The following is a 72089-nucleotide window of genomic DNA, read 5'->3' as shown; positions in this document are numbered from 1 at the left end:
ATAATACCGTCATTGACATTGAGTTTGCATTTTAGGATACAGTGCTGCACACAGATATGCAAAACATCCCAAGGGCCTGCATCTCTACAAATTGACCCAATAGTGTTAGAGATAATGCCTTGACTTCTCTGTCACATGCAAGGATGAAGTCAGTTCTGCAGGATATTTTATGGGAACCTTGCTGAGTGGATTTAGTCAATTGAGATTTTTACCCAGAGTTTGAATAACACTGTTCAGTGGTTTTCCTTTTTTTATTAATGAATCACCATGGGGGTACAGATACAGGTTTACATATTCTTGTGATTGTGCTTCAATCATATACAGCTTGAGTATCTATCCCTCCACCAGTGCCCGTCCTCAGCTGATGATCCTATCATCCCTCCCACCCACTCCCACCCCATCCACCTCCCCACCCGCCTCTTTGACAGGGTATTCCCCTCTGTTCCCTCTCTCCCTTTGGGCATTGTGGTTAGCAATGGAGGTTTTAGGTGGTAAATGTGTTCAATCTATAGTCTGCTCTGAGTATGCCTCTCCCATCCTGAGTGGGTCCTACCACCACATTTTACTTGGTTTTCCCTTACCTATCTGAGATGCCATTTCCCCCTAGCATGTGTGACCAGCTTCCAAGCCATGGAGCAAATCTGGTACTTATTTCTACTATTCTTGGGTGTTAGTTTTCCATTCTGTTGTTTTATATTCCGCAGATGAGTGCAATTCTTCTATGTCTGTCTCTCTATTTCTGACTCATTTCACTTAGCATGATACTTTCCATGTTGATCCAATTGTGTGCAAAGTTCATGACTTTGTCTTTTCTGACAGCTGCATAGTATTCCATTGTGTAGATGTACCAAAGTTTCTTTAGCCAGTCATCTGTTCTCGGGCATTAGGGTTTTTTCCAGATTTTGGCTATTGTAAACAGTGCTGCGATGAACATACATGTGCTGATGTCATTTCGACTATATCTTTGACTCTCCGGGAAATACTCACAGAAGTGCTATTGCTGGCTCAAACGGGAGCTCAATTTCTAATTTTTTGAGGAGCAACCATATTGTTTTCCAGAAGGGTTAAACCAGTTGTCATTCCCTCCAGCAGTGTAGGAGGGTCCCTTTCTCCCCACATCCATGCCAACAGCGGTTGCTTCTGTTCTTTTTGATGTGTGCCAGTCTCTGTGGTGTGAGGTGGTATCTCATAGTTGTTTTGATCTGCATCTCCCTGATGATTAGTGATGACGACATTTTTTCATGTGCCTTTTGGCCATTTGTATTTCTTTCTTGAGAAAGTTTCTGTTCATTTCTTTGCCCCATTTTCTGATGGAGCTCAATGTTTTCTTCTTATAGAGTTCAACGAGTGACTTTTATACTCTTGATATCAACCCCTTATCGGATGGGTATTGGTGAATATCCTTTCCCAGTCTGTAGGTTGCCTTTGTATTCTGGTCACTGTGTCTTTTGCGGTGCAGAAGCTTCTTAGTTTAATATAATCCCATTTGTTTATTTCTGTTTCTACTTGATTGCTTAGTTCCGTGTCATCTTTAAAGATACCTTTGGCTTCAATATCGTGGAGGGTTTTGCCGACCTTGTCTTCAATGTACCTTATGGATTGTGGTCTGATGTTGAGGTCTTTAATCCATTTTGATCTGACTTTTGTGCATGGTGTCAGGTCGAGGTCTAAGCCCATTCTTTTGCATGTGGTTGTCCAGTTATGCCAGCACCATTTGTTAAAGAGGCTTTCCTTGCTCCACCTCACATTTCTTGCTCCCATATCAAAGATTAGGTGTTCATGTAATTGGGGTGGTGTGTAGGGATATTCCACCCTGTTCCATTGGTCTGCAGCTCTGTCTTTTTTCCAATATCATGCTGTTTTAATTGTTACTGCTTTGTAGTAGAGTTTAAGGTTGGGGAGGGTGATTCCTCCCATCGTCCTTTTCCCAAGAATTGCTTTAGCTATTCGTGGGCGTTTGTTGTTCCATATGAATTTCAGGATTGCTTGGTCTATTTCTTTGAAGAATTTCATGGTTATCTTTATGAGGATCGCATTAAATCTGTATAGTGCTTTAAGGAGTATTGCCATTTTGACAATGTTAAGTCTTCCTATCCATGAGCAGAGAATAGGTTTCCATTTCCTCGTGTCTTCATGGAGTAGGGTTTTGTAATTTTCTTTGTAGAGATCCTTAACCTCTTTAGTTAAGCTGATTCCGAGGTACTTGATTTTCTGGGGCACAATTGTGAATGGCATTTTTATATCATTTTCCTCTATCTCACTGTTTGCATATAGGAAGGCCATGGAATTTTGGGTATTGTTTTTATAGCCTGCAACTTTACTGTACAAGTCTATTGTTCCTAGGAGTTTCTTAATGGAGGTTTTAGGATTCCCTAGGTATAGAATCATGTCATCTGCAAATAGTGAGAGTTTGATTTCTTCCTTTCCTATCTGGATGCCCATAATGTCTTTTTTCTGTCTAATTGCTATGGCAAGTACTTCCAATACTATGTTGAACAGAAGTGGTGAGAGTGGGCATCCTTGTCTTGTCCTTGATCTTAAAGGAAAGGCCCTTAGTTTTTCTCCATTGAGGATAATGCCTGTCACGGGTTTGTGATAGATGGCTTTGACTATCTTGAGGAAAGTTCCTCCAAAACCCAATTTTGTGAGATTTTTCATCATAAATCGATGTTGGATCTTGTCAAATGCTTTCTCTGCATCAATTGAAATGATCATATGGTTTTTATTTTTTCTTTTGTTGATGTGATGGTTTATGTTGATTAATTTCTTAATGTTAAACCATCCTTGCATTCTAGGGATGAATCGACTTGGTCATGATGTATAATCTTTTTGATGAGTTGTTGCATTCTATTTGCTAGTATTTTATTGAGGATCTTCACATCTGTGTTCATGAGAGATATTGGCCTGAAGTTTTCCTTGTTACCAGTGTCTTTATTTGCTTTTGGTATTAGGGAGATATGTGCTTCATAGAAACTGTTTGGGAAAGTTCCTGTTTTTTCAATTTCCTGGAAAAACTCGAGGAGAACTGTTGGAATATTTCCCCTTTTCCAGCTGCCTTCTGGAGTTTTGTCACAGAAACCTTTTGTCACAGAAACCTAGCTGATCTTTGACCTGCAGATCTAAGGTGCTAGCCAGGCTTGATTTGACTTTGTAGATTCCAGGCTCTGGCCCAGCCTAGTCTTTGGGATGTAAATTTCAGGTGCTGTCTAGTTTGTAATTGACATGTAGACTTCTTGCTGCAGCCCAGCCTGGTCTTTGGGATGTAAATCCGAGTGCTTTCAGCCCAAAGAAGGCTTCCCTTTTGGTTTTGTATCTTCTTTCCGGGGGGGCCTAGATTAGAGGCCTGCAGATAGAAGAGAATTATGTTGCCTCAATGTTCTTCCTGTAAGATCTTTTGGTGCTTTTGGTGACGTCAATGTATTGCGCCCTTTGGAAGGGCCATGATCAATAAAAGGGGTTTGGAGAGAAGGTGAGGGCGGAAAGGTGTAGAGAGGATGGAGAGTGTATAGAGGGAAGACTGGAATAAATTGCAAGTGAGACCAACCATCATGGCTCCGTTCCTTCCTTCGCCTGCCACATCTTCGCCATCAACCTCCCCTGGGTGGGGGAAGTGGCCGGAGGCTACCGAACTCGGGTGGCGGGAGAGACAGCTACTGCCCTAGGCCCTGTGCCTGGCTCGGTGCGGTGAGGCGTCCCTCCCTCGCCCGCGCCTTTTCTTTTTATTTTTATACAACTGGCGTCCCTGTGCATGCACGAACCTCCAACCGGTGTGCAACTAAAGGTAAGAATAGCGTTTCAGTAGAACCCCACTCTAGAAAAGTTTGGTGGAAGAATAGAATTTTGTGGTGCAGTGAATTAAAATACTAGACTTACTGCCCCAGTAAGATGGGACAAAAACAGTGCCACGAGAAGTCCACTCAAAATTTTTCGCGCCAAACTGAACATGGCAAGTTTTTTATTGAATTGATTAAGCATTTTGCTAAGAGAACTGGGCATCATGTTTCTCGGGACCAACTTCGGTCCTGCTTAAAAATTGTCTATAAGTTTCATCCTGGGTTTTCAGATAAGGGTACTTTAGAGCCTAAGGTTTGGGAAAAAATTAAGGATAATGTCTTTAGGGAATTTAAAGGAGGGGCTAAAATCCCCAAACAATTCTGGGTAACTTGGGAAATTGTTAGTTCCATTCTCAAGGCTTTAGAAGATACCTCCGAGGAGGAGGATGTTAGATATGCTATGGGAGGCTTTCCTCAGGAGTTAAACAGAGAGGATTTTAAATTTAAGGATGAAGTAAAGAAAGTTTCTACTACGGAGAGAGCCTTACCCTCAGCTCCTCCCATACCCAAGCCTAGAAAGAAGCCTGATGCTCAATGCTTGGCTGCTCCCGTACCCAAACCCCGAAAGCAGCTCAAGGCGTTTCCAGTGCAGACACGTTCTCAGAGCAAAAATCGCTCTGCCACTGATGAATTACTGTTCTCTACTGATGTTAGGCCAGAGAGACCACCACCTCCCTTGTATGACCCCACTTCTAGTGAATCAGAGGAAAGTGATGGGTATGATGAGCCAGCTACCACTTCCTCAGATTCTGAGTCTGAGAGCAGCATGGTAGAGGAGGCTTCTCACAGGAGCCGCCGCCCTTCAACCAAGCGGCCTCCAGGTCGCTCGGGACATGCTCCCGATCGAAGCTTACAGCTAAGACCTCTCGACTGTAAATGGTCAATTCCACCCAGACCCCATGAGCTCCATCTCTTTTTTCCCATCCAGCTGGAGGAAAATCAGCCTCCATCTTATGAAGGATTAGGAATGGATTCACTCAGTAATTTTAAAAAGGCCTGTGCCTTGTACGGACCTACATCTCCGTACTGTAAGGAGTATCTTACAGGCTGGAGCAAAAAGGCTCATTGGGTACCTCAAGATTTTCACGTGGTTGCTAAGACGTGCTTAAGCCCTTCTCAGTATATGCAGTGGAGGATGTGGTTCAGTGATGAGGCCAAGGCGAAACTACAGAGCCTAGGCCACGCTGGACGAAAATTTTCAGGGATTAAATTGACTTATGAGATGTTAGTAGGCGAAGGGAAATGGCAAGACCCTAAAAAGCAAGTCACCTTGCCTCGTGCTGTGTTTTCTCACGTCCGTGATGTCGCCTTATGGGCCTGGGAGAGGATTGATGCAGACTCTGAATTCAAGGGAAGCTATACAAAGATTATTCAGGGAGTCTCAGAACCTTATGCAGACTTCATAGGGAGATTGATGGAAGCCATAGAAAAGCAGGTGAAGGGAAAGGAAACTCAGGAGCTTTTGTCCAAACAATTGGCTTTTGAAAATGCTAATGAGGATTGCCAGGCCATTTTGCGCCCCTTTAAGGAGAAGGAGGATATTATGGGGTACTTGAAGGCATGTAGGAATGTTGGTTCTATCAAGCATCAGGTGCCTCTGTGGCAGGGCATTCCCCTTTGTTCTCTCTCCCTTTGGGTGTTGTAGTTTGCAATAGAGGTGTTAAGTGGCCATCATGTTCGGTCTATAGTCTACTTTCAGCTCTATCTTCAGCGCATCATGGTCTGCAAAGATAGTTGATACAATTTCTACCTTCCCGATTCTATTGAGATATGATTTGTGACCCAGACCATGGTCTCCTTTGGAGAATGTTCTGTGTGCACTGGAAAAATGCATTCTTTCTTTTTGGGGTGTAAAGCCCTGTATAGGTCTATTATCCCTCTCTCCTCCATTTCTTCCTTCAGAGCCATTGTTTCTTTGTTGAGTTTTGTTCTTGGTGATCTATACAGAGGTGATAAGGCAGTGTTGAAGTCTCCAACTACTATCATGGTGCTAGTGATGTCCTCATTAAATTCTGCTAGGAGTTGTTTTAATTATTTAGCTGGTCGCTCATTAGGGGTGTATACATTTAAGAGTGTGATTTCTTCCTGTTGTACATATCCCTTGATGAGTAGAAAATGACCTTCACTGTCCCTTCTAACCTTTTTCAGTCTGAAATCTATGTTGTCGAATACTAGTATGGCCACCCCAGCTTTTTTAGGCAGTTGTTTCCTTGCAGAATTGTTTTCCATCCTTTGACTTTGAAACTGTGTTTGCTCTCACTGTTCAGGTGTGTTTCTTGTAGGCAGCAGAATGTTGGGTTCTGTTTCCGAATCCATTTTGCCACTCTGTGTCTTTTAATTGGTGAATTTAGGCCATTGACATTGAGAGAGACTTGTCATGGGATTTTGTGCCATCTTTCTGTAAGGTTTGTTGTTCTCGTACGGTTTTTCTTTGTCTTACAGTAACCTCTTTAGTCCTTCTTTTGTTTGTTTTTGAGTCTATGAAGTTCCTGAGCTGTTGTTTTTCCGTGAAGTAATGTATGGTTCCTTCAAGTTTAATTGAGAGTTTAGCCGGGTAAAGTATTCTTGGTGAGGCATTCATTTCATTGTGTTTTTTCACTATATCCCACCATTGTCTTAGGTCTCGGAGGGTTTCTTCTGATAGGTCTGCTGTAAATCTAAGGGGTGCTCCTTTATATGTGATTTCCTTCTTTGATCTTGCTGCTTGCAGTATTGTGTCTCTATCCATGTCATCTATCATTGTGACTATAATATGCCTTGGAGATTTTTTATTGGGGTCTCTTCTAGCTAGCACCCTTCAGGTTCCTTGGATCTGAATGCCTGCATTCTCTAGCTCTGGGAATTTCTTCGCAATGATGCCTTTGACTGTGTTTTTTTCATTAGGATTAGTTCTCTGTGCTTCTGGTACCCCAATGATACTTATGTTGTTCCTCTTGAGGACTCTGATTCTCCCTAGAGCCATTTTGAGGTCTTTTGCCATTATTTGTTGTTGCTATATGCTTTCTGCAGCTCATTTTCAAGCTCACTGCTTCTGCCTTCAGCTGTAGCCATTCTACTGTTGAGGGCTCCTACTGAGTTTTTTATTTCATCTACCAATTCCTTTAATTGAGTCCCTTCTGTTTGTAGCTTTGAGATTTCTGCTATCATTTCTTCCCATGTTATCTTGGTGGTCTGTTCCAATGCTTAATTAATATCCTCCCTTAATTTATTGAATGTCCATTCCATAGTTGCTTGAGATCGTCAATCATCTTCACAATATCCTCTCTGAATTCTCTATCTGAGAGGAGGTTGTATTTGTGCGTAGTCCCTGTTGAGGCTTCTGTGAGTTTTTCTTCATTCTCACCTGGTGCTGGGTATTTTCGCTGTTTCTTCATGTTGTTATAGGCCTTACTCTCAGGCACTCTTCCTAGCTTATGTAGGGCCCCTATTGAAGACTCGAGGCTATGATCTCTTTATAAAGGTTTTTTGTGCAGTTTCTTGTGTTCACTGAAAGTTTTTATGAAATTAGGATGGGGTGGGGTAGTTGACGATTAGCATATAGTGACTAAGAAAGCCAGGGTGTTCTTCAAAGGAGTAGGTTATATAGATTGTGACATAAGTGAGCAATGCAGTGAAAGGGGAGAAACACCTGGGGCAACTGCGGAGGGAGGCCACACCCCTTTTGGAGACCACGCCCCTGACCTAAGGACACGCCCCCCACAACCTAGTGGAGAAGCAGGGCGGAGGTCTTCAAGAGCCTGAGCCAGGAGGGCGCAGACGTGGGGGCTGTTTCTCCCCTGGGTCGCGGGGTGCAAGAGGACGTTCCCAGTTACCTGGGGAAGGAGGGGTGAGTTGAGGCGGTGCTGAAGATGACTGGCAGCGGAGGCAAAGTGGGGGCAGGGGTCTTCAAAAGCCCGAGCCCGCGGGGCGCCGACTTGGGGGCTGTTTCTCCCTGGGTCGGTCACGGGGTGCAAGAGCAGTGGTTCTCTAAACTTGCTTGGAGGGGTTTGATGGTTGGGGAATTTGGAAAACTTTCCATATCCCAAGAGATGTTCAGGTTGTAATGAATTTATGCGATTCAAATTTTAGAAAAAAATTAAGTTTAAAAATTATATATGAGCCTGAAGATAACTTGGTCGATTGGCCTAGCTTTGATGTCCATCTTTATGTTTTAGGTGGGGTGCTAGAGGAGGACACCCTACTATGCTCAAAGATCATTGCCGGCAAGGCTTAGGGGACTATATGGGATGTTGGGGATCGAACTCGGGTTGACCACATGCAAGACAAACACCCTCCCCACTGTGCTGTAGCTTTGTCCCTGCCTTGATATTGATTTGCATTGACCAATCCAATGATTTTGGAAAACCTTGCTCAGGGCCTTCCACTTCCAAACTAAAGGGCATCTGGGCAGTTCCGAATTCCTTATTTAATCTAAAATCATTGCTCTCTGAAATGTTATGTCAGGATCAAAACAGCATCTACTTGAAACGCCACAAGTTTCTGTCTTCCCTTATTCAGTCCTGAGTTTTAGGTCTCCCAAAAAATGTGTGTCTAGTTCAATGCTAGGATTTGACGATGAGGTGCCTGCCATTTGGGCCTTTGATAGCACGATTAACCCAGGCCACACTGGTGGTTCTCTGAGGCCCCCAAGGGCTGTAACTGGGATGCTCAGGTGCCATGTGGGGCCAGGATTTGAACTGGATTTGGCTCATATTATTGTACTACATCCCATTCCATTCGTATGTCTTCTTTATTTATTATATTTTAGTATATTTTGTAAGTGAAACTTACCTCAAAGTATACAAATCATGCTGTTTAATAAAACCTTTATAGAATGAAATCTGACAAGTAGATCAACCCAGGTAATATGAACCAATCACATGCCGAAGAACATTTTATTCTCTCAAAGCCTATTATATGCCTTCAGTCAACCAAACACTAGCCAACTGCTGTTTTTGATGTTTTTCACTGGAGAGTCAGCAAGAGTCTTTCAAGTATAGTACTAAAGTCATGACAATCTCTGGATCCAGAATGACAGCACTGCAGGTAGGACAGTTGCCTTGCCTACTGTGATGCAGATTCAATCTTCTGCATCCCAAAGTTCCCACAGCCCTGAGTTTAGAGCCAGGAGCAAGCTCTGAACACTGCTGGGTGTGGCCCCAAACAGAAAGCAAAACAAAAGTAAACAATGATAATATCTTATTCTCTTCTTGCCTGATTGCACATTTGCTGCCCTCATTGTAACTAAAGTAGATTTATTTACTGAGAGGATGATCTCAACCTTGGATTTTATTTTTTTTATAATTTATTTATTTTTAATTAGTGAATCATCATGAGGGTACAGTTAGAGATTTATACATTTTTGTGCTCATATTTCCCCCATACAAAGTTTGAGAACCCATCCCTTCACCAGTGCCCATTCTCCACCACCGGTACACCCAACATCCCTCCAACCCTCCCCAATCCCATCTCCCTCCACCCCACCCTGCCACTGTGGCAGGGCATTTCCTTTTGTTCTCTCTCTCATTAGGTGTTGTGGTTCACAATAGAGATGTTGAGTGGCCACTGTGCTCAGTCTCTAGACCACATTCAGCCCGCATCACCCTTCCCCCGCATGGCCTCCAATCGCGTTATACTTGGTGATCCCCTCTCTGAGTTGCCCTCTCCCCAGAATGTGAGGCCAGCCTCCAAGCCATGGGGTCAACCTCCTGGTACTTATTTCTACTATTCTTCTATTCTTGGGTGTTAGTCTCCTACTCTGTTATTCTATACTCCACAGATGAGTGCAATCTTTCTATGTCTGTCTCTCTTTCTGACTCATTTCACTTAGCATGATACTTTCCATGCCGATCCACTTATACACAAATTTCATGACCTCCATTTTTCTAACAGCTGCATAGTATTCCATTGTATAGATGTACCAAAGTTTCTTCAACCAGTCATCTGTTCTAGGGCACTCGGGTTTTTTCCAGATTCTGGCTATCGTAAATAGTGCTGCAATGAACATATAAGTGCAGATGTCATTTCGACTATACTTTTTAGCTTCTCTGAGATATATTCCCAGCAGTGGTATTGCTGGGTCAAATGGGAGCTCAACCTCTAGTTTTTTGAGTATCATCCATATTGTTTTCCAAAAGGGCTGTAACAGTCGGCATTCCCACCAGCAGTGTAGAAGGGTTCCTTTCTCCCCACATCCTCTCCAACAGCGGTTGCTTTTGTTCTTTTGGATGTGTGCTAGTCTCTGTGGTGGGAGGTGGTATCTCATGGTTGTTTTGATCTGCATCTCCCTGATGATTAGTGATGTAGAGCACTTTTTCAGGTGCCTTTTGGCCATTCGTATCTCTTCCTTGGGAAAGTTTCTGTTCATTTCTTCACCCCATTTTCTGATGGGGTTGGATGTTTTCTTCTTGTAGAGTTCAACCAGTGCTTTATATACCATTGATATCAACCCCTTCTCTGATGGGTATTGTGTGAATATCCTTTCCCATTCTGTAGATAGTCTTTGGATTCTGGTCACTGTATCTTTTGCGGTGCAGAAGCTTTTTAGTTTAATGTAGTCCCATCTGTTGATCTCTGCTTCTACTAGATTGCTTAGTTGCATGTCATCTTTGAAGATACCTTTATCTTCAATATCGTGGAGCGTTTTGCCGACCTTGTCTTCGATGAACCTTATGGTTTGTGGTCTGATGTTGAGGTCTTTAGTCCATTTTGATCTGACTTTTGTGCATGGTGTTAGGTCGAGGTCTAAGCCTATTCTTTTGCATGTGGTTGTACAGTTGTGCCAGCACCATTTGTTAAAGAGGCTTTCCTTGCTCCACTTCACATCTCTTGCTCCCTTGTCAAAGATTAGATGATCATACATTTGGTCAACCTTGGATTTTAAATTAAGACGATCATTTCACACTGATGTCTTGATACTATACTTCCTCTGTTCCTTGACATCTTGTTCCGTGTTCATGGAGATGGCAGGTGTTGAGGGCACAGAACGTCCTGGGTGGTAACAAGACTAATAAAATATGTCAGGGCAGGGAGGCTTAGGAGGGCAGAAACTTGAGTGCACTCAGGCCTTGCTGAGGTGAAAGTGGACTTGGCAACTGAGAGCCTCCCCTGAGTCACAGCTGCTCCTCCAATCCCATATCAGCCCCTTCTGAAAGAATATGACTCAGTTCCTGGGGAGAATCCCAGGTGTGTGCACATTTATTGTGTACAGAATGGTTTGGGAACATAGACCAGGGAACTATGATCAGATCTACCCCAACACTCTCCTGCCCTGTGCTTCACTCTCTAGGCCCACTTGGCTCTGTGTGATTGGTCTCAGTGTTCCCTACCTCAGTCACTTGTTCTCCACCCTGCATCAGCAGGTGCCCAGATTACAAGTCCAAAAAGGAATTGAGGCCTAAAACACAAAAAAATGCATTTTCACAGCCAAGATTATCTTCACAGATTATCTCTTCCTCCATCTCCTCTTCCTCCTCCTCCATCTCCTCTTCCCCCAAATCCTCCTCCTTCTCCTCAGCTTCATACTCCTTCTCTTAGCATTTTTCTACATTGCCTCTTTTTTATGTTTTTCTTTTCTTTTTTTACAGAACCACTGTGAGATAGTTATAGACTTACAAAATTCCTGATTATATTTCAGTCATACAATTATTGAGTACCCGTCCCTCCACCAGTACTCATTCTCCATCATCAATGTTCCTAATATCCCTTATCCCCTATTATCCCCCCATACCGCATGGCAGACACATTCCTGTTTACTCTCTCTCCATTTAAGTGTTATGGTTTGCAATAATGGAACTAAGTGACCATCATGTTTGTCCATAGGTTTTCATCACGCATCTCCCATCCTGAGCATGCCCTCCAAGCATCATTTACTCCGTGGTTTCTTCTCTATCCCAGCTGCCTTTTCCCCCAGCATATGAGGCCGACTTCCAAGCTGTGGAGTCATCCTTCTGGCCCTTATTTCTACTATCCTTGGATGTTAGTCTCCCATTATATTTTTTACTTTATACTCCAAAATGAGTGCAGTAATTCTATGTATGTCCCTCTCCCTTTGACTCATTTCACTTAGAATGATACTCTCCATGTCGATCCACTTATCTACATTGCCTCCAAATCCATTCTTTAAAAATATTTTAACCTGCTCCCTGTCGAAGAGCGCTCTGATCTCCCCAACGTCCACGGTCTGGGGTCCGGAGCCCCCAGGCCCATCTCGCGCCTCTCAGTCTCCCTGCGGCGACCCTGAACTCTCCCTCCCCACCAGGTATTTGGGACTTTTCCTCTGAGACCCTGGCCCCTGTCAAAGAGCACTCCAATCTCCCCCCACGTCCGCGGTCTGGGGTCCGGAGCCCCCAGGCCCGTCTCGCACCTCTCAGTCTCCCTACAGCGGCCCTGAACTCTCCCTCCCCACCAGGTTGTTAGGGGTGTGTCCACACGAGAGAGGGTGTGGCCTCAAAAGGGGTGTGGCCTCCTTCTGGAGTGGCAGCAGCTTATGTGGCCGAAGTTATTTTTTCCACTCAATGCATTGTGCTTTGGCCATAATCGATGGAATCTATCCCTCTGAAGAATACCCTGGTCATCTTAGTCACTATATGTTAATAGTCAACTAACCTAGCCTATCCTCATTTCACAAAAACTGTCAATGAACCCATCAAGCTGCACATAAAGTCCTTTGTAAAAAGATCATAGCCCCATGCTTTCTCTTGAGACCCCTCTCAAGTTAAGGAGAGCGCCTAATAGTAAAACCCATAACAAGATGAAGAAACAGTGAAAATACCCACCACCAGCAGATATGGAAGGGAGGATCTCAGCAACCCCAACAATGACTTCCCAGAAATACAGTCTCCTCTCAGATAAAGAATTCAGAGAGGAAATCGTCAAGATGGTTGAAGAATTCAAAGCAACTATGGAGCGAACATCCAATAAGTTAAGGGAAGATATGGATGCAGCATTGGAACGATCCAACAAGATAATTCAGGAAGAAATGAGAGCATAAATTTCAAAGCTACGAACAGAAGTGACACAATTAAAAGAATCAGTAGATGAAATAAAAAAACTCAGTAGGAGCCCTTAACAGTAGAATGACTACTGCCGAAGAAAGAATCAGTGATCTTGAAGAAGAGCTGCAGAAAACATATAGGCAACAACAAATAATGGAAAAAGACCTCAAAATGGCTCTAGAGCAAATTAGAGTCCTAGAGGATTACCCCAAGAGAAACAACATAAGAATCATTGGAGTACCAGAACCACAGGGAACCAACCCTTATGTAAAAAAACACACAATTAAAGACATCATTGCTAAGAAATTCCCAGAGCTAGAAAATATGGACATTCAGGTCCAAGGAGTTTGAAGGTGCCAGATAAAAGGGACCCAAATAAAAAATACCCAAGGCATATCATAGTCAGAATGATGGAGGCTATGGATAGAGACACAATACTGCAAGCAGCAAGATCAAAGAAGGAGATCATATACAAATGAGCACCCCTGAAATTCACAGCAGATCTAACAGAAGAAAACTTTCAAGCCCGAAGACAATGGTGGGATATAGTGAAAAAACTCAATGAAATGAATGCCTCACCAAGAATACTTTACCCAGCTAAACTCTCAATTAAACTTGAAGGAATCATACACTATTTCACGGAGAAACAACATCTCAGGAACTTCATAGACTCAAGACCAAATTTAAAAGAAGGACTCAGGGGCTGGAGCAATAGCACAGAGGGTAGGGCGTTTGCCTTGCACGCGGCTGACCCGGGTTCGATTCCCAGCATCCCATATGGTCCCCTGAGCACCGCCAGGGATAATTCCTGAGTGCGGAACCAGGAGTGAAGGAGTGATCACTGTGCATCATTGGGTGTGACCCAAAAAGCAAAAAAAAAAAAAAGAACTAAAAGAAGGACTCAAAGGGCTACTATAAGACAAGGAAAAAACCTGCAAGAACAAAAAACCCTACAGAAAAATGGCACAAAATCCCATGACAAAAATTTCTCTTAACGTTAACAGTCTAAATGCACCAATCAAGAGGCACAGAGTGGCAAAATGGATTCAGAAACTAAACCCAACTTTCTGCTGCCTGCAAGAAACACATCTGAATAGTCAAAACAAACACAGACTCAAAATCAAAGGATGTAAAACAATCCTGCAAGAAAACAGCTCCCTCAAAAAAGCGGGGGTGGCCATACTAGTATCTGGCAACGTAGATTTCAGGCTGAAAAAGAATAGAAGGGACAGCGAAGGTCATTTCTTATTCATCAAGGGATATGTACAACAGGAAGAAATCACACTATTAAATGTATACGCACCTAATGAACAACCAACCAAATACTTAAAAACTCCTAACAGAATTTAAGGAGGACATAACTAGCACCACATAGTAGTAGGAGACTTCAACACTGCCTTATCACCACGGGATAGATCGACAAGAACAACACTCAGCAAGGAAACAATGGCTCTGAAGGAAGAAATGGAAGAGACAGGGCTAATAGACCTATACAGGGCTATATATCCCAAAAAGAAAGAATAAACATTCTTTTCCAGCGCACATGGAACATTTTCCAAAATAGACCATGTTCTGGGACACAAATTATACCTTAATAGAATCGGGAAGATAGAAATTTTATCAACTATCTTCTCAGATCATGATGCACTGAAGATGGAAGTTAATCACGCACAGACACGGAGAACCAAATCAAACACTTGGAAATTAAAAAACTCACTATTTAACAATGAGTGGGTCACGAAGGAAATCAAGGAAGAAATCAAAAAATACCTCGAAACAAATGATAATGAAGACACAAGCTACCAGAACCTGTGGGATGCAGCTAAAGCCCTGTTAAGGGGAAAATTTATAGCTCTGCAAGCTTTCCCCAGAAAGGAAGAAAGGGCCTATGTAGATAGCTTGACTTTGCAGCTCAAGATCTTAGAAGAGGACCAGCAAAAGGAACCCAAACCAGATCGAAGGAAAGAAATAATAAAACTTAGAGCAGAAATTAACAGTATGGAAACCCGAAAAACAATCAGAAAGATCAATGAAACAAAGAGCTGGTTCTTCGAGAAAATAAATAAGATTGATAAACCATTAGTAAGACTCACAAAGAAAGAAATAGAGAAAACCCTAATAAACCAAATCAGAAACGAAAAGGGGGACATCACAACAGAAACCAAGGAGATTCAAAAGATCATCAGAGACTACTTTGAAAGTCTGTATGCAACAAAACAAGAGAACCTAAAAGAAATGGACAAATTCCTTGATTCCTACAATATCCCAAGACTGAACCAAGAAGACTTTAAGTACCTGAATAGGCCCATAAATATCAAGGAAATCGAAACTGTAATCAAAAGTCTCCCCAAAAACAAAAGCCCAGGTCTAGACAGATTCACTGGCGAATTCTTCCAAACATTTAAAGAAGACTTGTTGCCAGTTCTCCTCAAGCTTTTTCAGGAAATTGAAAAGACAGGAACCCTCCCGAAGAGTTTCTACGAGGCACATATCTCCCTAATACCAAAAGCAAACAAAGACACCACTAACAAAGCAAACTATAGACCAATATCCTTGATGAACACTGATGCGAAGATCCTCAACAAAATACTAGCAAGTAGAATCCAACAACTCATCAAAAAGATCATACACCATGACCAAGTGGGATTCATCCCGGGGATGCAAGGATGGTTTAACATCCGGAAATCAAACAACATAATCCATTATATCAAGAAAACTAAAGATAAAAACCATATGATCATATCGATAGATGCAGAGAAAGCATTTGACAAGATCCAACATCTATTCATGATAAAAACTCTCACCAAAATGGGTTTTGGAGGAACTTTCCTCAAGATAGTCAAAGCCATCTACCACGAACCTATGGCAAGCATTATCATCAATGGGGAAAAACTAAGGGCCTTTCCTCTAAGATCGGGGACAAGACAAGGATGCCTACTCTCACCACTTCTCTTTAATATAGTACTGGAAGTATTAGCAATAGCCATTAGGCAAGAAAAAGATATTAAGGGGATTCAGATCAAAAAGGAAGAAATCAAGCTCTCACTATTCGCAGACGATATGATACTATTTCTAGAGAAACCTAAAAGCTCTAGTAAGAAACTCTTAGAAACAATTGACCTGTACAGTAAAGTCGCAGGCTATAAAATTAATACCCAAAAATCCATGGCCTTCCTATCTGCAAACAATGAGACAGAGGAAAGGGACATGAAAAGAGCAATCCCGTTCACAGTCGTGCCCCAGAAAATCATATACCTTAGAATCAGCTTAACTAAAGAAGTAAAGGACCTCTACAAAGAAAACGATAAAACACTACTCCATGAAATAAAAGAGGACATGTGGAAATGGAAACATATCCCCTGCTCATGGATAGGGAGAATAAACATTGTCAAAATGGCAATACTCCCCAAAGCACTATACAGATTTAACACGATTCCTATAAGGATAACCATGGCATTCTTCAAAGAAATTGATCAAGCAACCCTGAAATTTATATGGAACAACAAACGTCCAGGGATAGATAAAACTATTCTAGAGAAAAAGATTATGGGAGGCATCACCCTCCCCAACCACAAACTGGTTGAACCCTAAAAGAAGAAAACATCCAACCCCATCAGAAAATGGGCCGAAGAAATGAACAGAAACTTTTTTAAGGAAGAGATACCAATGGCCGAAAGGCACATGAAAAAATGCTCTGCATCACTAATCATCAGGGAGATGCAAATCAAAACAACCATGAGATACCACCTCACACCACATAGAATGGCACACATCCAAAAGAACAAAATCAATCGCTGTTGGAGAGGATGTGGGGAGAAGGGGACCCTTCTACACTGCTGGTGGGAATGCCGACTGGTCCAGCCCCTTTGGAAAACGATATGGACAATTCTCAAAAAATTATAAATTGAGTTTCCATTTGATCCAGCAATACCACTTCTGGGAATATATCCTGGAGAAACAAAAAAGTATAGTCGAAATGATATCTGCACTTATATATTCATCGCAGCTCTATTTACAATAGCCAGAATCCGGAAAGAAAACGAGTGCCTGAGAACAGACGACTGGTTAAACAAACTTTGGTACATATATACAATGGAATACTATGCAGCTGTTAGAAAGGATGAAGTCATGAACTTTGCATATAAGTGGATCAACATGGAAAGTATCATGCTAAGTGAAATGAGCCAGAAAGAGAGGGACAGACATAGAAAGATTGCACTCATCTGTGGAATATAGAACAACAGAGTACGAGACTAATACCCATGAATGGTAGTATATATTACCAGGATGTTGGCTTCATAGATTGAAAGGTGGCCTCACATGCTGGGGGAAAGTCATCCCAGACAGAGAAGGGAACACCAAGTAATATGTGACTGGAGATCCTGCACGGGAAGGGAGATGCGTGATGAAAGTAGACGAGAGACTGAACAGGATGAGCACTCAATACCCCTATCTCAGGCCAAAACACCCAAAAAGAAAGAGAGATATCAAATTGGAATGCCTCCCCAAAGAGGCTGGGTGGGGCGTGGGTAGGACTGGGGGATGGGAAGGAAACTGGGTTCATTGGTGGTGGAGAATGGACACTGGTGGAGGGATGGGCTCTTAAACATTACATGAAGGAAAAAAAAGAACAAAAATGTGTGAATCTGTAACTACCCTCACTGTGACTCACTAATTAAAAAATAAATTAATTTTTAAAAAAAGAAGAAACCTGAAAAAAATGTTTATTCAACTAAAAATTCATTAATAAGTATGGAATTATTACTATGGTGATAAAATTACTCTTTTAATAAATAAATTCTACTTTAAATAAATAAAATAATAGCAGATATTTAATATCCAATTATTCATAGAAATAGACTTATTGGCTCCGAGGATATGCACGTATGTTTTTTGGTGATCTTATCAAAATTTTACTCAACTAGACATTAAACATTATCATTCCCACCGATAATACTTAGACACTTATGTATACTATTAGCATGCTACATATTATCATTGCTCTAATTTTTGCTCATCTCTATATATTGTTTTCATATGTGAATATTTAAATAAATAACTTCATTTATTTAAAAGTTATAATGAAGTAATAATAATTTTTTAATAAATGAAGTAATAATAATTTTTTTTTAAAATAAAATTATTAAAATACCATAAAAAAACATTTTAAGCACCCCATATCCTACCTTCGTGGTATCTTACTGAATTGCAGGTTCCTTCTCAAGATTTATACTCAGATTTATACATAATGCCTCTGAGTGACCTCACAATTGCATAATATCATGACCATTGGACCTGTCTTAGAGAATGTTTGGACTTTATTATAATGTGGATCTTATAATTAACAAAGCCTCCAACTGTGGATACCACATTCCTCCAAAGTCAAGCAACCAGAATGTCTGGTGAAAATAAACGGATTAATGGTGTATTTTTTCCGACCGTGGTTTTCACACCTACTTTCATGACAGAAGAGTGGCATAATTTTTTATTTACAGATGAAGATGTCTTGCTGCTGACCTACCCTAAATCAGGTAAGGCAGCTGGAGAAGTTGCAAGACAGACTGTGGCTCTGTCTGTGGGCATTACAGAAAGAAGAAAGACTTTCTATAGGACAGACCACCAGTGTCCAGGGAACTGGACATGGGCCTGGAACAGAGACATCCTAACAGGATTGGGGTGGGGACTGTCCAGGCTCTAGGGGAGCCTATAGGATGGAATTCTAAGACCGTGTCAAGTGTTTTAACTAAGGTCAAGATGCGAAAGTGCAGAGGGAGCTCATCAAAGACCTAGAGGAGAGCTTGATTGTTGATTAGCTGGGACTGTAGCAGCATCACTAAACACTGCATATAGTCCAGTGATCAGATTGTGTTCTGTAAGTAGAGTTTTACTTCTCAGTTGTGAGGCGTGAATTAAACACAATTTAAAGGGAAGAAAATTTCCATCTAAATTGAGATGCTAAGAATGAATGTGATCAACTAGCACCAACTTGCTCAGGAAATCCTCAGTGATTCAGTAACACCATCATGAAATTATAACAGTGAAAACCAGTTAGCTTTTACTGACCTTAGTTTGGATAATTCCATTTACCTTTGTGTTTTAACAAACCAGTGTAGCACTGTAGCACTGTTGTCCCACTGTTCATTGATTTGCTCGTTGGGCACCAGTAACGTCTCCATTGTGAGACTTGTTGTTACTGTTTTTGTCATTTTGAATATGCCATGGGTAGCTTGCCAGGCTCTGTCTTGCAGGCAGGAGACTCTCAGTAGCTTGCTGGACTTTCTGAGAGGGACAGAGGAATCAAACTCGGGTCAGCCACATGCAAGGCAAACACCCTATCTGCTGTGCTCTCGCTTCAGCTTGTAACAAATCACAGGAAGTTAAATTGTTGTATCTTCGAAGCGAGTAGGTTGATATGGTGGGTGGGTTATCAGGGACATTGGTGGAGGGAAGGTCACACTGGAAGTAGGCATGGTGTTGGAACATTTAATGGCTGAAAAAACTGTATTATCAACAACATGGTAAATCATGGTGTTACATATGTTCTAAATTTTTTTTTAATTATTTTTTATTCATTTATTTTCCAATTTTTTAATTTTATTTATTTTAATTTTTTTTTTTGCTTTTTGGCTCACACCTGGCGATGCATAGTGGTTACTCCTGGCTCTCCACATTGGACCTGGGTCAGCCACATGCAAGGCAAATGCCCTACCCGCTGTGCTATTGCTCCAGCCCCCAATTTTTTTATTTTATGAGGTAGTTCAAAATATTTTATTACATTTAATGTTCAAAACCAAATCCCTTGGGCTGGAGCGATGTGACCAGTTGTGACCCAAAAGAAAAAAATCCCACTACCATTACACCTTCCCACCACCAAATTTGGGATGTGTCCATCTCAAGCCCCGATCCCTGTTCCAAAACACAACCGAAATGATATATTTTGTATCATCTGTTATTAAGAACCACTGAAAATGCTTACAAAAAATATTCATATAGGAAACAATGTGAATATTGTTCTATTTTGGCAGGGGCCATTAAGACATTCTTTAGGATATCACTAACATGTTGTTAAAGGTTGAGTGATGTGAGATTTCTAATATATATATATATATGAAAATATGTATATATGCATATATATTTCCCTCTATGATTTGTTGTGTAGTATCTGAATCCCATCAAACGTGGTGTGGTACTTATGGAGAATGGGTAGGGAGTGTCCAAGAATATGGTCATTCATGTGTGAAGCCTGTCCCAAGCTTGTGGGAAGCGGCCTTGAGTGTGGCAGTAGTTGGGTTCTGGAGGTGTTTGCTGCTGGGGTTGGGTCCCTTGGGTTGGGAAGGGCTCTCACCTGACCCTTTTGGGGCGCCCGGAGTGAAACAGGCTGGTGTCAAGTCCAGTGGCATGGTTATGGCAAGCTTCATGTTATGCTCCCTTCCGGGAGAAAGAGCCATGTGATCTCTCTCTCTCTATATATATATATATTTATATATATATATTAATAGTGCACGTAAAACAGTTTACTGAACAGGTTGTTTGCAGTGAAAGATATAAGTGTAAGCAGTGGCCAGGAAATAAAGGATCTGGAAGAGTGAGTTAGTTATATGATGAGTGTGTTTTTACTTTGGTGGGAATCATAGCATTTCTAGGGATCTACGAGACTCTTCCAGGTGGTCTGGAGGCTGGAGTGGTTCATGCAGTTATTTCACTCAGGGCATCAAGCATGTCTGATATTGATCCATCCCACCGTGCTGACACCCTTGTCCTTGCACAGATGCTATTCATTGTTTTTTTTTTTATTTTGCTTTTTCTATTTAAGATTTATATATACACTGTGATTCATAGAGTTGTTCATAGTACTGTTGTTTCAGGCAATTGTGTTCCAAACCTATCCAATCACCATTGTGACCTTCCCTCTACCACAGCTCTTGGATTCCAACACCCTACCACAGGAAGGCTGCCCTTTAGCAGGCACAATATAATTAATTTATATTGTTTGCTGCAACTCAGTAATTAATTGAATTACTGAATAATGAATGCTGCAGTAACAAAATTTGTGAAAATTGTTACGTCTTACAATGGGTTCAAAATGTTTGTCTGAGGGCTTACCAAGTTGTTTGCTGGTAGTTGAGCTTCTCTGTTATTGATTATTTAAACTGAGCTTCGTTGAATTCTATGTTACTTTCTGATCTAATTTGGTGTGCTCTAATGGGCTGTCAGTAGTGTGGAATTTGGAGGGGTTGCTCAGTCCCCTGTGTGATAGCACACTCCAGAAGTTCAGGATCTGTAGAACTGGGCTGATTGGTTTCAGCAGGTCATCTTGGCTTGGCTTCCATCTCCCCTTGAGACTAAAGCTGGAACTTGTTTGTAAGGAAATGACTGTGAGATGTGGGTGTTGCTTGTGAGGCTTCCAGCAGTACAGCAGGGTGGGGGTGGCTGCTTTTCTCCACTCCAAGAGTCCAGATTTTTCAAGCCAAAAACCTAAGTACCTGGAATTTTCATTGACGTGGAATCTCTACAGAGATGATTTGTGAGGCAGTGAAGTTGGGTCATTTGAATGTCTCCAGCTTTGGGGGGTGAATGCAGATGCTAGAGCTTCAGCAGGGAGGAGACTTGGCCTGGCCCCCATCCTAAGGGAGCCCCATAGTATTCAGCCTGTACAAGATGTGTGTGCCTCTGAGATTTATTCTAGCTTGCATCTCTTCCAGGGTTGGTCCTGAAGCTGTGTTGCTGGGCTGCTATTTGTATCTAGATGTTATTTATATGACGGAAGGGAAATGAATGAGGACTGAGGCTGAGGTCAGGGACAGGGTAAGTGCACAGAAATGATCATTGTGCACAGAGTCATAGACAGAGTCAAAGTCAAGATCAAATGCCTTGACAATGTGTAATAAAAATGTAGCACAAACATCTCAGGGCATATTCTTCAACCTTTTATGAAGGGGTGAAGTTCTGAAACAGTCACAAGAGGGGCTGGAATGATAGCACGGTGGGTAGGGCATTTGCCTTGCACAAGCCGACCTGGGTTTGATTCCCAGCATCCCATATGGTCCCCTGAGCACCGCCAGGAGTAATTCCTGAGTGAAGAGCCAGCAGTGATCCCTGTGCATTGCCAAGTATGACCCAAAATGCAAAAAAAAAAAAAAAAAAAAAAAAACCTAAAACCAGAAACAGCCACAAACAAGATTTTGTGTATTTGTGTACTTGTAACAGAAGTATTGAGTTCAGCTGACTGTATTGAGTCCCAAGACCAGTCACACAAGGACAAACTATTGTGTTGGTGCATTTAGGCAGGGTACCTGCTGTTCTGGTTCTCATGGAAACAGAAAAAGATTGGTGGTGATTAGGGCATAAAGGGAGGGAAAAGAAAGAGTAATATGGATTCAGTAGAAATTCCTGCTTGAGTGTTTATAACCAGGTATAAAGTTCCTTCTTGTAACTCAAGACTTTCTTACAAAGAGAAGTATGGGAAAACGGGTGGAGAACTCCAGTCATGTCCCCAGCACGGTGACGTTTGCTTGTTTCTTTGGTTACTGTGGTACCAGAGGTTTTTAAGACTATAAATGTTTCTGCTTAGGGTTACACTGCTCCATTCCAAATCCAACACCAAACTGCCAACACTCCTGCACCCCTGCTGACCCCACTGGTCCCTTGGTAACATCAAAACTGTAACCGCAGACTAAGGGGTAGCTTTCCCGGAGTCCCTCTATTTTATTTCCTTGTTTATTTTCTTGATTTATTATCTATCAGCTATATCACCTGGTATCTATTTTTATTTATTTCATTTTATTTTTATTTTTATTTTATTTTCATAAGGTTATTCACATTAGTTGATTGCATTCAACCTTTCAACAGCAACTCCACAACCATTACAACTTCACACCACAATTATTTTTAATTTTCCCACCACCATTCAAGGCTGCCTGCCAGAGACAGGTGCTAGATAATTTATTTTCTGTTGCTTATTATGAATATCATGAGAGGTCACTTGGCTGCAAGAGCAGCCACATACTTCTGAAATTCTAATATTGTAAATGGTTGGAGTTCAGAGACATCTCTGTAGAGAGCTAATCCATTTTGAGATTCTTTTGGGAGTCTCTGGATCAAGGCCTTTGATGTTCTGAGATGGTGCCTGGAGGCAGATAGTGGGCTTGACAGCCAGGACCCCAGCAGACAGGGAGATGGGATGGAACAGCTGGTCTCTGCTGCCACCACGCAGCTTTAAGTCTTAGTCCCTGAACCCCCATACCTGGGTTTTTCTTCTGGAAGCTCATGGCCACCAGGGTTTCATTTGGAGCAGGCAGAAAGCGCACACCCACTCCATCTGAGGTGCACTGGTGGAATTGGCTCTGTACGGGGTCTGGAGAGATCTCTGGTGAGCTGTTGTCTTTCGGGAATCACTGCTGTGTCTCTGCCACGTGGTATTTAATTTCTCCATTTCTCCCTCATTAGATGAGAAGAATTGGACTTCATCTTTTTCCCCAGATGACTAGGATTCCTCACTGTCTGTAAAGTCCTCATCTTTTTCATTTATTTATCTGGTTTTGGTAATTTGGTTGCTTTTAGATCTCAATTTTTGTTGATAGAACTGCGGCGCACGTATGAAAATGGTGTCATTTTTGTCCCGCCTTTAGTACAATGCATTTTTAAAAGTCAAAGAAAATGCCAGACCTTCGTTTTCTTTCCTTTATTTAGGAACAAACTAGATGGCAGAGATTCTTTCCCTGATTCATTCCAAAGGAGATCCCAAGTGGGTTCAATCTGTGTCAATCTGTGAACGTTCACCACGGTTAGAGTCAGAGATGGGGTATAATATAGTAAGGAATAAGAAAGGCCCACGCTTTATGTGTTCCCACCTTCCAATTCAATTTCTGCCCAATGCCAAAGTGAAGGTGAGTGCACGATGGTCCTTGTGTGTGTGATCAATGCTTTTTAAATCTCGCTATGTCCAGAGGTTAACAGAGACTGTTGTGGAGATGCAGAGTCTCTTTTATAGGCCTGGAGTGAGTTCTGTGGCTCGGTGTTAGATGGTGCTACTGTGCATCTCTGAGTGCATTCTGTCAATCATTCCACAGGCTTTATGGTAGCCAAGTTAAAAGGGAAGTAAAGAGTTCTGTTCTGTTCTACATCACCCTAATCTGTGTAATCAAAAAATCTGTTCTGTTCTACATCACCCTGATCTGTGTAATAAAAAAATCAGTTCTGTTCTACATCACCCTAATCTCTGTAATCAATTAATAAAATGTGAATGACCTTAGCACTCTCTCTCTCTCTCTCTCAACCTTCGTTCAGTGGTCTCACAATGCTTCCCTCACCAAGGAGCAGATGATGGCAATGGGTGGATGAAGGAGGACACAAGGGCCAGCCTGGTTAGTCTCAACAGCAGTTTATTACAATCTCATCTCCATTCTTCTCTGACTCTCCTTCTGCTTCTGCCTGGTTCTCCTCCTAATCTCTCCCTTCCCTGATCCCCCTCATCCTCCTCTTGGATCCTGCTCCTTCATACTTCTCTTTACAGCTTCTGCCTCTCCCAGTCCCCTCTTACCACCTTAGTTAAATCCTAAATCATGAGGGGTTAGGTAATAATTACACGTAGGTGTAATCATACAATCAACAGAGCTAAAGTCATTCCCTCAGGGGAAGCTTCTTCTAGGACAGAATCACATTCAGTAAGATGAGCCAATTTTTTCCCCTTTTTTTCACTAGCGGGTTTCAGTCATACAATGTTCCAACACCCATCCCTTCACCAGTGTACATTTTCTACCACCAATGTGCCCAGTTTTGCTTCCTCCCACCCACCCCAAAGCCTGCTTCTATCCAAGCATGTTTCCTCTCTCTCTCTCTCTCAATCTCTCTCTCTCTTTCTCCTTTTGAGTATTTTGGTTTCCTATATGGGTGCTGAGAGGAAATGTTTTCTCAAGAAGTTTAGTGTTTATATGGAGAAGGTTCAACTGGAGTGGATTGTGTAAATGGTTGGCAGTTTTGAGTTGAACATGACTGCCAGGGCTTCTGGAATTACAACAAAGTGGGAGAAGTTAGCTCATCCCAATTGCAAAAGATCCTGGAGATAACAGTCATAAAACTGTCACACCCAAATTTCCCGCAGATTAATATCTTGATGAGGTCGTCCTTAGATCTTGGGGTCTGGGCCAGAGGATTGTTGCGATTTTGGATTGTGAGAGCAAATGGCTGCCAGAGGCTCTGATTGGGAATGCACTGGGCTATCTCACTTCCCCCACCCCCGCCAGATGCACTAGATGATTAAGTCATGTGTGTGTCCAAAAAATTTACTGAAGCTTTTGAAAAAACTCTTGAAATTTCTTTATGACTCAGGAGCAAACCCAATAAATGAGCTTGTATGGCAGCACCAGAAGTGATTGGTGGGCAGGTCTACTCCATACTTAAATTTTGCCAGCCTAATTTCTCAGAAAAATATGTCCGTAGTTGATGAAGTCTGACTGGAGGCATAGTGCCAAATTTTGGGGTGTCATAAAGCCCAAGGGCACCGCCAGGCTGCTGATACTCTCACCCAGGTGGTCCAAGATGCCTGAACAGCAGTGCTGCATGCTCTGGGCCCAAGGGGTGGTGGCAGTAGCAACTCTGGCCAGAAACTGTGTGGTTGGGCACTCTGGGCAGGTGGCCAAAACCAGTCCAGCAGAACCTTCACAGGGGGCACTCGTCCGCATCCTCGAGTCCAGTCTCCAGGCAATTGGAGCTCAGGAAGATTTTCTTCCAAGATATGATAGTCAGCCACCACTGCCAGAGCTGCTTTTGGTGGTGGTGGTGGGGAACTGGGGTGCCCCTCTGCTCAGGACTGGTGCGCCACGGTGGTGCCAGGTTGGACCTGAAGATCATTGTTTATTCACATAGAAATGCTGTGGCTGCTGTGGCCTGCTGACATAGCGCACATGACTGCTGTGTGTTCACCAGCTTGGGCACCTGCAGTCACACCTCAGCTTTATTCAGGGGTCACATTCCTGACCAAAGGTCCATAGCAGGTGCCAGGCTGGTTCCAAAAGGCACCCATTGAGGGAGAATATTCAAAGAACATTTACATTCCTTCATGCAGAAATGTGACCACAGCTGCTGCTGTTCAGTGAGTTGGGTGCTGTCAGTTCTCAGCCAGTTCTGGGCTCTTGAAGGCATGCTGCCACCAACTCCCCGACCCAACCCCTCCATCCCTAGTTATTTTGTATTGTATGGTTTTTTTTCTGGGATTATAGATGATGAGAGGTGAACTCGTAGAATGGAAAACGACCAAACTCAAAAATAGCAAATGTTTTGTTTAGATGAGTATGAAGTCTTGATAGTATTAAGCTCTATGAAGAAACTCAAACAATAAAGACAAGTAACTTATTACTTTATTAAACTGTTTTAAAAATGAACAAAGAGGGCAGGAGCAATAGTGCAGAGGGCAGGGTGTTAGCTTGATTCGTGTCCATGTCAATTTCAGTACCCGGTACCCAGTATGGTCCCCTAAGCCCAACGAGGAAGATCCCTGAAACTAGTGCCAGAATTATGCCCTGAGCAATATGATATGTGGCCCACACAGTCCTCTCAATCCACCCAAAATGATCAATGAAAATAAAACTTTAGGAAAATAACAATTACTATTAAGAATATGGGTGATTGGCTGGAGGAATCAGTCTGGATGGGGATATGTGCCAAAAGTAGATAATGGTCCAAACATGATGACTGATCAGTGTCTGTGTTGCAATTCATAATGCCCAAAAGTAGAGAGAGAGTATGGGGAATATTGTCTGCCATGGAGGCAGGGGGAGAGGGGGTGAGGGGGATTATACTAGGGATATTGGTGGTGGGAAATGTGCATTGATGGAGGGATGGGTGTTTGATCATTGGGCAATTGTAACCCAAATATGAAAGCTTGTAACTATCTCACAGTGAATCAATAAAATTTATATAAAAAAGGATTGTTTGGAGACTCATGGAAGCTCGAGTTTGAGGCGACACCACAAGGATGTCCTCTGCAGCACATGAAAACTTGGTCATGTTCTAAACTGATGTTTCCCAATATAAATGAATTTTCATAGGAAGGATAGAACATAATTTCAATGGTTGATTTTTACCTGTTTTTTCTATTGAAGGTGATTTATGTCATTAGAAATGCCAGAGAGGTTATTGTGTCTGGCCATTTGCTCTGGAAAGGTATAAAATATATTCAAAAAGCAGAATCAATGAAACAATATTTTGACTGGTTCCTCGAAGGAAATGATGAGTAACTCTAAAATACAGTAGTTGGGTAGAGGATGTCAGAGTCCTTTACGAGATCTCATGTTACAGAAGATGGTAACTCAATGTCTTTCCAACAAATGAGCACCTGGTTTGTCAGTATGGAGACAATTTTTTTCAATTAAAAAATTTTGAATCATCGTGAAATAGTTACAAGCTTTCATGTTTGGGTTATAATCTCACAATTATCAAACACCCATCTCTCCACCAGTGCACATTCCCCACTACTGATATCCCAGGTATACCCCACTTTCCCACCCTCCCCCTGCCTCCACAGCAGACAATATTTCCCATATTTTCTCCCTACTTTTGGGCATTATGGATTGCAACACAGACACTGAGAGGTCATCGTGTTTGTTCCATTATCTACTACAGCATGCATCTCCCATCCCAACTGGTTCCATGGAACCCAATTTTTCAAAATGCCGATTTTCTACTGCAGTGCAACCTCACAAACCTGGAGCCTAAGGAAACATTGGACACACTGCAATATTAGTCCTCCCTTCCTTTGTTCCCCTGGGTGTAGAGGCTGGGGTTCAGCTTTTTATCAAATATCTGAATGAAAGAATCCGCACTTCCCAAGACATCTTGAGTGTATCTTTGCCAAGATCCCATAATCTCTTGTCCCATGTGGAGGAGTTTCATGGTTTGGAGTCTTGCATTCAATATTTGACCCATTTTGGTGCAAGAGAAATCACAGAACAGTGAGGCGCTTGCTTCACACATGAGGGACCTTTCTCTGATTCCTGGCACCCCACATAGTCTCTGACCTTGCTGGGAGTGAATTCTGAGCACAGAATCAGGAAGAAACTCTGAGCACCCCAGATGTCAATCAAAACTCAAATTTTGGACCCATTTTGACTCAAAGATTGTGAGTGGTATAAGACAGACATTGGGTTCAGACTTTTTCACCCTGAAACTCAGTTTTGGCAGCTACACTGATCTAATAATCACCTGAGCCATTATTGTATTGTTGCTGTTCTTGTCTATGACTCTGATGTGTGATCACTAAATACTGATGGTGGATGGCATCTGCATTCTCTTGAGCCCACCAGATGAGATGTCTGTTTTAGGCCAGAACTATACCATCACGATCACGAAATCCCTTTAGACACCGGTTTCTCGGGTGGGCTCAGTAATATCTCATTTCGTCCATTCCCTGAGATCTTAGAAGTCAATCTTGACTCGGCCCTCCTAATGATGTTGCACTAGGGGCTCTTTCTGGGTCAGGGGAATGAGATCCAGCTTGTTACTGGATTTTGCATATGAATACACCATGGGAAGCTTGAAAGGCTGTCCCATATTGGCAGGAAACTTTCAGAAGATTGCCAGTTTCTCCCAGAGGGAGAAGCAGGCTAAAGATATCGCATGGCCAAGCAGCTGCACTTTTGAGAGCTTGCTTTTAAGTCTCTCTCTGGATGTTGGCCGTTGATGGGATTACACACACTTGGGTTCCTCTGCCGATACCTTCATGCATGAGGCCTGTCCGAACGTTTGGAGAGGGGCCTCCAGCATGGCTGTAGATAGGTTCCGGTGGTCTTCAGCCGCCGGGAGCTCTACTCAGGGTAGGGAGGGAAGCTGGAGCCCATCCCCTCCGAGGGGCTCCGGGGAAGACAGCCAGGAGTGCGGGCAAGAGACTCTCTGCCACTGGACTTAAAAGCTCTCAGAAAAGAGTGATGCAGAGAGACTCTTGCCTGCACGCCTGGCTGTCTTCCCCGGGGCCCCTCAAAGGGGATGGGCTCCAGCTTCCCTCCCCACCCTGAGCAGAGCTCCCGGGGGCCGAAGACCACCAGAACTATACCATATTGATGCCAAAGTTTTGTGATCAGATTAGAAATCAGCGTGTGTGAAGCCTCCAGTTTTGTTCCTCTTGCTTATGTGAGATCAGGTTACCTAGAGCTTTTTTTTTAACTTTGCATATTGTAGAAACACATTTCAATGTCTGCAGAAACGTCATTGAATTTTGAAAAGAATTTCAATGATTCTCTAGTTCCATCTGTATTTTGTACACATTCACCACAGCCATACACATACACACTTCTCTGGTAGATCCTCTTAGACACAGATTCCCCCACCCCCACACCATCAGCTACCATATCAGCAATGCTCATCAAATTTCACACCCAGACACAAATTAATGCAGTCACCCATTTGGTCATGACTATATCAATATGTCTATGAGCAAAAGATTGTTTTTAATGGGGAACAAGCATGTCAATATTCTGAAATTTGGTAAATGTGAGACTGACAGGATAGACTCATGTGTTCCTATCAAAATTCTTTGTAATGGTTCGATCAAAGTGAAGAGAAAGGCACACTGGACTGGAGATAATCATTTATATGGGAAGCATGGTTCTTGGAATTTTCTCTTTATGCACATATGCAGGATAATCCTAACTGTGCTGTATTTTTCTCTGGGAAAGTCAGTATTGAGCATAGTTGACAAAGTACCCTCTGTGAGGTCATTAACAGTGGAACCAAGAGCATGAGGAAGTCTTTCTCTTTGAATTAGATCAAAAGCCCTTGCTTTAAGAAACCATTGAAGAGGGTAGATAAGACAGAGAAGAGACCAGTATGACAATGAGAGCTGGGAATGATCATGCTGGACAAGATCTGAGGGCTAAAAGTAGGTAAGGGATAAGTTTTATAAACTTTCAGTATCAATATTGCAAATCATAATGCCCAAAGTGGAGGGAGAAAGGGAGAGAGAGAGAGAGAGAGAGAGAGAGAGAGAGAGAGAGAAGAAAAATGCCTGCGATAGAGGCAGGCAAGAGTTGGGTGTGGGGGATGATGGGGAGGAATCTGGGGACACTTAGTGGGAAATGTACAGTGGTGCAGGGAGGGGCATTGACATTGTATAGTACTGAAATCCAATCATAAATGCTTTGTAAGGGTCTATCTCACAGAATTCAATAAAAATGTAAGAAGAAAAAAGAAAGAAAGAAACCATCAAGCATCAATTGCTAGAAAAGTGAAGGTGATATCGTCGAACAAGGTTCATTCTTCCTAGAACCCCTCTGTGTTGGAGAAGAATGGAAGCCTTGTCAAATCATCAACTTTCTTCTTTCACTTTTTACTTTTCTGAGCCCCCCCAAAACTGACTTTGACAAAACTGTCATGAAGAATTTTATCCTTTGTGCACGCTGAAAGTAGACTAGAGACTGAACATGATGGCCACTCAATACCCCTAATGCAAACCACAACACCCAAAAGGAGAGAGAGAGAACAAATTGGAATGCTCTGACATAGAGGTGGAGCGAGGTGGGGGGAAAGGATAGGGGGATGGGAGAGATACTGGGTTCATAAGTGGTGGAGAATGGACACTGGTAGAGGGATGGGCTTTCGAACATTGCATGAGGGAAAAACAAGCACGAAAATGTGTGAATCTGTAACTGTGCCCTCACTTTGACTCACCAATTAAAAAATAAATTAATTATAAAAAAAGATTTTTATCCTTTGTCTGCCTTAATCCATGAACCCCAGTTTGCCGTTCACTGCTCTCCAAATTGATGTGCTTTGCCTCCTGCGTGCTCTGGTAGAGAAGAAAAGGGCATGAGAGAGAAGAGTATAATATTATTCTCTCAGTTTAGGAATAGTTTTCCTTTCCAAATGAACACTTAAATGTGATTTTTGAAAGTGAAATCAAATCAAATATTTAGATATGAAAGTTATATACAAATCCACTACAAGGTCCCCATTCAGGCTGCACTCCAGGGATTCTGTCCTAATGTCTCATGCTACTTGAGTTAATTGCCCAAACTAAATAGTGTACTTTCCACCAAATATTTATTCAAATTGTACTATTAGTCTGGGACTGTTAATCATTTACAGAGCACTTCTCTTGCATGTGTCAAGTGCTGGTTTTGATCCGCGTCCTAAACACCAAGCAACGTAAAAGTGCTTCATTATTAGGGCCAGAGAGATAGCACTTGCTTGCATGTGGAAGACCCTAGTGGATCCCAGGCATGAGATATGGTCCCTGGAGCATGGCCCAAGGTCGCTCTAGAGCACTGAGTCAGGAGTATTCCTTGCCTTCCACGAGGTGTGGCCCCAATGTCTCTCTCAAAGCAAAGAAATAGTAATTTTAGTGGATAGGTATATAAACATTTAAAAATAATGGGCAGATGTAGGAGTACATAGGTTAGGACACTTGCATTGCAGGTGACTGAGTAGCATTCCATCTCTGGTATAGCTTATGGCACCCTGAGACCTGCCAGTGAAGAGCCAAGAGTAATTCCTAAACACCCCCAGTTTTGTGCTGCCCACCTCCGTCATATTTACTCCAGAAATTGAGTAACTAGTCACAGGGAGAGTTACAAATCACAAGTCAAAGTCAGTCAAGTCATATCATCCTAAAATCTGTGCTCTATTCATGGGAAATCAGTGGAATATTAGTCACTAGAAATTTGTTTGGGGGCAGAGATGCTTCCAGACCTCATGGCAGATTGAATCATCTGAGACACCCAGAATGGAGTAGGTGAGCCAGCACCTACCTAAACAGAGTTTTGGCAACAGAGAACTTCTACATTGCAACCACCACCAACCTCATGGCCAGACTCCTCGGCTCTAGATGAGGCTCCTCCAGAAATGAATCTGTTGAAAAACTACGGTATGTGGGTTTTGTGACTGAAATCTCCAGGCTCTCATGGAGTCAGGGATGGGATACTTCCCCTGTTCTTCTGAAAGCCTGGCAGTCATGCCCTTAAACATCATCTTCTGCCCAATAATCTCATTAACCAACCATGATCCAGAGGCTCATTAAATCTCAAAAGAGACCAACAAGTTACAGAGATTTTCCAGAAACTGCACCAGGCTGAGCAATCCAAGCTATGGAGTGATTCTTATAGCTCTTATCTCTGCTATCCTTGGGTGTTAGTCTCCATTATATTCTTTAGTTTATATTCCACCAATGAGTGCAGTCATTCTATGTCTGTTTGTCCCTCTCTCTCTGACTCATTTCATTTAGCATGATACTCTCTATGTTGATTGCTTATCTACATTGCCTCTAAAACCATTCTTTAAAAACATTTTAAGCACCTTATATCCCACACTCATGGGATTCTTACTGAATTGAAGGTTTCCTCTCAAGATTTATACTCAGATTTACACATAATGTCTCCTGAGTGACCTCATAGTTGCATAATATCATCACCTTTGGACCTGCCTTAGGGAGTGTTTGGACTTTATTATAATGTGGCTCTTATAATTAACAAAGGAAACTCCAAACGTGGATATCACATTCCTCAAAGGCAAGCAACCAGAACGTCAGGTGAAAATAAAAGAATTAATGGTGTATTTTTTTCCGACCATGATTTTCACACCTGATATCATGACAGAAGAATGGCATAATTTTTTGTTTACGGGTGAAGATGTCTTGTTGCTGACCTACCCTAAATCAGGCAAAGCAGCTGGAGCAGTTGCAGAGACAGATTGTGGGTCTGTCTGTGGGCATTAGGGAAAGAAGAGGGACTTTCTTTTTTTTTAATTGTATTGAATCACCATGAGATAGTTACAGGCTTTCACGTTTGGGTTACAATCTCACAATTATCAAACACTGATCCCTCCACCAGTGCACACTCCCCACCACCAATATGATGGGTATATCCCCCTTACTCGATTGCTGGGAATCGAATCCCCCTGCCTCTATGGCAGACAATATTCCCCATCTCTCTCTCTACTTTTGGGCATTATGGCTTGCAACACAATCACTGACAGGTCATCATGTTTGTTCCATTATCTACTTCAGCATGCATCTCCCATCCCAACTGGTTCCTCCAGCCATCATTTTCTTAGTGATCCCTTCTCTATTCCATCTGCCTTCTCCCCTGTGCTTATGAAGCAGTCTTCCAGCTATGGGGAAATCCCCCTGGCCCTTGTGTCTACTGTCCTTGGGTGTCAGCCTCATGTGATATTATTTTATACTCCACAAATGAGTGAAGTCCTTCTATGTCTGTCCCTCTCTTTCTGACTCATTTCACTTAGCATGATATTCTCCAGGTCTATCCATTTATAAGCAAATTTCATGACTTCATCTCTCCTAACAGCTGCATAGTATTCCACTGTGTAGATGTACCAAAGTTTCTTTAACCAGTCATCTGTTTTAAGGCACTCGGGTTGCTTACAGGATTTGGCTATTGTGAACAGTGCTGCAATGAATACATAGGTACAGATGTCATTTCTACTGTGCTTTTTTGCATCCTTGGGATATATTCCCAGAAATGGTATTGTGGGGTCATATGGAAGCTCAATTTCTAGTTTTTGAAGGACTGTCCATATTGTTTTCCAGAAAGGCTGGACCAGTCGGCATTCCCACCAACAGTGAAGGAGCATCTCTTTTCCCCCACATCCACGCCGACACTGGTTGCTTTTGTACTTTTGAATGTGTGCCAATCTCTTTAGTGTGAGATGATATCTCATTGTTGTTTTGATTTGCATCTCCTTGATGACTAGTTATGTGGAACATTTTTTCATATGCCTTTTGGGCATTTCTATTTCTTTTTGAGGAAACTTCTGTTCATTTCTTCTCCCCATTTTTTGTTGGGGTTGGAAGTTTTTTTTTCTTATACAAGTCTACTAGTGTCTTGCATATCCTTGATATTAATCCTTTATCAAATGGGTATTGGGTAAATATTCTTTCCCATTCTGTGGGCTCTTTCTATATTTTGGTCACTGTTTCTTTTGAAGTGCAGAAGCTTCTTAGTTTGATGTAGCCCCATTTGTTTATGTTTGCTTCCACTTGCATGGTTACTGCTGTTTCATCCTTAAAGATTCTTTTCGCTTCAATGTCATGGAGATTTCTGCCTACATTTTGTTCTATGAACCTTATAAATTCATGTCTGATATTGAGGTCTTTTAATGCACTTTGATCTGACTTTTGTGCCTGGCATTAGACAGAGGTCAGAGTTTATTTTTTTTGCAAGTAGCTCTCCAGTTTTCCCAGCACCACTTGTTGAAGAGGCTGTCCTTGTTGCACTTCACATTTCTTGCTCCTTTGTCAAAGATTTAGTGGCCATATATTTGGGATCCGTGACAGGATATTCAACTCTGTTCCATTGGTCTGCAGGTCTGTTTTTATCCCAATTCCATGCTGTTTCAATTACTACTGCTTTGTAGTAGTGTTTGAAGTTGGGGAAGGTGATGCCACCCATCTTCTTTTTTCCAAGGATTGCTTTAGCTATTCGTGGGGGGTCTATTGTTCCATATGAATTTCAGGAATGTTTTGTCTATTTCTTTGAAAAATGTCATGGGTATCCTGATAGGTACTGCATTAAATTTGTATAGTGCTTTGGGCAGTATTGCCATTTTGAACATGTTAATTCTCCCTATCCATGAGCAGGGGGTGTGTCTCCACTTCCTATTGTCCTCCTTTATTTCTTGAAGTAGTGTTTTGTTATTCTCTTTGTATAGGTCCTTCACCACTTTGGTTAAGCTGATTCCAAGGTACTTGATTTTCTTTTTTGGGGGGGGTTCACACTGGGCTATGCTCAGGGGTTACTCCTGGCTCTGCACTCAGGAATTACCCCAGCAGTGCTCAGGGCACCATATGGGATGCTGGGAATCGAACCTGGGTTGGCCGCGTGCAAGGCAAACGCCCTATCCGCTGTGCTATTGCTCCAGCCCCAGGTACTTGATTTTCTGAGGTACTATTGTGAAAGGGATTTTTAAAATGTCTCTTTCTTCTCTTTCATTATTTGTATAAAAGAAAGCCATGGACTTTTGGGTGTTGATTTTGTAGCCTGCCACCTTAATATATTGACTTATTGTTTCTAGGAGCTTTTCTGTAGTCTGTAGGGTTTTCCAAGTATAGCATCATATCATCTGCAAATAGTGATAACTTCATTTCTTCCTTTCCTAGCTGTATTCCCTTGATATCTTTTTCTTGTCTGAGTGCTATGACCATGACTTCCAGTACTATATTGAATAGGAGTGGCCTAAGTGGGCAAACTTTCCTTGTGCCCTATCTTAGAGGGAAGTCTTTCAGTTTTTCCTCATTGAGAATGATACTTGCCGTGGGCTTTCGGTAGATGGTTTTGACTATATTAAGGAAAGTTCCTTTGTTGCCCATTCTGCTGAGATTTTTCATCATAAACAGGTGCTGAATCTTGTCAAAGGCTTTCTCTGCATATTGATATGATCATATGGTTATTATTTTTATTGATATGATGAATTATGTTGATTGACTTGCGAATGTTAAACCATCCTTGCATCCCTTGGATTAATCCTACTTGGTCATGGTGTATGATCTTTTTGATGAGTCGTTGGATTCTATTTGCTGATATTTTGTTTCATATCTTTGCATCTGTGTTCATCAGAGATATTGGTCTGTAATGTTCTTTCTTTGTGGTATCTCTGTCTACGTCTGGTATCAGGGTGATATTTGCTTCATAGAAGCTGTATGGAAGTGTTTTGATATTTCAATTTCCTGGAAAAGCTTAAAGAGGATTGGGCGTAAGTCCTCTTTAAAGGTTTGGAAAAATTCACTAGTAAATCCATCTGGGCCAGGATGGATTTTGTGCTTGAGGAGACTTTTTATTACTGTTTCAATTTCCTTGATGGTGATAGGTCTTTTCAGGTATTCTAGGTCTTGGCTCAGCCTTGGGAGGCTATAAGAGTCTAGGAATTTGTCCATTTCCTCGAGGTTTTCATGTTTCATAGCATAAAGATTCTCAAAGTAATCTCTGAGAATTCTTTGAATTTCTGTAATTTCTGTTGCAATGTCCCCCTTTTCATTTCTAATTCGGTTTATTAGGGGTTTTTTTCTCGCTTTTTTGGTGAGTCTTGCTAGAGGTTTATCGATATTGTTTAATTTCTCAAAGAACCAGCTCTTGGTTTCATTGATCTTTCGGATTGTTTGGTTTGGTTTTGGTTTTTTTGGCTTCCATCTCATTAATTTCTGCTCTGAGTTTTATTATTTCCTTCCTCCTGTTCGGATTCAGCTCCTTTTGTTGGTCATTCTCCAAGCTCTCAAGCTGTGAGGTTAGGTTACTTAGGTGGTGTCGCTCCTCCTGCCTGAGGAATGCTTGTAGAGTTATGAACTTTCCTTTTAACACAGCTTTTGCTGTGTCCCATAGGTTTTGGTATCTCATGTCCTTATTGTCATTCATTTCCAGGAATCTTTTGATTTCCTCTTTGATTTCCTTTCTAAGCCACTCATTGTCCAACAGTGAACTGTTTAATTTCCAGGTGTTTGGTTTCGTTTTCTGTTTGTGTGTGTGATTTATTTCTAATTTTATCACATCGTGGTCTGAGAAGATCGTTGATACATCTCAATCTTCTTAATTTTATGGAGGTATGTTTTGTGGCTCAGCATGTGGTTTATCTTAGAGAATATTACATGTACACTTGCGAAGAATGTATATTTAGCTTTTTGAAGATGAAGTGTCCTGTATATATCTACTAAATCCCTTTATTCCATTTCTTCCCTCAGATGCTGTATGTCCTTGCTAAGCTTGAGTCTGGTTGATCTATCAAGAGGTGATAAAGCAGTGTTGAAGTCTCCCACTAGAATTGTGTTGCTATCGATGTTTTTCTTCAAGTATATGAGTAGTTGTTTTAAGTAAATTTTTGGTCCTTTTAAGTGCATATATATATTTAGTACTGTTAGTTCTTCCTTTTGTACAGATCCCTTTATCAATAAGAAATGACCTTTACTGTCTCTTGTGACCTTCTTCAGTCTGAAATCAATGTGGTCTGATACTAAGATGGCTACCCAGCATTTTATGGGAGTTGTTCACCTGTAGGATGTTTTCCAGCCTTTGACTTTGAGTCTGTGTTTGCTGTGACTGTTGATATATGTTTCTTGCAGGCAGCAGAATGTTGGGTTCAATTTTCTAATCCATCCTTCCACTCTGTGTCTTTTAGTTGGTGCATTTAACCCATTGACATTGAGAGAGATTATTGTTATTGGGGTTTTGTCCCATTTTTCTGCTGAAGTTTGGTGTATTTGAGGATCCTGTCTTGTCTTAAAGTTATATTCAGTCGTTCTTGTAACCATGGTTTTGAGTCTATGAAGTTCCTGAGCTGTTGTTTTTCTGTAAAACTGTGTTCTGTTTCTTCTGTGATGAATGAGAGTCTAGCTAGTAAAATATTTTTGATGAGGCATTTATTTCATTGAGTTTTTTCACTATATCCCACCACTGGTTTTGGCCATGAGAGTTTTATCAGACAAGTCGGCTGTGAATATTAAGGATGCTCCTTTATAGGCAATTTCTTTCAATGATCTTCTTGCTTTCAGAATTTTGTCTCTATGTAATGTTTTGGTCATTTTGATCAGGATGTGTCTTGGGGCATTTTCATTTGGATTTCTTCTAGCTGGTACCCTTTGGGCCTCCTGAATGTGGTCACATGTTTTCTTCAGCTCTAGGAAGATCATAGCAATGATGTCTTTGGCAGTTTCTTCTTCATCAGGGTTTTCTTCCTGTCCCTCTGGGACTCCAATAATTCTAATTTACTCCTCTTGGCTTCATCACGATTCTCTCTTACCATCTGCTCCCGGAGTGTCCGTCTCTTCCATTTTCTGTTGTTTCCTAGAGAGTCTCTGGACTTCATCTTCGAGCTCACTAATTGTCCTCAGCAGCTGTTACTCTGCTGCGTTGGCCGTCCAGTGAGTTTTTAATTCACCTACTAGGTTTTTCACGTCTGCCATTTCAGTTTGTATTTTCCGTATCTCTACCTTCAAATCTTCTTGTATTTTATTAGTATTGCTTTCCATTGTTTCTTTTAGCTCCCTAAACATCCTAAATAGCTCCTTTCTAAATTCCTGGTCAGAGAGGTTATATATAACTTCATTGCTGTTGGGGGTCTTCTGGGCTAGCCTCTTCAACAAGTAAGCTTGGTGGGGATCAGCATTGCTTTACCATTGTGATCTATGTGGCTCAGCCCTTCACACTCACTGTTATTATTCTGTTAATGATGCAATATTATTTTAGGTGGGCTTAATGTGATATTGGCTAATGTGTTTCTGTTGGTTAAGCTAATCTTGTGAAAGATCCAACAAAAAGGATAACTTCTGGTTCTTGTGGGATATGGAGGGGAGAGAATAACTACTGAGGCTGTGGCTCCTAGCCCGAGCCCCAACCCAGGCTGGTAACTGAATAGGGTGGCAGAGGGTGGGCAGAACACGATTCTGCTTTGGATGCTGCACGATGTCCCTCAATTCCCATCCCCCGAAGATCAAGGGTGAAAACCGCGAACTGGGTCAAAACACGGCTTAGGCAGGAGCCCTGATCCAGGCTGGTACCTGAATTGGGTGGCAGAGTATGGAAAAGAGAGACTTTTTATAGGACAGACCACCAGTGTCCAGGGAACTGGTTGTTGGTCTGGAACAGAGACATCCTAACAAGGTTGGGGTGAGGACTATCCAAGGTCTAGGGGAGCCTATAAGATGGAATCCTAAGACCGTGTCAAGTGTTTTAACTAATGTCAATATCCTAAAGTGCAGAGGGAGCTTATCAAAGACCTAGAGGGGAGCTTGATTGTTGATTAGCTGGGACTATAGTGGCATCACTATACACTGTGTATAGTCCTGTAATCAGATCTGTCCTGTAAGTAGATTTTCACTTCTCAGTTGTGAGGTGTGAATTAAAGACAATTTAAAGAGAAGAAAAGTTCCATCTAAATTGATATGCTAAGAATGAACGTCTAGGGGCCGGAGCAATAGCACAGCAGGTAGAGCGTTTGCCTTGCAAGCGGCCGATCCGGGTTCAGTCCCTGGCATCCCATATGGTCCCTCAAGCACCACCAGGAGTAATTCCTGAATGCAAAGCCAGGAGTAACCTCGGAGCATCGCTGGGTGTGACCCAAAAAGCAAAAAAAAAAAAAAAAAATGAAGGTCTAGCATCAACATGCCCAGGAAATCGTCAGTGATTCAGTAACACCATTATGAAATTATAACACTAAAAACCAATTAACTTTTATTGTCCTTAGTTTATATAATTCCATTTGCCTTTGTGTTTTAACAAACCATAGGAAGTAAAATTATTATACCTTCTAAAAGGGTAGGTTGAGATGGTGGGTGGGTTATCAGGGACATTGGTGGAAGGAAGGTCACACTGGAGGTAGGCATGATGTTGGAACATTTAATGCCTGAAACAACTGTATTATGAACAACATGGTAAATCCTGGTGTTAAATGTATTTTTTTAAAAAGAATGAATGTAAAAATGTTTACTGAGTAGGTTGTTTGTAGGGAAAGATGTAAATGTGAGCAGTGGTCAGGAAATGAAGGGTCTGGAAAAGTGAATTAGTTGAATGATGCCGGTGTTATTTCTTTGGTGGGAATCATAGCATTTCTAGGGATCTAGGAGACTCTTCTAGGTGTTCTGGGGACGGGGTGGTTCATGCAGTTATTTCACTCAGGGCCTCAAGCACGTCTGACATTTGGTCCAGCCTATTGTGCTGTTATTCCTGTACAGATGCTACTCATTTTTCCTTTATTTTACTTTTCCTATTTCAGATTTATATAGACACTGTGGGTTCATAGAGTTGTTCAAAATACTGTTGTTTCAGACCTTTGTGCTTCAAACTTATCCAATCATCATTGTGACCTTCCCTCTACCCTGTTCTTAGGTTGCTTCCTCTGACCCCACGAAGGCTGCCCTTTAGTAGGCACAAAATCACGCATCATGAATCAGGAAATCCCGTTGATCATCAAATTTCTCGAGGGGTCTCAGTAACCTCTCCATTTGTCCTATTCTGAGATTTTAGAAGCCTCTCTCTACTCAGCCTTCCCAAATATGCTGCATTGGAGGATCTTTCAGGGTCAGGGGAATGAGATCCAGCTTATTACTGGCTTTGGCATATGAACATACCATGGAAAGCTTGTGAAGCTCTCCCATGTGGGCAGGAAACTCTCAGCAGCTTGCAATTTTCTCTCAGAGGGAGAAGTGGGTTATAAGATATCGCATGGCTGAGAAGCGGCCACATGCTTCTGGGAGCTTGCTTTTAAGTCTCAGGATGTTGGCTGTTGATGGGATTACACACACCTGAGTTCCTCTGCCAGTACCTTCATGCGTGAGGCTTGTCCAAATGTGTGGAGAGGGGCCTTGATCATGGCTGTGACTAGGTTCTGGAGGGCCTTGGCCACTGGGAGCTGTGCTCAGGGCGGGAAGGGAAGCTGGAGCCAATCCCCTCTGAGAGGCTGTTTGCTACAACCCAATAGTGAATGGAATTTTCGAATAATGCTGCATTAACAAAATTTGTGAAAATTGTTGTCTTACAATGGGGACAAAATGCTTGTCTGTGGGTTAACCAAGTTGTTTGTCAATTGCTTAGCTTCTCTGTTATTGATTTTTAAAATTGAGCTTCGTTGACTTCTATGTTACTTTCGCATTTAACTTGGTGTGCTCTAATGGACTGTCAGTATTGTAGAATTTGTAGGGGTCGCTCAGTCCCCAATGTGACTGCACACTCAAGAAGTCCAGGATCTGTAGATATGTACCAATTGGATTCAGCAGGTTGGTTTGGCTTGCATCTCCCCAAGGTTGTAAAGATAGGCCTTGTTTAAAAGGAAGTGACTGTGCAATATGGTTGTTTCCTGTGGAACTTCTAGCAATACAGCAGGGTGGGGGGCTGCTTTTCCCCACTACAAGAAGAACCTAGAGTTTTCAGGCCAAAATACTATGTACCTGGAATTTTAATTGGACTGGCATCTCTGCAGAAATGAGTTGTGAAGCAGCTGAGTTGGGTCGTTTGCATGGCTCCAGCTCTGGGGAGTGGGTACAGATGCTGGAGCTTCAGCAGGGAGGGGTCTTGGCCTGTCCCCCATCCTGAGAGAGCCCCAAAGTATTCAGCCTAAAGATGCATGTACCCCTGAGATTTATTCTGGCTTGCATCTCTTCTGGGGTTGGTCCTGAAGCTATGATACTAGGTTGCTATGTGTATCAAGATGCTACTTATGTGAGGGAAGGGAAAAATATGAGGACTGAGGCTGAGGTCAGGGACAGGGTAAGTGCATAGGAATGACAATTGGGTAGAGACAGAGGCAGAGCCAAATTCAAGATCTAATGCCTTGGCAATGTGTAGTTAAAATGTAGCACAAAAATCTCAGGGCATATTCTTCAACCTTTTATGAAGGAGTGAAGTTTCTTCAACCTTTTATGAAGGAGTGAAGTTCTGAAATAGCCACAAGATTTTGTGTGCTCACAACTGAGTATTGAGTCCAGTTGACCGCGTTGAGTCCAATAACCAGTGACACAAGGACAAACTATCGTGCTGGTGCATTCGGGAAGGGTACCTGCTCTTCTGGAGCTCATGAAAACAGAAAAATGTGGGTGGTGATTACGGAGTAAATGGAGGGAAAAGGAAGAGTTTATATGTATTCGATAGAAGGTCCTGCTTGAAGGTTTATAACCAGGTATAATGTTCCTTCTTGTAACTTAATACTTTTTTTTTTTTGTGAGTGAGTTCTTTTTTTTCTTTTTAATTTCATTGACCCCAAGGACATTTGATACAAGGGCCAGAAATTTGCCCCATAGCTGGAATTCAAGAATTTCTTACAAAAAGAACCATGGGGAAATGATTGGATAACTACAGGCAAGTCCCAAGCACTGTGACGATTGCCTCTTTACTTACTGAGGTACCAGAGGATTTCAAGAGTATAAATATTTCTGTTTAGGGATACACCGCACCATTCTAAACCCAACACCAAACTTCCAACACCCCTGCACCATTGCTCACCCACTGGTCCCTTGGTAACATCAAAATTGTGACCGGAGAATATGGGGTCTCTTTCCCAGAGCCCCTCTATTTTATTTTCTTGTTTATTTTCTTGATTGATTATCTATGTTATATAACCTGGTGTTTATTTTAATTTACTTACTTATTTTACTCACTGTCACTGTCACTGTCATCCCGTTGCTCATCTATTTGCTCAAGCGGGCACCACTAACATCTCCATTGTGAGACTTTTTGTTACTGTTAATTGCACATCGAATACACCATGGGGAGCTTTCCAGGCTCTGCCATAAAAGCGAGATACTCTTGGTAGCTTGCCAGGCTCTCCGATAATAAATAAATAAAGTTTGTTTTATTATTATTTAAAAAAATTATTTTCATAAGATTGTTCACATTAGTTGATTACATTTAATGTTTCAACACCAGTCCCAATACAATTTAACCTTTCCACCACCAATATTTCAAATTTTTCCACCACCATTCAATCCTGCTTGCCGTGGACAGATGCTAGATAATTTATTTTCTATTGCTTATCATGAATATCATGAGAGGTCATGAGGCTGCAAAAGCTGCCACATACTTTTTGAATTCTAAAATTGTAAATGGTTGGGATCCAGAGACATCTCTGTAGGGAGCTAATACACTTTGAGATTCATTTGGGAGTCTCTGCATCAAGGCCGTAGACGTGCTTAAGGTGGCATCTAGAGACAGATCATGGGTGTGAGAGCTAGGACCCCAAGCGGGCGGGGAGATACGAAGCAGGGCCCATTTCTGGTGCTACCATGTGGCCTAGAGTCTTAATTTCTGAACCCACATACCTGGGTTTTTCTTCTGGAAGCTCATGGCCGCCAGGGTTTCATCTGGAACAGGCGGAGGGGGCACACCCGCTCCATCTGAGGGGCCGCAGTGGAACTGATTCTGTACGGGGACTGGAGAGATCTCCAGCGAGCTGTTGTCTTCCGGGTTTCAATGCTGTGTCTCTGTCACCTGGTATTTAATTTCATAATTACTTCCACATTAGATGAGAAGAGTTGGACTTCATATCTTCCCCCAGATGACTAGGATTCCTCACTGTATAGTTCTCATCTTCTTCATCCATTTATCTGTTTGCGGGAATTTGGTTGCTTTCAGATCACAACTTTCATTGATAGAGCTGCAGTTTATGTGTGAAAATGGTGTGATTTTGTTCCATAAATAGTACCATACATTTTTAAAAGTCAAAGAAAATGACTGGTCTTCATTTTCTGTCCTTTATTTAGGAACACATTGGATGGCAGAGATTCTTTCCCTGATTCATTGCAAAGGCGATCCCAGGTGGATTCAATCTGTGCCTCTCTGGGAACGTTTCCCATGGATAGAGTTATACAAGGGATATAAGCTATTGAAGCATAAGAAAGGCCCACGCTTTATGTCTTCCCACCTTCCAATCCAATTCATGCCCAAGTCATTCTTCAGTGCCAAAGTGAAGGTGAGTGCACGATGGTCCTCGTATGTGTGATCAATGCTTTTTAAATCTCTCTATGTCCAGAAGTTAGCAGAGACTGTGATGGAGATGCAGAGTCTCTTTCATAGGTCTGGTGTGGGGTCTTTGGTTCTATGTAAGATGGCATTACTGTGTATTTCTGAGTGCATTATGTCAATCATTCAACAGGGTTTTTAGCAGTCAAGTTAAAATGGAAATAAAGAGTTCTGTTCTGTGCTATGTCACCCAACCCTATTTAAGATACAACTTAAATTTGGTAAGGTTGAAGCCCAAAGAGCTATCTATAGGAGATTGCTGAAAACATTCAAGAAAGAATGCCTGAAGGCAGGGTGAGTGATTGGTACCCCTCCCCCTCTTGAGTTTTCTGACCTCTTTGTCTCTACCAATTGTCAATGTCTGTTAAGTCCAACAGTCTAACACATCTCTCATGGGAATGGGAGGTGACCCAAGGGACCAAGGGAACGTAAAGAGTAATGTACTGTGTATCTGTAGACAGGAGTAAATTTGCAATGAACAGTAGAGCAAAGTGAGGAAGAGTGAGTCTATGCGGATAGACAGGCACACCTCTGCCTTCTCCTCTCTGGGCCTCTTCTGTGTGTCCTGGACTCACAATCGCCACATTTCCTCATGAAAGGAAATGATGGATAAGTGAAGGGTGTTTTGGGTCCAGGGGTTTCTGATTCCTGTTTGCCTGGAAGGCTCTCTCCTCTCCCAAACTCAATTTAGGGGAAACTCTGAGTACCAATATTGACATTCGGTAACATGGAGATCCAAGACCGGGTATCTTTGAAACCTTGTTGGATGAGCTAATTCTTTTTAGAATTAGCAGCCATAACCAGTTCAGTGCAGAACCTTCCCAGGGGACTCTATTCCCTGTCCTGAATCTACTCTCCAGGCAGGTGGAGTCAAAAACATTTTCTTGCAAGATATGACACCGTCAGCCACCTCTGAGGGAGCTGATCTGGTGTATGTGTGGAGGGGGTGGGGGGCCAGGGTTGGCTGGGATGCCCTGGTGGCAGCAAGCAGCTGGGTCCACCGAGCCTTCCCCCTGTGGCAGGAATGTTGTGCGCCCCTCTACTCAAGGTCTGGAGCACCATGGTGGTGCCAGGTTGGACCTGAGTATCATTGTTTAGAATTCACATTTAAATACAATGGCTGCAGTGGTCTACTGACATATTGCACATGACTGCCCTGCCTCACCCAGCGTGGGCACATGGAGCCACACCGCAGTCTTCTTCAGGGTTCACATTCCTGGCCATACTCCACAGCAGGCGCCAAGCTGGTTCCGAAGGCACTCATTGAGGGAGAATATTTAAAGGACATTACCTTCCTTCGAGCAGAAATTTTGTGACTGCAGCTGCCCACTGTTCAGAGAGTTGAGAGCTTCGGCACTCAGCCAGCTCTGGCCTCTTTAGACACGCTGTCACCATCTTCTCCCTACCACCCCGCCCTACCCACACCTAGTTATTTTGTATTGTCTTGTGTTTTCTTGGATTATAGAAGAAGAGAGGTGAACATGTAGAATGGAAAATTACCAAACTCAAAGGTAGCAAATGTTTTGTTTTGATGAGTTTGAAGCCTGACAGTATTAAGCCCTATGAAGCAAACTAAACAATAAAGATGAGTAACTTATGATGACTTTAATCATTTCTAAACAAAATGAGCAAAGAGGGCAGGAACAATAGTGCAGAAGGAAGGGTGTTTGCTTTGTATGTGTGCCTCTCAGCTTCAATCCCCAGGGCCCAATATCATCCCTTATGCCCAAGCAGGAATGATCCCTAAAAGCAGAGCCAGGCATATGCCCTGAACAACATATTTTCCAAAAAAATCCCCTCCAAACTGACCAGAAATGATCAATGAAAGTAAGACTTTAGGTTGATAAAAATTATTATTAAGAATATGGGTGATCAGATAAAACAAAAAGTGGATTCTGTACTGGAAAACCTGGAAAAATAGAAAAGGAACAAAGCAGACAAGCAGTAGAGATGAAGAATGACAAATCAGAAGAGGAGCAGAGCAGCAACTCCCTGAAGAAGGATGAGACTAATGTGAAGATGGAATCTGAGGGGGGTGCAGATGACTCTGCTGAGGAGGGGGATCTGCTCGATGATGATGATAATGAAGATTGGGGGAAGACCAGCTGGAGTTGATCAAGGATGATGAAAAAGAGGCTGAGGAAGTAGAGGATGACAGAGACAGTGCCAATGGCGAGGATGACTCTTAAGCACAAAGTAGGGTTTTGAAATCTTGTCCCATTAGTTCTTTATCTAGGCGCTTGTCTAAGATCAACAGCAGATCCTCTCCCCTAGTATCTTCAGCACATGCTCATTGTTCTTCCCATCCTTGTCCTTCCCATGTTCATTAATTCATATTGCCCTGTGCCTAGTTCCATTTTCACTTCCTTTGACGCTCCTAGTAGTTATGTTGTCTTGCCCTGTAATTTTTGCTTTTAATTTTGATACCTCTTTATGACTTGACAATAAAAAGGATGTATGGTTTAAAAAATAGAATATGGGTGATCACCTCAGTGGGGATAGATTCAAGTAAAAGGAGGGATTGTTTGGTGAATTGTGGAAGCTCGAGTCTGAGGGGAGACCAAAGGATGTCCTTTGTGGCACACTGGAAACACAGTCATGTTCTAAACTGATGTTTCTCAATATGAATGAATTTTCATAGAAAGGGCAGAACTTAATTCCAATGGTTGATTTTTACCCCCTTTTTCTATTGAAGGTAATTTATGTCATTAGAAATCCCAGAGATGTTATTGTGTCTGGCCATTTGTTCTGGAAAGGCTTAAAATATGTTCAAGAAGCAGAATCAATGGAACAATATTTTGATTGGTTTCTCGAAGGAAATGGTGAGTGACTGTAAAATACAGTAGTTGGATGGAGGATGTCAGAGTCCTTTATGGGATCTCACGTTACACCCAGATGGTAACTCAATGTCTTCCCAAAAATTAGCGGCTGGTTTGTCAGTATGGAGACTGATTTTTCTACATCCCAATTCTCTACTGGAGTGCAACCTCACAAATATAGCGCTTCAGGAATCACTGGACAAAATTCAGTATTAGTCCTCCCATCCTTTGTTCCCCTGGGGATACAGTCTTGGGGTCAGCTTTTCATCCAATACCTGGATGAAAGAATCCTGACTTCCCAAGACATCTTGGGGTATATCTTTGCCAAGATTCCATAATTTCTTGTCCCACATGGTGAAGTTTCATGGTTTGAAATCTTACATTCAATATTTGACCCATTTTGGTGCTAGAGAAACCACAGAATGGTGAGGATCTTGCTTCACACATGATGGACCTTTGTGTGATTTCTGAAACTCCATACAGTTCCCTGAGCTTCCCAGGAGTGAATTCTGAGCACATAAACAGAACTAAGCCCTGAACTCCCTAGATCTCAATCAAAACTCAAATTTTGGACCCATTTGACTCCAATTTGTGAGTGGCATAAGACAGACATTGGCTTCATACTTTTTCACACTGAAACCACTTTTCATAGTAACACTGATGGAACAATCATCTGAGCCATTGCTGTACTGCTCTTGTCTATGATTCTGATGTGTGAACATTAAAGGTTGATGACTGAATATGTGCATTCTCTTGAGCCCACCAAATGACATGCCATTTTGAGTCCAGAACTATAACATATTGATGCCATAACTTTGTGATCACATGAGAAATCAGGGTGTGTGAAGTCTACAGCTCTATTCCTGTTGCTTTTGTGAGACTGGATTACTTAAAGTCTTTTCTACTTTGCATACTGTAGATACTGTAGATACACATTTCTATGTCTCCAGAGATGTCATGGAATTTTGATAAGAATTGCACTGATTCTCTAGTTCCCTCTGTACTCTACACACACCCACCACAGCCATGCTCCCGGAGATCCAAGAACACAGGTGTCTTTTCATTGATTTTTGTTACCTTCACATGCTGCCATCAATGTCTTGTTGTCTTAACTGCACAGGTCATTGACCTTCTGTCATTCTCTGGATATTCTTGAATGGGAATGATTTCTTCTTTTCTCTTTAACACAATTCATTATTGTGACATAGAAACTCACTGTTCTCTGCATTTACTGACAGAACAGTAAAATTGATGTTACTGATCAGTAATTTTCATGCTAACCTGCCCTAGTATTATTAGTCTAACTGTAATCTCATGTTGGCCAAATTATCTTTGTCCTCAATACCTTTCTACCTGCTTGTTTTTGAGGTGCTAGGAATGTCAATTCTATAATCTGTCACTGAGCCACATCCCTATTCCTAGTTTTGTCATCCTGATATCTGTCTGGTGTAGCTGAAATAAGATCCAATATTTCTGATGTTAATATGAGCTGCTTATTCATTTCTTATCAATGATGTAGCTATTGGCTGTATTAGAAACTACAATTGGGTGCAAGTACAATAAACAGTCATGTTATATTCGTGATCTTTGTTTTCGATCTTAACAAATCAGAATTCTCCTTTCTTCTGACAGTCTATTTTTAATAACAGATAGAAGTTTTATGTTCCTATTTGAAAGCCACCTATTCTAAGATTGCTGTGTTCTCATAGGAATCATATACCCAGAAATTCATACTTATTAACATGTTATGGGTCAACAAATGTCCCCTTGCTTCATATTAGCTTGCCTCATACTGACCTTACAACTATGCTACTCATTCCTATTTTAAAGAGCGATGATTCAAATTAATTATAAATGAGCACAATCATTCACACTGATGATACAAGTTAAATATAAATGAATGTAGGCATTCACACCAATAATACAAGTTAATTATAAATGAGTCCAGTAGGAGAAAACAACATAACTAACCACCAAGTAGAACAACTATAAATAGATACTCATCAAAGAAATGTGATGTGGGTCTGTCTTGGTTTCAAAAGTGACACAGTTCTGTGCTCAAGCTCATTCTGGTGATAGGTGGGAAGTGAAGGGAGATAAATGATGCAGGTGAGGAAGTGAAGTGAAGGAACTGATGCAGGCACAAGATTTCCTATGTCAAGACAGACTTTGAATGGCAAAGCTGCAGTGGGACAGACCCCAGGATGGATAGCACTTGTCTGTGCATTTCTGATAACATTTTGCAACAATCATGTTTAGTTGTGTCACTTCTCAGGGCCAGGCCAGAGATATTTTAGTGTCAAAAGATTATAATATTCGATCACCGGCGGCCGTCGCTAACAAGGTGGCAGATAGTTTCCTCAACATCCTATCCAAGACTAACATCCTAGCTATTTGCAAGCAGTAGGACAATAAAACACAAGACTTCACATGAGAACTGAAGGAAACATCTCAGTAGGAGACCAGGTTCTACAAACGGCAAGTAAAAAGGCAACCGCTATTAATTGAGCCTATCCACAATCCTTTTTCGCAATAAAAGGTAACAGGAATACTCATCTCCAAGGGCCCTCTTTCATACCACAACAACAACATGAAGAAACAGCGAAAATCCCCAGTGCAAGCAGAGGACGATCCAAGGAGTCCGGAAACCTCAAGGGGCGCTTCCTACAAACTTGACCTCACTGAGAAAGAATTCAGAGTTGAAATCCTCAACATGTTCAATGAACTCAATGCAAAGATGGACAACTTCAAGGAAGACCTGGCAGAAACAATACAACAGACAGCCGACAAAATCCTGGAAGAAATGAGAGCAGAAATAAAAAAACTTCAAAAAGAAATGAAGGATTCGGTACATGAAATCAAAAACTCTCTGGCTGCCCTCAACAATAGGATGACTGTAGCCGAAGACAGATTCAGTATGCTTGAAGATGACCTGCAAGAGGCCTACAGGCAAAAACAAACCATGGCAAGAGACCTCAAAATAGCTCTAGCCAGAATCAGAGTCCTAGGAGATGATTTCAAGAGGAACAACATTAGAATCATTGTACTACCAGAACCACAGGGAACCAACCCCAACGAAAAAGACACAGTCAAACAAATCATTCCGGAAAACTTCCCACAGCTGGACAATGCGGGCATCCAGATTCAAGGCGCCCGGAGAGTGCCAGCTAAAAGAGATCCTAATAGAAAAACCCCAAGACATATCATAGTTACAATGATGGACATCGTTCAGAGATACTATACTGCAAGCAGCAAGATCCAAGAAGGAAATTGCATACAAAGGAGCTCCCCTTAGACTCACGGCAGATCTATCAGAGGAAACCCTCCAAGCTCGAAGGCAATGGTGGGATATAGTGAAAAAACTCAATGAAATCAACGCTTCACCAAGAATACTTTATCCGGCTGAACTCTCATTCAAACTAGAAGGGATCATATACTACTTTGAGGATAAACAACAGCTCAAGAACTTCATAGACTCAAAACCAAACCTAAAAGAAGCACTAAAGGGGCTATTGTAAGACAAGAACAACCACTACAAGCACAACAAACCCTTGCACAAAGATGGCACAAAATCCCATAACAATAATCTCCCTTAATGTCAATGGTCTGAATTCACCAATTAAGAGACACAGACTGGCAAAATGGATTCAAAGACTGAACCCAACATTCTGCTGCCTGCAAGAAACACATCTGAATAGCCAGAACAAACACAGACTCAAAGTCAAAGGATGGAAAACAATCCTGCAAGCAAACAACTCCCTCAAGAAAGCTGGGGTGGTGTTACTAGTATCAGACAACATAGACTTCAGGTTGAAAAGGATTAGAAGGGATAGTGAAGGCCACTTTTTATTAATCACAGGATATGTACATCAGGAAGAAATCACACTCCTAAATGTCTACGCACCCAATGAGGGACCAGCTAAATACCTACAACAGCTGCTAAGAGACCTTAAGAAGGACATCTCGAGCAACACAATAGTATTTGGAGACTTCAACACCGCACTGTCTCCTCTGGACAGATCAAGAAGATTAAAACTCACCAAGGAAATACTGGCTTTGAAGGAAGAAATAGAAGAGAGAGGGCTAATAGATCTATACAGGGCTTTATATCCCCCAAAAAAGGAATTCACATTCTTTTCCAGTGCACATGGAACATTTTCCAGAATAGACCATGCACTAGGCCACACAGCATACCTCAACAGAATAAAAAAGATAGACATTGTACCAGCTATCTTTTCAGACCATGATGCACTGAAGATAAAACTTAATTGTGGACAGATGCAGAAAACCAAATCAAATACCAAGAAATTAAATAGCTCGATATTGAACAATGAGTGGGTCAGGAAGGAAATCAAGGAAGAAATCAAAAGGTACCTAGAAACAAATGAGAATGAAGACACGAGCTACCAGAACCTGTGGGACGCAGCTAAAGCCGTTTTAAGGGGAAAATTTATAGCTCTGCAACCATATCTCAGGAAGGAAGAAAGGGCCCACATAAATAACTTGACTTCACAGCTCAAGACCTTAGAAAAGGACCAACAAAAGGAGCCCAAACCAGGCAGAAGGAAAGAGAAAATAAAACTTAGAGCAGAAATTAACGACATGGAAACCCAAAAGACAATTTGAAAGATCAATGAAACCAAGAGCTGGTTCTTCGAGAAAATAAACAAGATTGATAAACCACTAGCAAGACTCACAAAGAAAGAGAGAGAGAGAACCCTTATAAGCCGAATCAGAAATGAAAAGGGGGACATCACAACAGAAACCAATGAAATTCAAAAGATCATCAGAGACTAATTTGAAAATCTCTATGCCACGAAACAAGAGAACCTAGAAGAAATGGATAAATTCCTCGACTCCTATAATCTCCCAAGGCTGAATCAAGAAGACCTGGAGTACCTGAATAGTCCAATTAACATCAAGGAAATTGAAATGGTAATCAAAAGTCTTCCCAAAAACAAAAGCCCAGGTCCAGATGGATTCACTAGCGAGTTCTTCCAAACATTTAAAGAGGACCTTATGCCAGTCCTTCTCAAGCTTTTCCAGGAAATTGAAGAAACAGAAACCCTCCCAAACAGTTTCTATGAGGCTCATATCTCCCTAATACCAAAAGCAAACAAAGACACCACAAAAAAAGAAAACTACAGGCCAATATCCCTGATAAACACAGATGCGAAGATCCTCAACAAAATATTAGCAAATAGAATTCAACAACTCATCAAAAAGATTATACACCACGACCAAGTGGGATTCATCCCGGGGATGCAAGGATGGTTTAACATCCGGAAATCAATCAACATAATCCATCATATCCACAAAAGAAAAGATAAAAATCATATTATCATATCAATAGATGCAGAGAAAGCATTTGACAAGATTCAGCATCCGTTTATGATGAAAACACTCGCCAAAATGGGTATAGAAGGGACCTTCCTCAATATAGTCAAAGCCATTTATCACAAGCCTATGGCAAGCATTGTCCTCAATGGGGAAAAACTAAGACCCTTCCCTCTGAGAACAGGGATGAGACAAGGATGCCCACTCTCTTCACTTCTGTTCAATATAGTACTGGAAGTACTTGCAATAGCGATTAGGCAAGAAAAAGATATCAAGGGCATTCAGGTAGGAAAGGAAGAAATCAAGCTCTCACTATTCGCAGATGATATGATACTATACCTAGAGAACCCTAAAACCTCTACCAAGAAACTCCTAGAAACAATAGAGTCGTATAGTAAAGTTGCAGGCTATAGAATCAATACCCAAAAGTCCATTGCTTTCCTATATGCAAATAATGAGAGAGAAGAAAGTGACCTGAGAAAAGCAATCCCATTCACAATTGCGCCTCAAAAAATCAAGTACCTCGGAATCAGCTTAACAAAGGAGGTAAAGGACTTGTATAATGAAAACTATAAAAAACTACTTCAGGAAATAAAAAGGACACAAGGAAATGGAAAGACATCCCCTGCTCATGGATTGGAAGAATTAATATTGTCAAAATTGCAATTCTCCCCAAAGCATTGTACAAATTCAATGCGATCCCTATAGGGATACCCTTGACATTCTTCAAAGAAATGGAGCAAGCTCTCCTGAAATTCATATGGAACAATAAGCCCCCACGAATAGCTAAAGCAATCCTTGGGAAAAAGAAAATGGGAGGAATCAACCTCCCCAACTTCCAACTCTACTACAAAGCGGTAGTCATTAAAACAGCATGGTATTGAGAGCCAGCCCTAGTCGGGCCCGTGCTCGGCTCCGGCCGGCCGGGTTTTCGGCCCGGGCGCCCATGCCCCTGCAGAGCCGGTGGATGTGGAACAAGCGGGAACCAGAGACAGCTTTAGGAATTGGGGTTCCAGCAAGTGCCTGCACCCATGTATGGAGACTGTGAATTAAGCCTTTGCCCCACGCCGGCTAACGGAGGAAATATGTAATTTCTGGCAGAATTTTCCCAGGACTTTATACAGAAATCCAAAACCGCGCGGACGCTTCCGCGTCCGCGCGACTTAACATTTATAATTGTCATCAATGTGAAAGGGTTCTATTTGAACAGGTCAGACTTGGGGGGGAAACTCCAAATAATAACAGTAAGTTTTTGTTGAAATATTGAAGGTTCTTAATGTAACAGCCACCTCTGGACTATGAGCTAAGCAAAAGCCCCACGCTGGCCAACGTGGCGTGGAGTACACCATATTATGAGGCGCAGGAAGGGGGATGAGGGGGAAAAATTAAAAAAAAATGGAAAAGGAAAAAGAGAAAAAAAAGAGAGAGAGAGAGTTATGTCAACTATAGTGAGTTTTGTGTTGAATTATGGAATGTAATCAAGGTAAAGAAAAAATGAAGTGAAATTCATTAGTTATACAGTAGGGGGTAGGGGTGGGGGCGGGGGGTAAACTGGGGTTTCTGGTGGTGGAATTTGGGCACTGGTGAAGGGATGGGTGTTTGAATATTGTATAACTGACATATAAACCTGAGAACTTTGTAACTTTCCACATGGTGATTTAATAAAAATTAAAAAAAAATGTACTTCAAGTAATTTTTGAAAATAAGCATATATTTTATATAGACATAATTAAAAAGAGAGACTCAGTTAACTTATCTGGAGATACAGAATATGCTTAAAATTATTCCAATTTATTTAAATGATTAGAATAGTTTAAAATTATTTGTAGTATGGTTCGGTGATTGTTTTATTATGCCAATATACAAATGTTTATATGCACTTATATAAAATTTGTTTTTAAAAAAAAAACAGCATGGTATTGGAACAAAGGCAGAATTGCAAACCAATGGAATAGAGTTGAATACTCTGACACACACCCCCAAATATATGATCATCTAATCTTTGATAAGGGAGCAAGAAATGTGAAGTGGAGCAAGGAAAGCATGTTTAACAAATTGTGCTGGCAAAACTGGACAGCTACATGCAAAAAAATGGGCTTAGACCTCCATCTATCACCATGTACAAAAATCAGATCAAACTGGATTAAAGACCTCAACATCAGACCAGAATCCCTAAGGTACATTGAAGATAAGGTCGGCAAAACCCTCCACGACATTGAAGCCAAAGGTATCTTCAAAGCTGACATGCCACTGGCCAAGCAGGTGAAAACAAAGATAAATAAATGGGACTATCTCAAACTAAGAAGCTTCTGCAACTCAAAAGAAACAGTGACCAAAATACAAAGACAATCTACAGAATGGGAAAGGATATTTATGCAGTACCCATCCGATAAAGGGTTGATAACAAGGGTATACAATGCACTGGTTGAACTCCACAAGAAGAAAACTGCCAACCCAATCAAAAAATGGGGTGATGAAATGAACAGAAACTTTTCCAAAGAAGAAACCGGAATGGCTGAGAGGCACATGAGAAAATGTTCAACATCACTAATTATCAGGGAGATGCAGATCAAAACAACAATGAGATATCATCTCACACCACAGAGACTGGCCCACATCCCCAAAAACAAAAGCAACCGGTGTTGGCGTGGATGTGGGGAGAAAAGGACTCTCCTTCACTGCTGGTGGGAATGCCGACTGGTTCAGCCCTTTTGGGAAACAAAATGGACGATTCTCAAAAAGTTAGAAATTGAGCTCCCATTTGACCCAGCAATACCGCTCCTGGGAATATATCCCGGAGAGGCAAAAAGGTATAGTAGAGGGGCTGGAGCAATAGCACAGCGGGTAGGGCGTTTTGCCTTGCATGCGGCCGACCCGGGTTCGATTCCCAGCATCCCATATGGTCCCCCGAGCACCACCAGGAGTAATTCCTGAGTGTAGAGCCAGGAGTAATTCCTGAGTGTAGAGCCAGGAGTAACCCCTGTGCATAGCCAGGTGTGACCCAAAAAGAAAAAAAAGGTATAGTAGAGATGACATCTGCAATTCCATGTTCATTGCCGCTCTGTCTACAATAGCCACAATATGGAAAAAACCAGAGTGCCCGAAAACAGATGATTGGCTAAAGAAACTCTGGTATATTTACAGAATGGAAACTACGTAGCTGTCAGAAAACATGAAGTCATGAAATTTGCATATAAGTGGATCAACATGGAAAGTATCATGCTGAGTGAAATGAGTCAGAAAGAAAGAGACAGACATAGAAAGATCGCACTCATATGTGTAATATAAAGTAGCTGAGAGGTACAACCTTACAATGTTGCGATTCCTGGCAGACATTTCTCTGGACTTAATTACTAGATACTAAAATACAGAAATCCAAAACTATGGTGCTGCTAGTGCGGCCTCCTGACTTCATATCTCTTCATTCTCAGCAATGGAAAACAAATGACCAAATGCTTTCTTTTCAGCAGATCGACTTTAGGGGGGAGAAACTCCAAATCAATAATAGGGAATTTTTTTTTGTTTAAATATTGAATGTAATCAAAGTAAAGTGAAAGTAAAGTGAAATTTACCAGTTACACATGCGGGGTGGGGGGCTGGGGAGGTGGGGGGAAGGGGGGAGGTATATCGTGATTCTTGGTGATGGAATATGTGCACTGGTGAAGGGATGGGTGTTTGAGCATTGTATAACTGAGACTTTAACTTGAACGCTTTGTAACTTTCCACATGGTGAATTAATAAAAGAATTAAAAAAAAGATTATAATATTCATTAGGAACCTTACACAATAATGCATTTTGCTCTGGGCATATGAGGAATTTCTTCTATGTCTGCAACATTTTTCCTCTAAACACACGTTTATTTCTTCTCTATCCACTCATTTTTAGTAACGTTTTATGTTCTGGGTGTTGGTATACAACATCCCATAATCCCAGGCCTAGGTAGGCCTGGATGTAAACGATGGTCTATGTTTTGGTTACTGAAACTTTAAATGACGGTTACTGTTTCCGTTGGTTGATTTGTATATTCAGCTGCTCTCTGGCAGGCCATAACACAAAATCTCCAGAGGCAGTCCTGTGATCCTCCCCCAAAAATATATATTTCTTCTGCGAGTAAAGTGCCTCTGACTATGCGGTAAAATTGCAACATTGTTGCAACACTGGGAGAGGGTTGAGTTTTGAAAGTGTTGACCTGCAGTAATATTGCCCCTGCCTTTATCCCATCCGTTCTTCTGCATGAATGGAAAGTTCTTTATCTCCTTTTCCCAGACAGTTCTGAATGTCACATTTTAAAAATCTTTTACTCCTGAGTCCCAAAAACTTCAACTAAGCATGTTACCTGGACAAGTTCTTATACTATTTGGCTTGCTTTTTGCCCAGACTTGAGTGCCAGTCACTTCATCAGCTTCCATGTTATTCTGGCCAAGGCAAACATCTTCAGTCTCCCTGTAATGAAGCCAGCCTGAGTTTTTTCTCAATCGATATTATATTGTCAGATGCACGTCTCTGATGTGCAATTACTGGTAGCAAATAATACTCAAATATCTCTGTGCTCAGAATCACTTAATTTTCAAAAGCAAATCAAAGTTGGGTCAAATTACTTAATGGGATCAGTTGGGTCCAAGTTTTTGGTAGATTCGTGCTTTAATAAATGATTAACTCATTTTTCAATGTTCTCAACATGATTTTATCAACATTGATTACACTCAACAAACTTTCAGAGTGACTTTTGAGTCTCAAATATTGTGTGGAAGGATAACAATGAACTTTCCGCCCAAGTTTCATACTACTTTTCTGAAAATGTCGTGGTCTCTGGAAAAGTGAGACATTCTGTTCATATATGCACCTGAAAAATGAGCCTTTGTTTAGGCTCTTTCTCAAAGGACAACTGGAGTGAGCAGAACATGCAGGCAGAGTGATTACCACCAGCATCATTAGACAGAAGAGCACAGACATGCTCTACACCTGCTATACTCAGTGCAGTCTGGGCTGGAAGAGAAACACCACAGCGGGAAGCAACTGGCCTTGCACCAAGCCAACTCTGATGTGATCCGAAGTCCTGCATGGCTCCCCAAGCCTTGCACACAGATTCAGAGTAATCCCTAAGTACTGTAGTGTGTGACCCCCCAACACTCCAACAAAGAAAGTACATAACATTCTATGTAACCCCTAGGGGGATCCTGAACCTTCCAAACTCACATGATCCACGAGAAAAGTCATTACACAAGGAAACATGTCTGAGAAAATCTTGAATGAATGGAGCTGAAAGCCCACCACTGTCACATAGACACATTAGATCATTCCCTGGGAAACAGTAGTTCAACATAGGACAAAGCTCTCAGAACAGAATAGTTGAGATATACAGGCAAAAAGAGACAGAGAGATAGAGACAGAGAGACAGAGAAACATAGACAGAGATCATTTCATAAGAGAAAATAATTATGAAACCAACTGTCAAAATCATAAAGAGACAATATATTCAAGATGCACTACTGTGTCTCTCCATCCGTGGTTGGGTCACTGGGCAGGAACTTCGTAGAGCCTCAAAAAGCTGTTGCAGAGCTGACTTGGGTAAGAGACCCCGGGATGTTGGAGCACTGTGTGCCCACTTCCTCCCCTTCAATCAGTGAACTGTAGCAAAGGCCCCCTTATGGAGAGGCGCGAGCAATGTTGCCTGAGTTTCGACATTCAGAGGATCTTAAACACCGTGGTGTGGGACCCACTTTTTTCTCTGCCTCCCCACCTGCAGTGCCCTATGGTTCATGGTTCGACCATACCCATGGCTGGATGCCCATGAGAGATCGGGAGAACTTCCTGCTGCTGAGTTATGAAGAGTTGAAAAGGGTAACTCTTTTTTCTTGTTCTTTTGGTCGGAATCCCAAAACTATCTTCATCTTATTACCTGTTCCTCCTACTCTGGGTCTCAAACCAACATCTCTGTAGATATATGGTAGGTCCCCAGGGGGAGGACCGTTCGTACCACGGGTGCCTCACTTTGGAGAGCACTCTGCAGACTCTTTCCTCTTACCCATTGTTCTTTGCTCCCTTTAACAACGTTGAAAGAGTAGCAGCCCTACCCAGAAGAAGGTAATGCATGAGAATCACATAGGCACTGGGTCCTCCAATGTGGTCTCACTGGGGATGGTGCTCATGGGGGTGGGAATTATGGGCTGTGGAAGTAACTTGAGCTGCCCAGATGCCTCTGGAGTTATCTCCTATTTCCCAACATACTTCCCTACCAAAACATTCATTGGAGGATCATGTTGGTGAAATGAGTCAGAAAGAAAGATCCAGACATAGAAAGATTGCACTCATGCATGGAATATAATGTGGCAGAGTGGTACGAGCTAAAAATGATGGATCTTCTGGCAGAAATTTCTCTGGACTTGGTTACTAAAATACTAAAATACAGAAATCCAAACCCTCGCGGCCACTATTGTGGCCACACAACCTCATACGTCTTCATTCTCAGCAATGGAAAACAAATTATCAAATGCTTCCTTTCCAGCAGGTCTGACTTTGGGCGGGGGTGAAATTCCAAACAATAATAGTGAGTTTTTTGTTGAAATATTGAATGTAATCGAAGTAAAGAGAAAGTAAAGTGAGATTTATCAGCTACACAGGTGGGGTGGGGGCTGGGGGAATTGGAGACTGGAGGAGAGGTTTACTGTGGTTCTTGGTGGTGGAATATGTGCACTGGTTAAGGGATGGGTGTTTGAGCATTGTGTAACTGATACTTAAGCCTGAAAGCTTTGTAACTTTCCACACAGTGATTCAATTAAAAAAAAAAGAATGTTTCCTTCTGACACTCACTCCTGTTCATTCCCTGAACAAGTTTCCAGCCACCAAAACAACTTTCCTTATAATCATTTTTCAAGTCAGAAGTTTTCTTGTGGAACATAATCAAGACTCATGAAAATAGGAAGTGAAAAGCTTCTGAGTTCTGGGAGAAACTAAGGTACATAAGTCACAGCAAAGTCCTTCCAGAGATTCATCCGTTTTCTCATCATCTCCCTCTGGTGCTTTGTGCGCCCAGTCCAATGACTGACACTGTGCATAGGATGACAATGTGCAAGTATAGGCTCCTTAGTCGGGGTGTTTCTGGACAGCCTTGATGGCGCCACGAGAGCTGCAGTCCGTCCCTCTCACCTTGTCAGTTTCTCCCTGGATCTCTCTTGAGTAACTATGACCACAGGTGTCTAAAGTCTTTTCAACATGTTCCACTCTGGACCCTGCTTAGCAGCAAGGGCTCACCTACTCCTCAGAGAATCAGGCGGACCTGCCTTCATCACACCCTGTGTTCCCTCTGACTTTTTCCATCCTATCCAGCTCCTGGGAGCAGGAATTTCCAAGTGCTCGCTCTTCTGCTCCTCCTCCCCTTGTTCCTTTGGGGTTTCTTCCCTCTCATCTCCTCTCTGACATCTTTCAAATTGTTGCTCTTATCTGGTCTTCTTCAAGGACACAAGAAGCAGTGTGCAGAAGATCTGCCGATTTCTGGGCATGGAATTAGAACCAGAAGCCCTGGATTCAGTCCTCGAGAATTCTTCCTTCAAGGCTATGAAAGAAAATAAGATGTCCAATTATTCTCTTGTGGATGGTATTCATATTGATCTAAAGAAATCAACCATGTTGAGAAAAGGTAAAGAAAAATTATGTATGTATGGAAGGATAACAGGATTGAGATCAGAAGAGTTTGAGTTCATGCATGGTCATTGTCCATCAATCATTGCTCTTCTCCTATGACCTATGAAAATCTCTCATAGTTATGACGTGGGCTACAGGCACTGGCAGATGCTGATTCCTGCTTTGGGGTCATCTGAGTCCTGTGAGGTCAGTAGATCTCTCTCTCTTCTCAGAAATTGCCATGCAGATATTCAGCTTACAAAGGGATCCTTGCGAATTCCTCACCACCATCAAACAGACCAGGCTCAATGATCTGGGAAAGACATTCAAACTGGGCTTGGTCTTGTCACTGTCCTGAACTAGGAAAAGTCTAAAATATAATTTTCATCTTTTGGGAAGACAGGTCAGGTTTTTAACTGCACAATGCTGTTTTGTTACAAGTTCGTGTCAGACCTTGTGTAATAAAATTCAATGAATTCACCACCCTCGGGCTCAAGATGAAGAGTTTCTCAGCCATAAACTTGGAGAATTCCAGCTTCAAAGATGTGTGAGTAGAAGAAGGAAGGAAATGATTGTCATACTAAGCCAGGCCGGGCTGTGACCCAGGGCTGTAGAGTCAGGTGACACATCATGGCAGACTAGAGGTTGGGGTATACTGATAGTATAAATAGGCTTTCCTTGATGCTTAAAATCTAGGGATAATTTGATATGTAACTCTTTTTTTGGTGGAGTATGGGGTGGTGTGAGCCATGCCAGTGATGCTCAGTATTTACTCCTGCTCTGCACTCAGGAATTACTCCTGGTGGTTCTGGGGAGACCCTGTGGGATGCCAGGGATAGAAATTGGTACGGCCATGTGCAAGGCAAAGAACTAATCCCTGTACTATGGGTTTGGTCCCTGCTCAGGGACTCAGTCAACTACTGTTTTTCTGCAACCTGTGGCTTGATTCTGATTCTTTCCTTTGGAAAAGAGACCTGTGTTCTGCAGTTCATGCTGCTGCATATGGAAACAGATAACTTGACTCCCAGGTCGCTTGTTGGAAGCTGATGCTGTAGAGGCTAGGAACATTTTGGCAGCTGTGTGAGAATACCTTGTTCTGGTGTGAGAAGGACAATGACTTTTTGACGAGCAAAAAAAGGCGTATTCCAGGATAATTTCTGTCTTTGAAAGGTCACTGACTCCCCCCTCGCTTCTAGGACTTCAGAACTGGATTAATAGGTAAAGTCTGTAGTGGTCATTACCACAATTAGGTAAGAAGACGCAGCCCTAGACTACTATGACTTGTTTCCTTATAAGCAGATAGTGAACAAAAGTGTGTCCAGGTAGTTATGGGAAGGGAGCACCTCCTGTCATGGAGAGAGATATCCCTCTGACCCCCAGGTATTCTGACATTGAAATCCTGACCTGTGATCTCCAAGCTGAGATTAGTCTGAAGAAAACTAGGGACTGGAGAGAAGACACAATATGGAAGTCACTTATATAGCATGCAGACGACCTAGGATTGATGTAACAACACCTACGGTACTCTGAGCCAAGACATGAGTGATTCCTGAGCAAAGACCTAAGAGAAAATTCTGACACAGCCAGTTGAGGCCCAGAAACCAACAAAAAAAGAAATGAGAAATGACTCTGTCACAGTCCTTTCTAGTTCACTTGTATCATTTTTCATCCCATCAATTTTCGATTTGCTTGTACAGGCACCAGTAACATCTCCATTTGTCCTTGTCGCGTGCTAGACAATCACAAGCTAACATCTGAGCTTGCAAAGCTGTGCAGAGAAGCGATAAGGAAGACCTCAAAGAGAGAAGAGCTGCAGTGTTGGCCAATGCGGCAGAAGCCAGGGAAAATATTTGCAACACCCGCCTACCCTTCGCTAAGTATAAGACCAAGATGACTACCCTCCAACGTCCAGAAGGATCTATCACATCTTCCAGAAGGGCAGTGGAAAAAGTTATCCATGACTTCTAGTTGGGTCTCTTTGATAGCCATGTTCACTTGCCGCATACCAAATTCTGGAGGATGGATATGTCTTTCCAACATCCTCCCTTCTGAAATACGACACGCCATTTTGTCAACAAAGATGCGTACAGCACCCAGTCCACACAAGATCAGACCCAAACACTTGAAAAATCTACCCTCAGTACTCATCAATACACTGGCTTGGCTTTTCATATGCTACCTGTTTGAAGGTTCCGTTCCAATGGAAAACCAGAAGGACCATTCTGTTGTACAAGAAGGAAGACATTCATGACATCGGCAACTATCACACAATCTGCCTTGTGTCCGTCATCTACAAGTTGTTCACTCAAGTCATCCTGAATAGGATTGGCAGAACACTAGATGAAGGACAACTATGTGAGCAATCTGGGTTCCAAAAAGAATTCAGCAGGATCAACCATATCCACACGGTGAACAAGCTCATTGAGGTTTCGCAAGAGTTCAAGATGATGCTCTGTCTAACATTCATCAATTTAAAGAAGGCCTTTGTTTCTATGAGACTGAAGCATTCATCAACCTCTAGCCAAACAGAGCGTTCAAACTCAGTACATCAGATCCTCTGTGAATTGTATTATGGATTCACCACCAGAATCTCACCATTCTACAAAGAAGTGATCATCGAGATAAAGAGAGGGGCTTGGGAGGGTGACACTATTTCCTTGTCAGTTACACTCAGTAAAGTGAAGAAACCTAGCACAGCATGAAATTGTTTGCTCTTAGTTTTCCTGTTCTGCATCAGTACTTGACAGAGGTAAGTTTTGTACCCAGGCCAAGAGGAGACGACTTTGTGTCAGCAGAGCTGACATCATTTAATCAGAGTCTCTCTTTTATTATTATCAGGTGTTTCTGGGGACTGGAAAAATCACCTCACAGTGGCACAAGCAGAAACCTTTGATGAAATATACCAGGAGAAGATGAAAGATCTTCCTCCAGAGCTGTTCCCATGGGACTAATGTTCTACAATGTTCTGGATCTCATACAGATGTTGATCATCCTTCTGTCTTTGCACAAGCGATGCCAGGGGCTGATTGATTATGATCATTTATTTCTCCCTGGTACTCTTATTAACCAGTCTTTGCATCGTTGGTGATACTGTTCCCATTGATCTGTGTACTGCTCTGCATATAATGCAACCCACTTTGGGACAAGAAATATGAATGGATAAAAATAAATGGGTAAAAATATTACAAGTATCACTATCACTGTCATCCCACTGTTGATTCACTCAAGCAGGCACCAGTAAAATCTCTATTCCTCCCAACCCTGAGATTTTAGCAGCCTCTCCTTACTCGTCTTTCCCAATGTTGGAGGCTCTTTCAGGCTCAGGGAAATGAGACCTATCATTCCTGTTTTTTGCATATTGAATATGCCACCAATAGCTTGCCATGCTATTTCTGTTCGGGTGAGATACTCTCGGCAGCTTGCTGTGCTCTTCGATATATATATGTATATATATGTGTGTATATATATGTATATATATATGTGTGTATATATATATACATATCATCCATATATATATATATATGTACACACTATGTTGCCTACTTTCTGAACACCATCAAATATAGTGTGGTAATTATGGAAAATGGGTAGGAAGTATCTTATAAAGCAGCTTGGAGAGTGGTGGCAGTTGGGTAGTGGAGGTTGGCTGCAGGGTCTGGGTCCCTTGGGGCAGGGAGGGTTCTCACCTGACCCACTCTGGAATGCCCTGAGTGAAAACAGCCTGGCACAGAATACCAGTACAAGTAATGCTGTTAATATTGTTTTATTCCAAATGAGACTAAAAGCCAAGGGTGTACAGATCAGGGAGTTGTGTTGGGGGCTCGTGAGTAAGACCTTTCCCGGTATTGCCAGTGTCAAGGCTGAGGAAGTACTTGCTAGGTATGTGGCTGCCACTTTCAAATCTGCAACACCATCGATCCCCTGAGCACTATCAGGGGTCAATCCTGATCACAGAGGAATGAAGAGACCCTGAGCACTGCCAGGTGTGGGCCCCAAAAGAGTAAAATTAAAGGGTATTTTCAACAGTTGGCAGAGAACATCAGAGTCAAGTAAAATTTAACCAAATCCCACAACACACATACACTCACACAAATGCACACACCTCATTGATAGATATTCTTAGACTCAGAATCCCCCCTGTTAGCTACCATATCATCAATGCTCACTGTTGCAACAATGTTGCAATTTTATTTGACAGTCCGAGGCATTTCACTCGAGGAAGAAATATACATTCTGGAGGAGGATCACATGACTGTCTCCGAAGGTTTTTTGTTATGGCCTGCCTGAGAGAAGCCTGTTCAACCCCCTTTTACTAAGTAGGTTGATGTACTAACCAATGATATTCAGCCACATAGGCAGAATATGCAAATTAACTTAGTCAACAGTTCATTAGGAAACAGTAACAGAAAACGATGTTAACATCCAGGCCTAGCTAGGCCTGAGATTATGGGATGTTGTATAACAACATTTCCCCCTTTTTTGTTTAAAATGACCAGTAATAAATAATACAAATGCTTTCACAAATCTTTCCAGTAGTACCTCAAGAAAATCTTAAGAAAATATAACCTTATTTTACAGAAATTGTTTTTCATTTTACAATACAGAGTTTACATATACAGAGTTTACACACATTAAGCAATATTTCAGTTCCAGTCCTGGTTCAGAGACATTTGTCAATGAAGACCAATTAGTCTCTAAACAAAAACAACACTTTAATGCCATTTCTGGATGAACTTCACAGTCCAGGTTTTTCTACAATCAGTAACTGCCGAAGCACTCTCGTTATCAGATTGTTCTCTTATGGACAAAGAAGAATCACCGGCATCCATAAATAAAATTAGAAACTTCCTCCTTCTCAAAGTTCATAGATGTCCCAAAAAATATGCATGGAATATCATCCAGTCTCATATAATAAACCTGTTATCTCTTAAAACTTATGTTTTGAACTAAACCAGTACCTTTTGAACCTATTTTTATATACAATTATTTCAGTTCTCTTTTAACAGCTCATTTAATAGTTCTTATACTTTAGATATTTTTTTCTTTATTTATTTTTAATTAGTGAATCACCGTGAGGGTACAGTTACAGATTTACTCATCTTTGTGCTCTTGTTTCCCTCATACAAAGCTCAAGAACCCATCCCTTCACCAGTGCCCATTCTCCACCACCAGTAAACCCAGCATCCCTCCTACCCTCCCCAATCCCATCTCCCCCCCACCCCACCCCGCCCTTTTGTTCTCTCTCTCTAATTAGGTGTTGTGGTTCACAATAAAGGTGTTGAGTGGCCACTGTGTTCAGTCTCTAGTCTACATCTCTAGTGTACATTCAGCCCTCATCACCCTTCCCCCGCATGGCCTCCGACCACATTATACTTGGTGATACCTTCTCTGAGTTTCCCTCTCCCCAGAATGTGAGGCCAGCCTCCAAGCCATGGAGTCAGCCTCCTGGTACTTATTTCTACTAGTCTTGGGGGTTAGTCTCCTACTCTGTTATTCTATATTCCACAGATGAGTGCAATCTTTCTATGTCTGTCTCTCTCTTTCTGACTCATTTCACTTAGCATGATACTTTCCATGCCGATCCACTTATATGCAAAATTCATGACCTCCTTTTTTCTAACAGCTGCATAGTATTCCATTGTATAGATGTACCAAAGTTTCTTCAACCTGTCATATGTTCTACGGCACTCGGGCTTTTCCAGATTCTGGATATTGTAAAAAGTGCTGCGATGAACATATACGTGCAGATGTCATTTCGACTATACTTTTTTGCTTCTCTGGGATATATTCCCAGCAGTGGTATTGCTGGGTCAAATGGGAGCTCAATTTCTAATTTTTTGAGAGTCATCCATATTGTTTTCCAAAAGGGCTGAACCAGTCGGCATTCCCACCAGCAGTGTAGAAGGGTTCCTTTCTCCCCACATCCTCTCCAACAGCGGTTGCTTTTGTTCTTTTGGATGTGTGCTAGTCTCTGTGGTGGGAGGTGGTATCTCATGGTTGTTTTGATCTGCATCTCCCTGATGATCAGTGATGTAGAGCACTTTTTCATGTGCCTTTTGGCCATTCGTATCTCTTCCTTGGGAAAGTTTCTGTTCATTTCTTCACCCCATTTTCTGATGGGGTTGGATGTTTTCTTCTTGTAGAGTTCAACCAGTGCTTTATATACCATTGATATTAACCCCTTATCTGATGGGTATTGTGTAAATATCCTTTCCCATTATGTAGATAGTCTTTGTATTCTGGTCACTGTATCTTTTGCGGTGCAGAAGCTTTTTAGTTTAATGTAGTCCCATTTGTTGATCTCTGTTTCCACTTGGTTGACCAGTTGCATGTCATCTTTGAAGATACCTTTATCTTCAATATCGTGGAGGGTTTTGCCGACCTTGTCTTTAATGTACCTTATGGACTGTGGTCTGATGTTGAGGTATTTAATCCATTTTGATCGGACTTTTGTGCATGGTGACAGGTCGAGGTCTAAGCCCATTCTTTTGCATGTGGTTGTCCAGTTGTGTCAGCACCATTTGTTAAAGAGGCTTTCCTTGCTCTACTTCACATTTCTTGCTCCCTTATCAATGATTAGATGATCATACATTTGGGGTTGCGTGTAGGGATATTCCACCCTGTTCCATCAGTCTGTGGGTCTGCCTTTGTTCCAGTACCATGCTGTTTTAATTGTTACTGCTTTGTAGTAAAGTTTGAGGTTGGGGAGGGTGATGCGTCCCATCGTCTTTTCCCAAGAATTGTTTTAGCTATCCGTGGACGTTTATTGTTCCATATGAATTTTAGGATTGCTTGATCCGTTTCTTTGAAGAATGTCATGGGTATCCTTATAGGGATCGCGTTGAATCTGTATAATGCTTTGGGGAGTATTGCCATTTTGACAATATTGATTCTCCCTATCCATGAGCAAGGTATATGTTTCCATATCCTCATGTCCTCTCTTATTTCGTGGAGTAGCATTTTATAGTTTTCTTTGTAGAGGTCTTTTACTTCCCTGGTTAAGCTGATTCCGAGGTACTTGATTTTCTGGGGCACGATTGTGAGTGGGATTGCTTTTTTCATGTCCCTTTCCTCTGCCTCATTGTTTGTATATAGGAAGGCCATGGATTTTTGGGTATTGATTTTGTAGCCTGCAACTTTACTTTATAAGTTTATTGTTTCCAAGAGTTTCTTAGTAGAGGCTTTGGGCTTCTCTAGATATAGTATCATATCATCTGCAAATAGTGAGAGTTTGATTTCTTCCTTCCCTATCTGGATGCCCTTAATATCTTTTTCTTGTCTAACAGCTATCGCAAGTATTTCCAGTACTATATTAAAGAGAAGTTGTGAGAGTGGGCATCCTTGTCTTTTGCCTGATCTTAGAGGAAAGGCCATTCTCCATTGTGGATAATGCTTTCCGTAGGCTTGTGGTAGATGGCTTTGACTATCTTGAGGAAAGTTCCTCCAAAACCTCTCGGGCAGGAGGCCACGCCCCTTTTTGGCCACACCCCAGTTTCTTCCTTGCAGGGGCTCGTGGGACTTGGGGCGGCTGCGGATGAACCGGGGGCACCCGGGAGACGTGTCTGGGAGTCTCCTGATTACCTGCAAAACGGCAGGGTTGGAGGGAGCCAGACGGATGGGAAGGCTGGGGTGATGGGACGCGGATGGGACGCGGATGGGACTGCTCTTATTTCTTCCTGCATTTTTTGGTAGATCATTCCAGTGATTCATTCATCTCCTCCCTTAATTTATTGGATGTCTGTTCCATGGTTGCTTGGAGTAGGTCAACTATCCTCCAGATTTCCTCTCTGAATTGTTTATCTGAGAGCTCGTAGATGTGGGTAGCCCCTTTTGAGGTTTTTGATATCTTTTCTTCTCCCTCTCTTCGTGGAGCGGATTTTCGCTGCTCCTTCCTATTGTTATGGAAGTATAGAATTGGAACTTTGTAGTTGTTTATTCCTACTCCTTCTTGCTGGGAGAAGGAGGGGCTCTGGTTGTGCTATTGCTGATGGCAGCTTTGTTCCTATTCTAGAATTCTTCCCTATATTCAGGAGTTTCTTCCTGATTGATGAGGGGGCTTTAATGAAGACTTAAGGCTAAGTTCTCTTTTCAAAGGTTTTGCTAAGCTTCTCTTATTCACTGATAATTTTTCTAAAGTTGAAGTAAGCTAATGGGCTATTTCGCATAAGTGATTGAGATGGGCTAAAGCGATTTTCAAAGCAAAAAGACTATACCTAATGTGCTAAGGTAGAAAATAACTGCGGCCACTTTAGCAGCTGCCACTTGGGCAGGAGGCCACACCCCTTTTTGGCCATGCCCCCCGGAGATACAGGCCACGCCCCAGTTTCTTCCTTGAGGGGGCTCGAGGGACGCTGGGGCAGGGCAGCGACTAAAGGTCTGATGTCCCAGCGGCCGCGTGGGAACTTTAGATATTTTATTTATTTTTTTTTTGAAGGGTCCCTTTCTCCCCACATCCTCTCCAACAGCGGTTGCTTTTGTTCTTTTGGATGTGTGCTAATCTCTGTGGTGTGAGGTGGTATCTCATGGTTGTTTTGATCTGCATCTCTCTGATGATTAGTGATGCAGAGCACTTTTTCATGTGCCTTTTGGCCATTCGTATTTCTTCCTTGGTAAAGTTTCTGTTCATTTCTTCGCCCCATTTTTTGATGGGGTTGGATGTTTTCTTCTTGTAGAGTTCAACCAGTGCTTTATATACCATTGACATCAACCCCTTATCTGATGGGTATTGTGTAAATATCCTTTCCCATTCTGTGGATAGTCTTTGTATTCTGGTCACTGTATCTCTTGCGGTGCAGAAGCTTTTTAGTTTAATGTAGTCCCATTTGTTGATCTCTGTTTTTACTAGCTTGCTTAGTTCCGTGTCACCTTTGAAGATACGTTTATCTTCAATATCGTGGAGGGTTTTGCCGACCTTGTCTTCAATGTACCTTATGGTTTGTGGTCTAATGTTGAGGTCTTTAATCCATTTTGATCTGACTTTTGTGCATGGTGTCAGGTCAAGGTCTAAACCCATTTTTTTGCATGTGGTTGTCCAGTTGTGCCAGCACCATTTGTTAAAGAGGCTTTCTTTGCTCCACTTCACATCTCTTGCTCCCTTATCAAAGATTAGATGATCATACATTTGGGGTTGTGTATAGGGATATTCCACCCTGTTCCATTGGTCTATGGCTCTGCCTTTGTTCCAGTACCATGCTGTTTTAATTGTTACTGCTTTGTAGTAAAGTGTGAGGTTGGGGAGGGTGATGCCTCCCATCATCTTTTTCCCAAGAATTGTTTTAGCTATCCTTGGACGTTTGTTATTCCATATGAATTTTAGGATTGCTTGATCCATTTCTTTGAAGAATGTCATGGGTATCCTTATAGGGATTGCATTGAATCTGTATAATGCTTTAGGGAGTATTGCCATTTTGACAACATTGATTCTCCCTATCCACGAGCAGGGTATATGTTTCCATTTCCTCATGTCCTCTTTGATTTCATGGAGTAGCGTTTTGTAGTTTTCTTTGTAAAGGTCTTTTACTTCCTTGGTTAAGCTGATTCCGAGGTACTTGATTTTCTGGGGCACGATTGTGAATGGGATTGCTTTTTTCATGTCCCTTTCCTCTGCCTCATTGTTTGCATATATGAAGGCCATGGATTTTTGAGTATTGATTTTGTAGCCTGCAACTTTACTGTATAAGTCTATTGTTTCTAAGAGTTTCTTAGTAGAGGTCTTAGGCTTCTCTAGATATAGTATCATGTCGTCTGCAAATAGTGAGAGTTTGATTTCTTCCTTTCCTATCTGGATGCCCTTGATCTCTTTTTCTTGTCTAATAGCTATCGCAAGTACTTCCAGTACTATATTGAAGAGGAGTGGGCTCACTGGGTTTTAATTTTTTTTTAATTTATTTATTTTTAATTAGAGAATCATCGTGAGGGTACAGTTATAGATTTATACACTTTTGTGCTTATACTTCCCTCATACAAAGTTTGGAACCCATTCCTTCACCTGTGCCCATTCTCCACCACCCGTAAACCCAGTGTCCCTCCCACCCTCCCCAATCCCATCTCCCCCCCACCCCACCCTGCCACTGTGGCAAGGCATTCCCTTCTGTTTTCTCTCTCTAATTAGCTGTTGTGGTTTGCAATAAAGGTGTTGAGTGGCCGCTGTGCTCAGTCTCTAGCCCTCATTCAGCCCGCAACTCCCTTCCCCCACATGGCCTTCGACTATAATGTAGTTGGTGATCGCTTCTCTGAGTTGACCTTTCCCCAGAATGTGAGGCCAGCCTCGAAGCCATGGAGTCAACCTCCTGGTACTTATTTCTACAGTTCTTGGGTGTTAGTCTCCCACTCTGTTATTCTATATACCATAGATGAGTGCAATCTTTCTATGTCTGTCTCTCTCTTTCTGACTCATTTCACTCAGCATGAAACTTTTCATGCCCATCCACTTGACTACAAAATTCTTGACCTCCTTTTTTCTAACAGCTGCATAGTATTCCATTGTATAGATGTACCAAAGTTTCCTCAACCAGTCATCCGTTCTGGGGCATTCGGGTTTTTTCCAGATTCTGGCTATTGTAAACAGTGCTGCGATGAACATACATGTGCAGATGTTGTTTCGATTGTACTTTTTTGCCTCTCTGGGATATATTCCCAGCAGTGGTATTGCTGGGTCAAATGGGAATTCAATATCTAATTTTTTGAGAGTCGTCCAAATTGTTTTCCAGAAGGGCTGAACCAGTCGGCATTCCCACCAGCAGTGAAGAAGGGTCCCTTTCTCCCCACATCCTCTCCAACAGCGGTTGCTTTTGTTCTTTTGGATGTGTGCTAGTCTCTGTGGTGTGAGGTGGTATCTCAAAGTTGTTTTGATCTGCATCTCTCTGATTATTAGTGATGCAGAGCACTTTTTCATGTGCCTTTTGGCCATTCGTATTTCTTCCTTGGTAAAGTTTCTGTTCATTTCTTCGCCCCATTTTTTGATGGGGTTGGATGTTTTCTTCTTGTAGAGTTCAACCAGTGCTTTATATACCATTGATATCAACCCCTTATCTGATGGGTATTGTGTAAATATCCTTTCCCATTCTGTGGATAGTCTTTGTATTCTGGTCACTGTATCTCTTGCGGTGCAGAAGCTTTTTAGTTTAATGTAGTCCCATTTGTTGATCTCTGTTTTTACTAGATTGCTTAGTTCCGTGTCACCTTTGAAGATACCTTTATCTTCAAAATCATGGAGGGTTTCGCCGACCTTGTCTTCAATGTACCTTATGGTTTGTGGTCTAATGTTGAGGTCTTTAATCCATTTTGATCTGACTTTTGTGCATGGTGTCAGGTCAAGGTCTAAACCCATTTTTTTGCATGTGGTTGTCCAGTTGTGCCAGCACCATTTGTTAAAGAGGCTTTCCTTGCTCCACTTCACATCTCTTGCTCCCTTATCAAAGATTAGATGGTCATACATTTGGGGTTGTGTGTAGGGATATTCCACCCTGTTCCATTGGTGTACGGCTCTGCCTTTGTTCCAGTACCATGCTGTTTTAATTGTTACTGCTTTGTAGTAAAGTTTGAGGTTGGGGATGGTGATGCCTCCCATCATCTTTTTCCCAAGAATTGTTTTAGCTATCCTTGGACGTTTGTTATTCCATATGAATTTTAGGATTGCTTGATCCATTTCTTTGAAGAATGTCATGGGTATACTTATAGGGATCGCATTGAATCTGTATAATGCTTTAGGGAGTATTGCCATTTTGACAACATTGATTCTCCCTATCCACAAGCAGGGTATATGTTTCCATTTCCTCATGTCCTCTTTGATTTCATGGAGTAGCGTTATGTAGTTTTCTTTGTAAAGGTCTTTTACTTCCTTGGTTAAGCTGATTCCGAGGTACTTGATTTTCTGGGGCACGATTGTGAATGGGATTGCTTTTTTCATGTCCCTTTCCTCTGCCTCATTGTTTGCATATATGAAGGCCATGGATTTTTGGGTATGGATTTTGTAGCCTGCAACTTTACTGTATAAGTCTATTGTTTCTAAGAGTTTCTTAGTAGAGGTTTTAGGCTTCTCTAGATATAGTATCATGTCGTCTGCAAATAGTGAGAGTTTGATTTCTTCCCTTCCTATCTGGATGCCCTTAATCTCTTTTTCTTGTCTAATAGCTATCGCAAGTACTTCCAGTACTATATTGAAGAGGAGTGGTGAGAGTGGGCATCCTTGTCTTGTGCCTGATCTCAGAGGAAAGGCCCTTAGTTTTTCCCCGTTGAGGATAATGCTTGCCGTAGGCTTGTGATAGATGGCTTCGACTATCTTGAGGAAAGTTCCTCCAAACCCCATTTTGGCGAGGGTTTTCATCATGAAAGGATGTTGGATCTTGTCAAATGCTTTCTCTGCATCTATTGATATGATCATATGGTTTTTATCTTTACTTTTGTTGATATGCTGGATTATGTTGATTGATATCCGAATGTTAAACCATCCTTGCATCCCTGGGATGAATCCCACTTGGTCGTGATGTATGATCTTTTTGATGAGTTGTTGGATCCTATTTGCTAGTATTTTGTTGAGGATCTTCGCATCGGTGTTCATCAGGGAAATTGGTCTGTAATTTTCTTTCTTAGTGGTGTCTTTGTTTGCTTTTGGTATTAGGGAGATATGTGCTTCATAGAAACTGTTTGGGAGAGTTCCTGTTTTTTCAATTTCCTGGAAAAGTTTGAGGAAAACAGGCAATAGGTCTTCTTTAAATGTTTGGAAGAATTCGCCAGTGAAACCATCTGGGCCTGGGCTTTTGTTTTTGGGGAGGTTTTTGATTACCGTTTCAATTTCCTTAACATTGATGGGTCTATTCAGGTATTCCAGGTCTTCTTTCTTCAGTGTTGGGAGATTATAGGAATCAAGGAATCCATCCATTTCTTTTTGGTTCTCCTTTTTTGTGGCGTAAAGACTTTCAAAGTAGTCTCTAATGATCTTTTGAATCTCACTGGTTTCTGTTATGATGTCCCCCTTTTCATTTCTGATTCGATTTATTAGAGTTTTCTCTCTTTCTTTCTTTGTGAGACTTGCTAGCGGTTTATCAATCTTATTTATTTTCTCAAAGAAC

The 72089-nt window shown here is 41.8% G+C and overlaps 1 protein-coding gene across 1 annotated transcript; it reads left to right on the top strand.

Moving 5' to 3' along the window:
• Positions 1-18203: 18203 nt before the first annotated feature.
• Positions 18204-61970, top strand: LOC101551431 (sulfotransferase 2A1-like). The gene is made up of 6 exons (XM_055146234.1): positions 18204-18339; positions 42984-43192; positions 45938-46064; positions 57146-57240; positions 58855-59035; positions 61858-61970. The coding sequence occupies exons 1-6, from the start codon at positions 18204-18206 to the stop codon at positions 61968-61970; spliced, it is 861 nt and encodes a 286-aa protein (XP_055002209.1).
• Positions 61971-72089: the final 10119 nt, after the last annotated feature.

This window comes from Sorex araneus, chromosome 8, assembly GCF_027595985.1.
Source record: "Sorex araneus isolate mSorAra2 chromosome 8, mSorAra2.pri, whole genome shotgun sequence".
NCBI classification, from domain to species: Eukaryota; Metazoa; Chordata; class Mammalia; order Eulipotyphla; family Soricidae; genus Sorex; species Sorex araneus.
Note: the sequence above shows the minus strand (reverse complement) of the source record. Positions and strands in the feature narration are given on the sequence as shown.

Excerpts from the sequence above, each read along its gene's own strand:
- LOC101551431 (XM_055146234.1), top strand. The coding sequence starts at position 18,204 with ATGTCTGGTGAAAATAAACGGATTAATGGTGTATTTTTTCCGACCGTG. Across the intron at positions 43,193-45,937 it reads TCTTCAGTGCCAAAGTGAAG|GTAATTTATGTCATTAGAAA; the intron begins GTGAGTGCACGA and ends TTTCTATTGAAG. Across the intron at positions 59,036-61,857 it reads ATCAACCATGTTGAGAAAAG|GTGTTTCTGGGGACTGGAAA; the intron begins GTAAAGAAAAAT and ends TATTATTATCAG.